General features: G+C 45.8%; 1 long non-coding RNA gene across 3 annotated transcripts; it reads right to left on the bottom strand.

Annotated features, from left to right (window-relative positions):
* Positions 1–33,430: 33,430 nt before the first annotated feature.
* On the bottom strand, positions 33,431–65,105 carry LOC142019113 (uncharacterized). Of its 3 annotated transcripts, none has more exons than XR_012646987.1 (4): positions 64,657–65,105; positions 41,751–42,036; positions 35,339–35,470; positions 33,431–34,028 (listed from the first exon to the last, which is right to left on the bottom strand). It is a non-coding gene; the product is annotated as an uncharacterized LOC142019113 (long non-coding RNA). The 3 variants fall into 3 exon arrangements; XR_012646985.1 differs by lacking the exon at positions 64,657–65,105 and adding an exon at positions 54,499–54,624; XR_012646986.1 differs by lacking the exons at positions 41,751–42,036; positions 64,657–65,105 and adding an exon at positions 36,572–38,283.
* Between the last annotated feature and the right edge of the window lie 6,984 nt (positions 65,106–72,089).

Below are 72,089 nucleotides of genomic sequence, written 5' to 3'. Positions count from 1 at the left end.
CCTTAATTTTTTGCATTGATTCAGCATTCACTCTCCTGTCCTGTGGTTGGATGATAAAACTCGGTGACTAACAATGACTTCATTCAGACCTGATGTAAATAGAAGTACCGAGGAAGGAAATGTGTTTTCCGTGGGCAGATATTTTGCTCTCATTAGTCTACAGGGACTTTCTTATGGGCAGGAATTTATCATATGTCTTTTCCCATTTGAAATGTCTCATCCATCTTTCTTGGGGCTCCAGCCTGCAGGCTGAGGTGCTGGTACAATGTGTATAAATGTTGAGAGTCATTGAACCTAGCTCTAAACTCTGTGGATGAAGTCAGTAGGATTCATGTTGATTTCCCAGGGTGCAGGATTGGGGCCCTTAATGGCATGGAATCTCTGTGCATGTTATTTATGTGCACATTGCAGAGCGACACAATCAAATTTTTTTTTCAAATGCAATTTCCAGTCTGTTGGTTGCCTAGGACAGAGCACAGTTAACTATAACAGGGCATAATTTAATTAACTAACATTTAGCATTGTCTACCATTCACATCTGGGAATGTCAAAGGAGCCTAAGGGATTTAGGAATCTAAGTACAATTGAAATTCAATGGGAGCTGGGCACCTAACTCCTGTGGAAATCCCACCCTGCATGTTCAAAGTGCTGTCTGGTCAACTGTTAGTCTTTTGTCTTCAGCTTAGCCTGTTGTTATGAGATTTTCGGGCTTTCTCATGTCCTTCTACCAGCTAAACTATAAGCAGTCTGAGCCAACTCTCTGGTCCTGGCTGGAACACAGAAATGCAGAAGGCCACAGAATAATGAAACATAGCTGAAAGTTCCTCACACACTGTGTCTGTTCCAGGTACCCTGCGGTGTCAGCCCATAGAGGGGCCGAGTCTGCTTCAACTCCAGTTGAAGAGTCTAGGCTATTTAGCTCAGTCTGGAGTAGCTCATGCTTTTAGCTTTGAGGCTCTTGATTCGATCTGCAGCACACTTGTCAGGCTGGCAGCTGTCACACGCACATGTCAGATCCATGCCAAACAGCAGGTCCACATGAAGTTCCACATTTGGGAAATGTTCAAGGTACCATGTTTTTCACAGTAGTTCTCCCATCTCTGTCACGAACAGCATTTCATAGCCCAGTACAGCCATTAGCCTCAAACAGACCCGGCCGTAAACACTTTGGACTTGTGTGCAATCAGAATGATGCAACTCACAATCTGCTGCCCTGGAGCTGTTGATAAAAAATGAATATGTTGGAGAAAATCAAAAAGTGCTCATTATCAACTTGGGAGCAGCAAATGCAGCAAAAACCATTGAAACAAGCTATCTTCTGAGCTTTGTTAACAGATTAACATCAAACAAAACATTTTGACGTAGGTTTCATAGGCCCTTACTCTAGGGCATTAGCTATGTCTATGCTGAACAATATGAACGTGCACAAGAGAACTCACATGACTGACAAAGTGCCAAAAGATAATTGTTTGCACAGTAACTGTTTGTGCTGGCCGAAGGGTTGGTTTTATCAGAATCGAACACAGATTGAAAGAGTTAAAACAGCTAATAAGATCCCAACGTGCAGTGCCAGATCTGGCCACTTAGGCAGAAATGCACTGTTAAGAGCCATTCATGTGAGCACAAGCATCCATTTGCCCTCTTCTTACATAAGAACGTCAGAACGGCCACATTGGGTTAGACCAAAGGTCCATCAAGCCCAGTATCTTCTGACAGAGACCAGTGCCTGATGTCCCAGAGAGAGCGAACAGGACAGGTAATCACCAAAGTGATCGCTCTTCTAACATCCATTTCCAACCTCTGACAAACTGGGGCCAGGGAAACCATTCCCAGCTATCCCGCCTAATAGCCATGGATGGATCTAACCTCCATGAATTTATCCCGTTCCTTTTTGAACCCTGTTCAGGTCTTGGTTTTCACAACCTCCTCTGACAAATAGTTCCACAGGTGTCCCATGCACTGTGTGGAAAAAACTTCCTTCTGGAAGTTTTAAACCTGCTAACCATTAATTTTATTTGGTGACCCCCTAGTTCTTCTTCGAGGGCCCCCAGGGGTGCTCCACCTTACGTGCATCAGTGCCGTGGCACCCGTGGGCTGAAGACTTTTGTGTAGCAGAGTCTCTCCTGGCTGCTCATACATGCACAGGGCACAGGCATGAAATGCCTGTGGCACTCACTATGCACATGCTGGCAGCTGGTCTCTCAGTTCTTCTTCGATTGCCACCAGTTTCGGTCACAAGCAACTGTCCCTCCATCAGTCACTTGAAAAAAAAATAGACGAGAGAAAAGAAACCAAAGGCAAAACCACTACTTTAAATGAGGAACAAGCAGACGATGAGGGAAAGCCTCAGAGGCATTTTTTTCAAAGCAGTTCCAGCTGCTTTCAGCGGCGCCGCTTCATAGCGCAGCCAGTCTCATCAGTTTCACTCGTGCCCAGCTCGCGGGGTTTTCAGAAGTGCTTCGCATGTGACATTTCCGATGGCCAGTCTAAGCATACAGTGTCTGGGTCAGCAGCACAACACAGAAAGCCTCTCTCGGTGTGGAAGACTGACTAAACAGTCCAGGAGAGCAAGTCAGCAACAGCTCTGGGTCTGGCAGACAGAGCAGGCTCTCACACGGACAGATCGCAAGACCTCCAGGCTCAGGCATAGTCCACAGGGGTTGAGATCTCTGACAGGGCTTTGATGGCGACAAGCCCTAGAGGTAAGGGGAAATCCCCTGTAGCTAAGAACAGATCTTCCACTGCCTGGGGTCTCTCTCCCCGGCGATGAAACTGACCAACTCCAAGCACTGCGCTGCTCCCCTCCCTCATGCTAAGGGAGCAGCCTCCAGTGCTTCTCCAAAAAGGCAGCAGAAGGAGGGGGTGCACCCAAACTCACACAAGACAGTGAGGCTCTTTGACACAGCCACTGTCCTGGCACTGCATAGTAAGCCAGAGAAGAAAGAGAGAAAGCCAGCTTCTGCGAGCAATCCACCAGTGCTGGCAACTGCTAGTACTGAGAAACCAGCACTGCTGAAGCATGTAAAAGCTCCTAGGAAAGTTATAGCCACTTCTGGCCTCTTGGTGCTGGCAGTGCGGGGGGTCCTGATGCCCCCCCGCACCATTTATGCCGTAGTAGACCACTGCGGGGAGCTCTCTGTCACCTCAGGGCTGGGCACCCCTCTGCTTAGTGAAGGCTCCTTACATGGCTCCAGACTTTCACATTCGCTCACTGAGGCTTCGGATTCAGGGTCCTCCAACTCAGGTGATGACGTTCCTTCTCAGACAGTCATGGGGAAATCTTCATCCAAGCTAGTACAATTACAGCAGTGGCAACAGCTGTGGGTGCTCCCACCTAGCTGGCCTTACTGGGATCCCTGGGTGGTGTTTTGACATCAGCCATTACCTCAACCTCTGCCTCTGCCTCTGCCTCTGATCAGACCTGGACCCCTGAGTATTCAGTCTCTGGACAGGTTGGAGTTTTCAGAGGCCGAGGACTATGGGACTGACACTAGGGGAGGTGACTGATTGAATTCCCCACTTCCATCACAATTTTCTCCCTCATGGTCCTCCACAGTCTCGACGATACAACCACGCTCTGCCCTCTCGCGTGATGACTCCAGGACCTTTCAAGATCACTGCAGGAGTGTCTCAGACAGGCTTGAGATGTCCCTCTCAGCCCTGAAGGGTACACATCACAAGTGGACTAATAATTTACATTCATCCACCAGAACAGAGTGGCAGTACCAATTAATGAAGCTCTTCTGGATCCAGCCAGGCTTCTCTGGAGCGTTCCAGCCTTCAGTCCCCAACATCAGAGAGGCTGGACCAAAAGTACTATGTGGCCTCAAAGGAGGCTGAGTTTTTCTGCTCCCACCTACCCTATAACTCACTGATAGTCGAGGCCATGAATCAGAGGGGTAGACAACAGAATACCAGATCCACCCTAGGAGACAAAGAGTGGAAGAAGCTGGATGCGAAGATAACAAAAGAGATCAATACAAAGCCCTCATGGGAGAGGGCTCACTCATTTCAAGGACAGCTTAACAATCAGCTCTGGATGCAGCAGATACTTCCACTGGGTCCTTAACGACAGCGATGGTCATGCATCAAGCGTCCTGGCTGCAACTGTCCGATTTTTCCTAGAGATGTCCAAACCACCGGTGAGAATCTTCCCTTAGAAATGTCTTGACTCTTTGCTGAAAGCACTAATGAGGCACTTCACTCTCTCAAAGATTCACGGGTCGCATTACAAACCCTAGGCATCCAAACAGTTGCTACAAAATGTAAACAAAACAGAAAATTTAGTTATAAGTACAAACCATCTCCATTCAGCAACAGACACTGTGATAATGGACGACTTCAGAAACAATCAAGGAGGAAACAGACTACAGACCAGTCTCCGCACCAGCAGGCTCTGGACTGCCAGTCATTTGGAAGATTTGGTCGAGAGTCAGATGGCCCCCATAGCAGGCAGATTTCAGGCCCAGCCACACATTATCTTTGACTCAAGGCTAGTAGCATTCTACTTTGCAAGGCAAGCCACCACCACCGACAAGTGGGTCTTAGAGATTGTACACACTGGTTCCATCATTCCATTCATCTCCAGACCCCATCCCCGTCCCTTTTCAGGGACCCTTCTCACAAGACTGTGCTCCTGCAAGAGACACAGCTTCTCCTACAGCTGGAGGCCATAACAAGGTACCCACTGAGCACAGAGGGAGGGGCTTCTACTCACAATACTTCCTCAGGCAGGAGAAAATGAGGAGTTGGAGACCCATACTAGATCTCAGAAATCTCCACTGGTATGTGCTTTGTCAAAGATTGAAGATGGTAACATTAGCCACAATCATCCGTGCACTACAGAAAGGGGATTGGCTGTCCCCTGTTGACCTGTAGGACGCTTATTTTCATGTCACCATTCATGCATCACACACACAATTCCTCAGATTGTTGATAGCAAAAGGACACTTCCAATACAGGGTGCTACCCTTCAGCAACTGCACAGCACCAAGGGTCTTCTCAAAGGTCCTAGCAGTGGTCACTGCATATCTAAGAAAAAGTGGAATAATGATATTTCCCTACCTAGCTGACTGCCTAATAAAGGGCCAGTCCTTAGCTCAGAACCAATGGGCAACAGCTTTAACCAGAACGCTGTTCTCTGATCTGGGTCTATGTATAAACCTGCCAAAGTGCACCCTGACACCAGCCTGCACACTCGAGTTCATAGGACTACTTTTGGATTGCCAGACAACCACAGCCTCGCTGCCTCAACACAGATTACAGTCAGTCTGAGACCTTGTCCTCACGTCACAGTGTAAGTGCCAGGCAATGTCCGTGTCCCCTCGGCCACCTGGCAGCAGAGATCTCAGTTGTGCCCCATGCACTCTTCCAGATGAGACCACTGCAGGCCTCATTCAGAGCAGTGTTCAGGCCCCATGTCCATCTGCTGAACAAAACACCGAGTGTCCCAGCTACAGTCAGGGACTCCCTCAGTTAGTGGATGCAGCCTCAGAGAGTATGCACAGAGGTTCCTTTCCAGAGACCCTCTCCAACTATTACGATTACGATGGATGCTTCCTTACTGGTTTGGGGTGCCTACACCTGGTCCAGGGAACATGGTCAGCAGACAAATATCACAAGCACATCAGCTTCCTAGAACTGAGAACAGTTGGGTATGTCTGCATGGAGAAATCCATGCAGATCTCCAACAACACGGTCCACATAATGATGGGCAATACAGCAACAATGCACTACATCAACTAACAGGGCTTCTGTCAAGAAGCAATGTAACTGTGGGAGTGGTTCATTCCCCTCGACAAATCCACCTGATGGTGGCCTACACACCAGGCAAGAACAAGGTACTTGCGGACGACCTTGGCTGCCATTTCCCTTTTGAGCATGAGTAGGAAATCAACAGATCCACTATCTGCCACATCTTCTGTGAATAGGGATCCCCAATTGTGGATCTGTTTGCTACAGCTGGCAACACACTGTGCCCCATCTATTGCTCCAGATATGGATTAGGCCGCAGTTCACTGGGGGATGCATTCAACCTACCATGGAATGTACTTTTAGCATATACATTCACACTGGTGCCTCTTATTCACAGGGTCTTGGTCAAGATAAAGCAGGACAGGGCTTGGGTTATACTACTAGCCTGCAGATAGGCCAGACAGACCTGGTTCTCAGAATGTTTACCGCTGTCCAGATGTCTCCCACGTCTCCTTCCTCCCATCTCCTCACTCCTAACGCTGTAGAACGGGTCCATTCACCACACAGCCCTTGACTGCCTTCACCTTCACATGTGGTTCCTGATGGTCTGATGGACGCAGAGCTGCATTGTCCATGTTGGGTCCAAACAATCCTCAAGAACAGCAGGCATCCTGCAGTGAGAGAGACCTACTTACAAAAATGGCAATGCTTCACAGCCTGGTGCCTCTCCCAACCGTTCGATCCCATGCTCGTGGGGATCCTGCACATACTCACTCACTTACTCCACCTCCAGCTAACGAATCTATCCACTAGCACGATTAGAATCCACCTGGCAGCCATATCGGCCTTCTACCCATCTATCCAAGGCCACTCTGTCTTCACCCACCCATCCCTCAAGCATTTCCTAAAAGGCCTCTGTAACACCTTCCCCCTTCATGTCCTCCTTTCCTAAGCTAAAAAATCCCAGTCTTTTTAATCTTTCTTCATGTGACACCCTTTCTGAACCCCTAAACATTTTCTTGGTCTCTTCTGAACCTCTTCCAATGCCAACTTATGTTTTTTGAGATGAGGTGACCAAATATGTACACAATATACAAGAGGTGGTCATGCCGTGGATTTATATAGAGGCAATAAGTTATTCTCTGTCTTATTCTCTATTCCTTTTTTTTAAAGATTCCTAGCATTCTACTGCTGCAGCACACTGAGTGGATGTTTTCGGAGAGCTATCCACAATGACTACAAGTTCTCTCTCAAGTGGTTATAGCTAAATTAGTCCCCATCATTTCGTATGTATAGTTGGGATTATTTTTTCCAATGTGCATTACTTTACATTTATGAACATTAAAATTTATTTGCCATTTTATTGCCCAATTACTTAGTTTTGTGAGATCTTTTTGAAGCTTTTCACAGTCTACTTTGTTCTTTACTATTTTAAACAGTGAGGTGGCAAAATTTGCTGATGATACTCAACAGTTTACCCCTTTTTTGCAGATCATTTATAAATAGGTTGAATAGGATTGGTCCCAGCACAGACCCTTAGGAGACACCACTAGTTGCCTCTTTCCATTACTAAAACTTACTATTTATTCTTACCCTTTGTTTCCTGTCTTTTAACCAGTTTTCAACCCATTCCTTCTTATCCCATGATAACTTATTTTAGTTAAGAGCCTTTGGTGAGGGACCTTATCAAAGACTTTCTGGAAATAAAAGTACACTATATCTACTGGATCCCCCTTGTCCACATGCTTATCGACCATTTCAAAGAACTCTAGCAGACTAATAAGTCATGATTTTCCTTTATAGAAACCATGTTGACATTTTTCCAAGTTATGTTTGTCTGTGTGTCTGACAATTTTTTATTCTTTACTATTGTTTCAGGTAACTTACCTGGTACTGATGTTTGACATACTGGTCTGTAATTGTCAGGATCACCTGTAGAGCCCTTTTTAAGTATCTGTCTTCCAGTCAATAGGTACAAAATTGATTTAAAGGAAAAATCACAAACCACAGTTAATAGTTCCACAACTTCACATTTTAGTTTTTTTTAGAACTCTTGGGTGAACATCATCTCTAACTATTTAGTTTATCAATTTGTCTCAAAACCTCCTCTAATGACACCTCAATCTTGGACAATTCCTCAGATGTGTCACCTAAAAAGAATGGCTCATGTTTGGGAATTTCCCTAACATCCTCAGCGGTGAAGACTGAAGCAAAGAATTCATTTAGTTCCTCTGCAATGGATTTATCATCTTGGAGTGCTCCCCTAGCATCTTGTTCATTCAGCAGTCCCACTGGCTGTTTAGCAGTAGCAGGTTTTTCTGCTTCTGATATACTTTTTTTAATAGGCTCATCTACACTAGCCCCCTCCTTTGAAGGAGGCATGTAAATGAGCTCACTAGGTGATTAGCAATGAGGTGCTGCACTGCATATGCAGGATCTCATTAGCATAATTCTTGCTGTGGGAACTTCAAAGTTGCTATCTTCAAAGTGCTGGCAAGCAGTCTGGCCACGGGCGCTTCGAAGTACCCAAGCTACTTTGAAGTTCTCTAACCCCCAAAACTGTTGGAAATGAAATCTGGACACCATGTGTGAAGCAAGCAGGAGGGTTTGTTATGCACAGCACTGGTGGAGTGCCACTTCACTTGTTAGGCTCAGTGGTCATTGTCAAGCAATTAGTTACAATTGATTTTATAGGAGGTCAATGGACAGAGAGAATCAACTGGCTAGGTGCGAGCAGCAAGATGAAATGAGCACAATAAGCCAATAATCTAATGAATCTGCTGATAGCTCAAATAACAGAGCTTTTAGACTTGGTAATAGGCTTCTCAGCAAGACCTCCCTCTCCCAAAAGCTGACAGGGGCTCTAATAGGAGTCAGTCCTTCAACCCCACGCAGGGGTTGTTTTGGGGTTACAGGACAACAACCCACAGGCATAGATTTTATGTGCACAGTCTGGCTCTTTAACCTGTGCAAGCCACAGACGTGGTTCTCTCTTCAAGTCGTAGCTTCAGAAGCTTCAAAATCCCTTCACTGTGGGTCTGGCTCCTTGTTTCCAAGAGTCATTTGATGGACAGAACACGTCTGTGGATTTACATTGGCCACACCTCCCCCTGAGATGTTCCATACAATCCTCCAGTGGCAATGTTATTTCAGGAAACTTTCATGGCTTCTCACAGCCTTGATTTCCTGCACAGTGCTTTGTGGGTTGCTGGTTTTTACACCCCACTGGCCTCGCATACAGGAAAGTTCCCAGCCATAATGCTTACCCTTCTGTTGGCTGAAGTCCGGCAGTGAAATAATTTTGAAGGTAATGCTGTAAGAATAGCAACTGTACTTGTAATGGAGAGCGATTATTTAGGATCTCATTAAAGTGATGGCTCTGAAAAGAATTTTTTTTTACCTAATATCATCTTCCATCACTGTGTCAAGACTGGGACCTCATTAAGAAAAGCTGTGTGCTATTAACACTACTTTAATTATCTTCTTTTACTTGAGGGGCTGCTGGATTAAGACTTCATTCAGCCTCCAGCTACCAAACTCTGGGCCTTGTCTCCTGCGCTCAGCTAGGCCTCCATGTAAACTGCTGACCAGCTCCAGCAAAGTCCAGGCCCAGTTTCTGTTCCTCTGGAGCCTAATGGGGGTTGTGTTCAGCAAACACAGACCCATGTCCACAGAGAAACATTGAAGCTACCTGCTGGGAAGGTCTTCACAGCCATTTTCTATACACGTGGAGCAGGTGATCTCCTCCAAGGAGCCAGGTGAGTCTCATATCCTTTGAAAGCAGATACCATTTGGCTAGTTTTCCTTAACTAACTCTCCCACCTCTGCTTTCCCATCTGCCCTCCCGAGCCCAGTGTTCACCTTACATTGGTATGTTTCATACCATACAAACGAGCTCGATTAAAAACAACAGACTACTCACTTTGGAAGAGTAGTGTAACATTTTTTCTGTGTTAAAAGCCAGAACCATAATGCATAAGAACCTGAAGGACAAAGCCGGCTTGTCTCTAAAACAGAGCAACATGACTCACCATTTTAATATATGTCCTCCTTAATTAAGTTAGCCAATTTTGATTATATTCCTCTAATGTCCACTACCTTTCTGTTCTCATCACAGTCTGATGATACTAGGGGAAGCAGTGTTCAATTATAACTGACGTAAGGCATAATTCAGAGCCAAATTATACCCCATAAAGCCATATGATCATGGAGGAATAGAATAGATTTCCACACTAGGGTCATTTGGATTGATTAGCAATGTTTCTAGTGTCTTATTAAGGGTGAGAGAGAAGCTGAATTCCAGAGGCATTTTAACACAAACTCTATTCTGGTGTACAGCTTTCAACTGTAGCTCTTGTGGGTTGGTTATCCATCTGGATCCCAGCTGTATACCTGACCTTATCTTATGTCTGGAACAGGGAACTCTAGTTATGGTTTTATTTAGCGATTTTTATTAAATCCCTTTTTTGCATAACATAAATGCTTGAAAACTTGATATATTACTGCCACTACCCAAGCACAAAAAGTAGAGCGACACATAATAAAACCATCCTAAAGGCATACACAGGAATTCACTGGGATAGTATAACACAACTGACGTAGTATCAAAAATATTAATTCATCACCAGGGAGATTTCTACTTCAGACCAGGAATGAGAACTCATGTAGGAGGAAGGCCTAGGAGTTTTGAAGGTATTTAGGTGTTGATGTGCTCAAAGGATATCTTTCTGTTTTAGGAAGTTACCAATTTGGTAGGTAAAGGCAATAGGGTTTATGTAATACTCGATGTATTCAGCATAATGGATGGCTCGCATAGGAGAGGCAGACCTCACAGAGAATGGGTAGATGATATAGTAGATTGGTGTGCAGCTAGTCTACAGAAACTAAGCCACTCTGCACTGGACAGGGAAGGAAATAGTGAGAGAGGCATCAGACACCAACGGGCGCTGAGCCCATGGTTATTGATGATGATGGTGACGAATGCCCTTTGGACTTGGTATGGCATTTTAATTAACATGGCACACATTAAACGGCTGAAAAGCTGGCTAGCTGATGGGTTTCAAAATGTATGTGGTCAATGGGGAGCTCTTTCCGGGGAAGCCCTCCAGGGACCAGTTCTTGGCCCTAAGCTATATGGCATTTTTTGGAGTGAGACGGAAGACAACATAAAATCATCACTGATAAAGTTTGTAGATGATACAAATATGAGGAGAGTGGTAAATAATGAAGAGGACTGATCACTGATTCAGAACAATGCAGATTGCTCAATACACTGGTTTCAGGCAAACTATGTGTGATTTCATATATAATCTGTATACCTGCCGTGGGACGGACTTCCAGGATGAGGGGTTCTAGCATGAGAGTCAGTGGCTTTGAGAAAGATTTTTTGGTTGTGGTGGGTAAGCAGCTGACCACAAACTCACAAAGTGATTCTGTGGCCTTAGAGCTGCTGTGGGCCTGGGATACAATAACATATGAATCCTGAGCAGAAATTGGTTATTTTAGCCTTCTCTATGGCACCACTGTGACCACTGCTGGAATCCTGCGTCCAATTCTGGCGTCCACAATTCATGACAAATGTTGATAAATTGGAGAGGGGAGAAAAAGGCCATGAGACTGATTAACTAACTAGACATCAAGCCTACATGAGGTCAGACTCCAGGGATCCCTTCAGGTCTTGGAATCCAGGACAGTGGAGGGACCAGCGCCCTGATCTCCCCACACAGTGGTGACTCCCCTTCCATTTGCACATTTGTGTTGTCCCTGTGACAGCTGTAGCCATTGCTCACGTGGGAATGCAATGCTGGGAAAGCATTTCACGTAGCGTTAGCATTTTGAATGTGATCTGGCTGCTGGAAGCAAGGTGGTGGAACCACATGATCCTCCTGCTCCATGTTACAGGGTTTCTCCGCACTGCCTGTGGTCCATGCATTGCTATATTCCAAGCCTGGGAAGCCAGGCGTAGGGCCATGGAGCAGGGGCTGATGAGGGAAGGAAGCTTACCACAAACGCCTTATGGCAGTAAAGTGCTCCTGCACTCTGAGCTTTCAGTGACCCCCTGCTGCCTTTGGGCCTCCTGGGGTGGCAATGACTTATCCATGCAAAGTTAAGTTCACTGACTCTGTTGGAGTGCTAACCCTCAATCCTGCTGTGCCGAGAGGTGACAGAAGCCCCTCGGGGACTGTGTTCTGAGCCTTTCAGAGCCACTGAACCTACTGGAGAGCTTCCCCGGATCTGCCTTATTGCCCTTGCAGAATGGAACCTCTTGGACTTGGGAAGCCTCAGAGGAGGATTTGTCCAAATTCAGTGACTTTTCTCCCACCCGTTGTCTGTCTTACTTCCTGCCCTGGAGAGCATCTTTCCTTCTGCATCTGCGTAGCACCTGGTACAATGAGGCCTGCATCTCCATGGTAGTCTCCAGGAGCTAATCTTATAAATAAATGACAAGAAGCTATAAAGCAGCATCTGGGCCCCAGCCTAGCATTCTATGAGCAGGGGGAAGATTTATGGCTGGCGGATCATTCAATACGGTGATGTCTTAAGGTCATTTCTGCTTGTGTTTACCTGTCTGTTCTTAAGCACCGAGATGCAAAGGTGCATCATTATGCACATCAATAAATAGTAATAATATGTTGCTTGCAAAGATTTGTTTGTTTCTCACGTGCTGTCTTCCTTCACTGACAATTGGCAAAATAGGTCTTGTAATTGGTAGAGATTTTTTCATGCAGTCTGTCATTATAGGAACGGCAGCCTGAAAACTACATTTCTGTTTGAAAATGCCGTGCCTAATGTTATTACAAGTAATAGCTAAGGTGACCATAACAGCACGAGAGCACACCATCTCGCATTATCCCTTGACTCCACAGTTCAGGTGGCTGGTGCCTGCTGTAATTGCTCTGTTATTATTAGATTTATACACAGCTAACGAGGGACGCTTATGGAGGATTGCTTTTGTATTGGGCTTTCTGAAGCTATAGAAAGTGACTCTGGTGCCTTTGCAGGAAGCCGCACTAGCTAATGCACAGGGCCCTGGAATAGGAGGCAGCACATGTGTAGGCTATTCTCAGCACTGCCACTGACCTCTTGGATCACCTTGGGCATGTCTCTTCTCTTGATTCTGGTTCCCTTCACCTCGTCTGTTCAGCCTGGAGCTCTTTGAGCTAGAGACTAGCTGGGTACAGTGCTGAACACAACAGGGCTATCTCAGTGTGTACAAAATAATAATTGGAAGTTAATGGCAAACATCCTTTGATTTCAGTATGAAAGTAACTTAAAAAACATTGTCACCTCCATGATGTAAAAATAGGAAGAGGCTTTAAATGCTGCCATCTCTAGGTAAACATTGCCTTTTAATTCCCATACAATAACCGCTGCTTGGTTTAATCACATCCACACTCACTATTCCCATTATAAATGTACTGGATATACACCCAAGGAGCAATCTGTGAGCAGATTCACTTTAATCCCAGAATTTTAGATGAAAGGACTTGATGCAGTCCTAGGGTTGACATATCTGTTCACACCATGCTAAGTCATCGATAGCCCTCTACCCTGAAGTGAAGTTAGTTGGGGAAGAAATATTAGCAAATGAGATATTTGTGAATTGTAAACGTGTTGGTGGAAGACTAATTGGTAGGGAAGTTCTCAGAACCATACCAGTGAACCAGAGAGAATTGACTGCCATCTCCCAGCTCCCTTGGGAGGTGCTGCACATGGGCTGAGCTCACTAGCTGGGGCTTCTCGCTTGGCATCAGTAGGGATCCAATACCAGCTTTCAAAGTAATGGGAGCAGCAGAAGTAGTTCTCAAAGCTTATGTCTGAGTGTGTGTGTTGTTGCTAGGAGGTATCTACTTCCAGCAACTTAGCGTTGCTCCTGGAGAAGGTAAGAATCCCCAAATTAAGGTAATTTAAAAACACTTTTACCTTCCAGCATTAATTGCAAACATAAGTGGATTATCCTGGAATTTAAGGTATGTTGGTTACTGTTTAAAATGTGGCTGTTTAATAGAATGTTGGGGTGTTGCATAGGGGACTGAGAAGGCACAGCTAAGGCATAACCATTGCTCTTCTGCCCCCCCCCCCCGTGTGCAAACTGTGCTAATTACAGCTAGCCCCGGTTCTTTCCTTCCTCTGAGTTCCCTGCTCAGGCCACCAAAAGGCCAGAGACTGTCAAAAGCGCAAGTACAGCAGTCCTTGATAGTTGGCATTCACCAGTTACTGGTCTGCAGTATTGGAAATATGCTGATTTCCTGGCATTGCAGCTGGGCTGGTAAATACCATAGCCTGCAGGTTTATGGTGGCTCTTTAATGGTTACAGGTGTAGGACCACCATGACCATATTTAGTCGTCCACAAATCATAGGTGCTAGATCGAAAACCTAGAAAAAAATATGTAATGTAATGAGTCTAAATGAAAAGTAAGTGGTACTCTGTTACCAGGGTGCCAAGAGCAACTGATGTATCTATAATAGGTAAAGCTACTGTTAATATATGAGTGACCTGGACCATGAAAATCCTGGAACCAAATGAATGACTTCAATAAGGAATGAGTTGGGATGAAGACTGAGGGTAACTGAGTAAAATCTAGGTAGAACCATAGAGCTTGTCCAATGGTGGATGAAATAGCAGAAAGTTGAAGTTGGATGAACTATTTAAGGACCAGATTGATGGTGAACTCCTTATTTCTGTACACAGGGGAGTGGTTACTCAGAGGTGTAACCCTCTTGTTTGCAATGGTACCATGCAGGTGAGTAAGTTATCACCCGGGGGACCATAGCTCTGTCCTAACCTCTGCAGAAATCGGTATTCCCCCGAAGAGTGCCATTTGGTCTTCCATGTTAGCCAAGTCACTCTGGAAGGGCTCCTGTGCCTTTGGGCCAAGTCCTGTGCACAGTGCATTGTGTAACTGCTCTTCTCAGAGCCCCTCTGGTGCCCTTTTTATCGAATAGGTAACTTGCACTCACCCCAGCCCGGGCGTAACATGAGTCCCCTCCTCTTGGTCTGATTCAGCTCTGCTGGCTGGTACCTTGCATGTAGGAACTAGAAGCCAGTGCCCTCCCCAGTGCCTGGATTCGAGATGCAGAAAGGCTGGGCTGAAGTGGAAGAGATATTACTCCCAGTAAATAATTAGCTCTAGTGCAGTAGGATGCACTGTGGTAGGGCAAGGCAAGTACATCCTGTCAGCACAGCATCTTTATGAAGCCAGTTGCTGGCTGCACATCAGCGAGTGTAGCACAAAATCCCACCGATTTCTCTGCTCAGATAGGACAGGAATGCTCGGGAAAGGCACACCAGAGCTGCAAACCTCAACAGAGCGGAATGTCTCCAAGAACAGATCCTATCAGTGCCAATAATCTTGCCCAGCAATAATGCAGTGGATTATACAGCAACTGGCGACTGAGGGGACACTGACCTTAATCTCCCTTTACTTTGGTTTTCTCTCCTATCAGTTAATAAAGGTGAAAGCAAAACATGTGCCACAAGTTATTAGACCCCCTTGGTGCCCTTTGTAGATGGCTGATACAGCAATCAGAGGCAATCCTGAAATAATTAACAGAGAAAAATAAAGGAGTACATAGAGCTTGCTTAGAAGCCTGGAGGAAGGAGACTTCCAGAATACCCCATTTAAACGTAAGTAGATCTCATTAAGATTCCACTTGGCTGTTCAAGAATCTTGAGCTGTCACTCAGAGTTTAGAATCACTGCTAACAGGGGGAAGAGACTGTTTTAGGCAACTTTCAGGCACCCTAGATACACCCAGCAGGCTTCCTCCACTGCTTAAACTTGCACAGCACTGTCCTGCTCTGTGACCAGCACATTGCTGAAAATACAGAAGAGTTGGCACATAAAATCCGTGTCTACTTTATCCACCCCATCAAGATGTGGAACATTCTTGGGTGAGCTGCAGAGGTCAACAAATCACCAAAACAGCTGCTAAAGAAGGAAGTTCAGCATGAGTTCAACTCATTAGGATTCTCCTTACTGCGTGCTGTCGAGCCGCTCTCTGACCAGGGGACAGAACATGATCTTGGGAAGCAGAACAGTGTGCGTGGACTTGGAGGGAAGTAGAAAATGGACAAGGTTGAGGCGAATGACCTTCAGCATTAAAACCTGATTGTTCCTGTCATTTGAGATGGCTCTGAAGGAGGAAAAGGTCAACACTGAAGCTTTAAGTTGGATGAGGGAAAATCTGATTTTTCTGAACAGCTCTCTGGAGCAAATCCAAGCCAGGCTGCAAACAAGTATTTACCATTGTGTATTCTGCTGCTACTGCTGCGGGTATGTCTCCCCAGGTGGTATCACACCACCCCAGGAAAGCAACAGGCAGTGCACGTGTTTTATAAGTGGTTTGGAAGACCTTTTCTGCTAAGGACAGTATTGCCTATTGCCTATAAACAGGTCTGTTGGCCAGCGGAAGGCAAGAGGGAGTGATTGCACTGGGGCCCGGAGATTCAAAGGGGCCCAGAGCTCCTGGCTGCAGCATCATTGCAGCAGTAGCCGTGACACCCAGAGCCCCTGGGCCCATTTGAATTGCTGCCAGAGCACCTCTTCACATAGCTCTGAGGGTGCAGGGGGAGGGGCATGCCGAGGTCTGGGCAGTGACTGGGTTGACTGCACTCAGCCCAGGCCCTTCTGCCTTCAGTCCTACCACTTCCAGGGGCACAGAGCCAGCCCTCTCCCACCATGTCTCAGGCCCATGGTGGCTGTTGGCCCCACTGCCTGTAAGCAGCAGGAGACCCCTATAAACACATAAGAGGGGAAATGTACGAATCTTTCCCAGAGCAAATGGCATAATCAGTATAGGTCCCATCCTGCATTTCTTACATGGGGAAAACTTCCCAGTGACTGCAATGGATGTTTTGCCCAAGATCTGCAGAGTGGGACGCATCAGCCGTCTCTCTATTTATTACATAGTTCTGATACTGAAAGCAGTAGAGGGCAACAGAAATTTAGGAACTTCCTAAAAAGTGAGGTGTCAGAATTTGCAGATGCTACAAATAGTTAAGTCCAAAGCAGATGGTGAAGAACTTCAAATGGACCTCACAACTAGGTGACTTGCTAACAAAATGCAATGTTGATAAATACTAAGTAATGCAAATTGAAAAACATAATCCCAACTCTACGTATAAAAGGATGGGGCCTAAATTAGCTGTTACCACTCAAAAGTGAGATGTTGGAGTCATTGTGGATAGTTCTCTGAAAACATCCACTCAGTGAGCAGCAGCAGTCAAAAAAAGAAACATGTTTGGAATCATTAAGGAATAGATAGAGCAAAAGAGAAAATATCTCATTCTCTCTATATAAATCCATAGTCTGCTTACGTCTCAAATACTTCATGCAGATGTGGTCACCTCATCTCAAAAAACAAAAACAAAAAAAACCCAAACCTTGCCATTGGATAAAGTTTAGAAAAATGGCAACAAAAGTGATTAGGCATATGGAATGGCTGCCATATTTATTAAGACTTGGTCTTTTCAGCTTGGGAAAGTGATGGCTAAGGTGGGGGTATGAAAGAGGTCTCTAAAATCGTGATTGGTGTGGAGAAATAGAATAAAGAAGAGTAATTTTCCTTCCCATAACATGAGAACTAGAGGGTCACCAAGTGAAACTGATGGCAGGTTTAAAACAAATTAAAGGAAATACTTCACACAATTCATGGTCAACCTGTGGAACTCCTTCCCAGAGGATGTTGTGAAGGCCAAGACTATAAATGGGTAATAAAAACCTAGATAAATTCATGGGGCATTCCTCAATGGCTACTAGCCAGAATGGGCAGGGATAGTGTCCCTAGCCTCTGATCAGTGCAGGGAATGCGTGACGGGTGGGATCACTTGATGGTTACCTGTTCTGCTCATTCCCTCTAGGGCACTGGCCATTATCAGAAAACAAGTTTCTGGGCTAGATGGACCTTTGGTCTGACCCGGTGTGACTGTTCTTATGTCCTTTTGCTAACTTATGTTACTCTTCATTAAAAAAGCAAAAGGTGGCAATGAGAGTGAAGAAAATTTACATTTACAATAGCATGAAATATTCTCTGCTCTGTTTGTGCAACACATGCATGTTCAGAAGACTAAAGGCAGCATAATTATCTCACTTCCTTATAAACTGAGTCTGTAATAGCCACTATTTAAGATGTGTGGGCAGTAGACAATTGTTCTTAACCAGCAAATTTGGATGCTCAAAGTGTAACTGACTTGCAAAATGTTTCAAAATGTTATCCTACGTACTTCGTAACATTAATAGTGAACAGGTTTGGCTTTAACCTCATCAGACTAGGGGAGATATGACAAAACACAGTAATGCCTATTGACAGATTGTGCTAAGAAATTAGCCTCTACATAGCTTGTTCCCTGCCTTACAGGGTGTCTTTGTCAATGGCATGTTAAGCAGCGAAGATCTGACTGGTCTTTACCTTTCCCCTCTCTTCATGGAGGAGGGATTAGAACAAGGAGGCATTCAAAACCGTCTGCAGGTTCAACGTGCCTGATGACCTGTGTTGCTTGTAAGAGATGCAGAAGGGAGACACTTTGGCTCTCCCTGGGAGAGAGGTGGACATGTGAACCCCCTGGTCTGTAGCGCTTACATGACCTTGTGGGTCTCTAGGGTGTTCTGTTTTGTCTTGTACTTAGTGTTTGCCCTACTTACCTGCTTCAAATCTTTTCAGAAGAGCCCCCTTTGCCTTCAGAGGGCCTAACTTGTAATTGTTAACATAATAAGCCAGAAGGTTAATTAAAAGACCTGTGTGGGGGTGTGATGGGAGTTAGAATCCTTCACTGTCACTGGCAAATGAGCAGTCAATTACGATCTAAGCTCTCGCAGGCACACTAGCCCTAGAGGAAGCTACGCTGGGAGAGGTATGTTCTTGGGTGTGTTGCTGAGGGACTCTGAGATGGGGCATTAAGTACACTGCCACTACTTGGGAATCTAAGTAGCTCACCCTATCTTTTTGTGCTGAGTTGCTTCCTAATGTTACAGGGAACAACAAGAAACATAGTGCAGGGAGCCTGGCGTGATGTGGGTTGTGTTTGTTTTTTATATTGGCTTAAGGCTTATCTACATGGGGGGAGGGGTCATTGTGCATTAATTGATCTGTATAGACCCTGCTGATGTGCTCTTAAGATTCCCTTGTGTACTTCTATGTAGCACTTCACTTTTAGCAAGCACACCGCCATAGAATGGGTTGCCTCCTGTGTCAACAAGCCATCATCCTCATGATTCCTTGTGCCTTGTCCTTGAAATCTGGGTCCAAATCATGTCCATCTTCCCTGGACCCCTGCAAAACGTTGTAAGCCTGGAAACACTCTCACTGTAGGCTGTAGGTGTGTACAATTTGCTTCTGCTTGAAGTCTGTCTCCCACTACTTTTTGCATCTGCAGCACAAGGGTATTGCATGTTAGTGTTGCTATGTAAGAACAGAGGGAATGGGAAACATGGCCTCTCAAAACAAGCCTCATGATTGTCACGACCTATCAAGCCACAGCTTGTGGGCCAGAAGGAGCCACTGAAGGATGACAGTCTTAGACGACTGAAAGCTTTTAGTGTTATCGATACTTCTGACCCTCCAGAGCCCAGTCCTGCAATGGGTTATGCAGGTGTAAAGAGCAGTGAACATGAACTTTGCTGTAGGGCTTGGGTCTAAATCAGTTATACCACTCTCTAGGTGCCCATGTTCCTAGCATACCCCATCTCCAAGGTCTCCTACCTAATACCTCCACCAGAACTCGCTTCTAGTGACTGATCTAATGGTCTCCCACTCACACAGGCTGTGTCTACACTTGAAGAGTTGTTGTGCTGCCAGTTTCATAGGTGAAAGTGAACTAGTGAAAGAAAAGCATTGAAACAGTGTCCTGAACCACTGAGACCCTTTCCACTAAAAGCTGAGCATTGTAATGCTAACACCTCCACCTTGAGAAGTGATTCCCACTGTGTGATAGACCTCTTTCTCATGAAACTAGTGTGTTAAACCAAAGCTTGGCAGGCCAGAAGGGGACGTACATGCCTGACATATATTTACATATCAAATTCTGAGTAGCCCAATGTGCTGTTTGTAATGCCAGGCCTTTTGCTTACTCTCTTTTTCATTATTTTTCTCCTTTATTGATCTTCATCTCCCTTCCTTTTCATCCTTGATTTCAATTTTCAAAGGGAGGTTTTAATTATGTTTGTATTGATTCTGAATCTGCATGATATTTATTGGGTTACTCTACCCCCTGCACACCATAGGCCTGTATTGGTGTGCTTCATAATGATCTCTCAAATCAGTAATTTACAGCAATTGCCAATAAGCTACCATAAGGTCTTCACTTGGTAAATTGGAACCTACGAGGAGAGAGGGTCTTTGTAGTGAGGGCTAGATGAAAGACAAAATCCACACCTATCCCCAGGAGTGGTGGGGACATTTAAATTAATGAAATGAAGAAGTAGGTATTGCAGTCTCCCCAGATGCTTATCTTGTCTACCTCAGTCTGTTCATGTATGTCTTGTCCTCTAGGTTGGATTCAGGTACTGGCGTGTATGCTCTTATCATGGGCCCCAACTCTGGGAGTCCTGTCACTATACCAGAATGTATTCAATGCAGGGGTGAGTGTCTGAGTTGGAAAAGAGCCTTAAACAATAGCTCTGAGAAGTGTGAACTCATCTGTTCATCTCACTGCAGCATTAATTCCAGGACCTGGCACTCTGCGGGGGTCCTGCCAATCCCTCCACAGGCTCAGAGCATGGCTCTAGAGAAGTCCATCATGCCCATCATAGCCATTTAAACTAATGAACCTCAACTGATGTGGTAAGAATTTGAGCAGGGGGGAAAAGGGCTACTGGTGCCTCCCCTGCCCAGGGAGAAAAATAACTCCAAGGGGGAGAGCGGGGGCCCGATGCTACAACCCTACATCTCTGGAATACAAGTTGGCATATAGTATCAGAGGGGTAGCCAAGTTAGTTTGTATCTTCAAAAACAACGAGAAGTCCTGCGGCACCTTACAGACTAACAGACATTTTGGAGCATAAGCTTTCGTGGACAAAGACCCGCTTTGTCAGATGCAACAACCGGTCTTTGCCCACGAAAGCTTATGCTCCAAATATCTGTTAGTCTGTAAGGTGCCACAGAACTTCTTGTTGTTTTTGAAGTTGGCGTATGGAATTCCAAGTACTGAGGACCAGAAGGTCAGTGTCATGGTGTGCTTGGAACCACAGGGCCCTCCAGAGTACCTGTGAGTCGCACATAATGCATTGAAGTCTCATGGTCTCTGGCTTCTGCACCACCCTTCACTGGTACCAGAGTGACTTGCCCAACAACAGCGATCTTCCATGTGATCCAGAGACACGTCACATCCTTTCTAGACTAAGAATGACTTGCTCAGACTTTCTTGATGACATCTATGCCTGGAACTCACTGCCTGTGAGATAAGGTGGAAGCCAGTGGTACTGAGGAAGATTAAATCAGCGGAGAGTGAAACCTGAGTGGAATTTTTGGAGGATAATTAATGACTCTGATGTTCCCGTGGAAAGTAGAGCATTTTACTTTCTTTTATTATCTGTGTGTTACTGGGGGAGGGCTGGGCAATTCTCTCCTGATCCTGCTCTAATTAAAAGGTCTCTCTGGGAAAGAGCTGGAATGTTGTGAAGGAGCAATAAATTAAACTGTGTGCGTTCTTTGCACTGAGCTCAAGGTTTAACAGTAAATAAGCACCTCTCTCGCACACAGAAATTGGAAATCTTAAAGCACCTGCTGCTGCCGCCGTGAATACACTCTTGCGTTTTTCTATTACAGCCATCCATTGCAGAGGCTTGCAACAGCCACTTTCCTTCACCAGAGGGAGAAGCTCAGTGCAAGGTTTTTTGCACGTTTAAAGCTGTTGATTTTATGGAAGATGACAAAGCACAATTGGATGACCTCATTTTCACTGAGGATATTGACCTGCTTACTTCAACAGCTGGCTGAATGGAAAAAAAGACCCATCCTTCAGTGTACAGACCAAAACAAACTGGCTGGGTTATCAATCAGGGGAGGCAAAATATGTAGTTGTCACTGTCTCCCAAGTTACCATTCATGGAGGTAGAGAAACTCTTGAAAAAATAAGTCACTTTATTTAGGGAGTGAGACACATAGTTGCTGGTGAAACCACTATAGATGTCAAGCTGCAACTATATAAAGAAGCTAATGTCTTTCATAAACTTGAAAAAGTTTGGAAAAAAATAGCATAAAATAGCATAACCAGCACTGAGACAAATTAAGACTGACATCATGTGTGTCACCCTTCATGAGCTAGAGTCATGGAAAGCTACCACAGACATTGAGAAGATCAAACATTCCAAAGTAAGGGCCTGCAGAAGCTTTTGAGAGTCTATTGGAAAAAATCTCATACGGGCCGCATCTACACGTGCACGCTACTTCAAAGTAGCGGCGCCAACTTCGAAATAGCGCCTGTCACGGCTACACATGTTGGGCACTATTTCGAAGTTGAAGTCGATGTTAAGCGGCGAAGTAGGGCACGTGTAGACGATCCGCATCCCACAACATCGAAATAGCGGGGTCCGCCATGGCGGCCATCAGCTGAGGGGTTGAGAGACGCTCTCTCTCTAGCCCCTGCGGGGCTCTATGGTCACCGTGTGCAGCAGCCCTTAGCCCAGGGCTTCTGGCTGCTGCTGTGGCGGCTGGGGGTCCATGCTGCATACACAGGGTCTGCAACCAGTTGTCGGCTCTGTGGATCTTGTGTTGTTTAGTGCAACTGTGTCTGGGAGAGGCCCTTTAAGGGAGTGGCTTGCTGTTGAGTCCTCCCTGTGACCCTGTCTGCAGCTGTGCCTGGCACCCTTATTTTGATGTGTGCTACTTTGGCGTGTAGACGTTCCCTCCCAGCACCTATTTCGATGTGGTGCTGCCCAACGTCGAAGTTGAACGTCGACGTTCCCAGCCCTGGAGGACGTGTAGACGTTATTCATCGAAATAGCTTATTTCGATGTCGCTACATCGAAATAAGCTATTTCAATGTAGTATGCACGTGTAGACGTAACCACAGTGTCAGAAATTTTAAACAGAGCAAAACAATACAAAGCATCGAACATGGTCAGGACAGCCTTTAAGGATGTTTCCAACATGATTTCCAAACTAAGAGGTAATGGTGTCCCCCTGGACAGAAAAAAGGAGGGCAACTAGAGAAATGTTACCTGGAACGGTAGAGAAAGCCACCTAAATCTGTCAACCTGGCTCTCAGGAGATTGAACAGACCAGCACAGGACCAAAACACGTGGGGGAAACTACTGACCACCTAAGCACCTGAGGGCACAGAAGCATTAAAACAAAAAGAAAAGAAAAAAAAAAGAAATCGTTTCAGCACTGGTTCAGAATGCTGCATGCAGTATTTCTCTCTGCCCAGATGTTAATCAGCTGGATCACTAGATGAGGTCAAATCCTGCCATGTGGGCAAGATCAAGGTAGGTCTCGGCTACTGTCAAAGCAATGAGGGAAGGAATCTCCCACTGCAGTCCAGTGAGCAGCAGCAGAGCCACTTAAGGCAATTACTGAAGCCCAAAGGCTGCCTTGGCTTTTGTGTCCCAGTACACGAGGTGGGTTAGTTGACGTCTTTGCATAATCACAGATCTTCAGGCCTTGCATCACAACTTCTTCACCCCCAAGGCCCCTGCATCAGAACCAAATCTGTCCAAGCAATGAATATTAAGGGAAAAACACCACAAAGGGAATGGAGATGCACAGGTAAGAGGTGGGGCAGGGCTGGGGGATGTGCTAATCTTCCTGTCTTCACTGCCTTCAGAAGAGTGAGGGGCGAAGTTGTCACGCTGTCCCTGGGGCTGTGATATGTTTGCCCTGGCAGCTACTCAGCCTTCTGTTTGAGCTGTGCACTGCAAGGCAAGGTTTGTTCCATAAGTCTCAATTGATTTCTTTTCCCCTTTAAGTGGAACTCATGCATACTGTAAATACTTAGAGCAGAAAGCACATGCCTGATTGAATTTTCATAGGTAAGTGTTTCAAATCCAGGTTTCCCCAAAGCTCCAGACATGCATTATTTACAACTCTGAATAATAATGTATCAAAGGTGTATGATATTAAAATTGTTTCATAAAATATTGGAATTATTACTTTTGGGGAGCTTGACTTAAGGTGCACAATTTATATAAAACAATGTGAATTATTTTCTGTTACAAACCCATTCAGTATGGGCTCTGTGTATTACAGTTATTAATCTTTCTATTTAAATGCAAATTTCCTTTGCAACCCAGAGCTAAAGATACTTTTTTATGTGACTAATAAAACACAACTTTGATCTTCTGATTTCTCCGTCAGGGAAATGCCTTTTTGAGTTGTGTGCAGTATGTCTCTGCCGGAATGAACTCTTCTTTTCTTGCACAGATGCATTCTTTACAAATACGTTTATAAAAACCATGGTGTGTCAAAACCTGAAAGGTACATTTTGGTGATATTCAGACAATCCTTAGGCATGGAAAGGCATTTGGTATTTATTATGGAGAAAAATCTAATTGTAAAAGGTAATCTCTGCTTCCTTGAGGCGTGTTCCTGTGGGTTCTCCACTTTAGAGGTCTCGGTGCCTGCACTTGTAGTTGGAAATTTGTAGTAGCTGTGCCCCAGCTGGCTGCACATGCGTGGCAAAAACCTCGGACCCCTTGGAGCACAGGTACCTATCATGCACGGTCAAACCACCTCCAGTCGCTTCTCTAGTGCCGTTGGCTTGAGCTGGACCATCAGCAGAGCCTTTCTCAAGTTGCAGACAGCTCCCTTTTTCTCGTTGCAAACTCTTTCCTTTCATTTATTTTCAGTCCTACCTTTACCCTTAATTTTTGTTTTTAATAGTTTGTTTCTTTCACGGACCCTGACTCTGGCAGCCCCCCACTTTTGAATAACAACTGCCAGGTATAGCATTCATCTCTTTCCCTCAGGTATGCCTAGTTTTCCTGGTTTCAAACACTGTCTAACCTATAGAGCAGGGGTCAGCAACCTTTCCGAGGTAGAATGCCGAAATGTGACCTTTTGACCTCTATGTACGATCCAGATGTCGGTGAAGCTTTTCAAAGTCACTAATAGTCCTACCTACAACAGCTTCATTAATAAATAAATAGAGATGTAGACCTTTACTGCTCAAGTGGTGGTTGGTAGCGTTAGCAGGTCTTTAGTTAATCCACAGGCAGCTAGGCTTTGAGCAAACCCCCAGCTGCATGTAGGGAGGAAGGGTGGGGCTTGGACTGACTTGTGTGCTTGCTCTGGGCACCCGTGCTGGGGGTTGCTGGCCCTCACTATAGCCTTTCCATTCCTGCGTTGGATGGCCACACTCAGTCTGTCTGTCCACTGCCTCAGAGAGACTTTTATTGACCAGAAGTGTCTGCATTGTAAAAAGTTAATTGCTCACACACAAAAGGGCACGAGGCTGCAGCTTTGGCTCCATTCTCCCTTTCTATCCCTCTTTCCTTTTGTTTTAACGTTTAAAGATACGCTCCTATTTTAAGTATTTTTAAAAATTGCCGTATTCCAAAAGACCCATGGTCCACGTTCTCCGAACCGGGACTACAATGGCATCATGGTCCTGGGCCATATTCTGGTGGAGCACTGGCGCCGGGACTCTGGCTATGCCCTCCACCCTCCACTTCACCGGTGCTTCACCCAAGGCCCTGCCTGCCACTTGCTCTTCTCTGTCCCTCCCTCCGTTCCTCACCCCTACTTGCTCCTCTCCTCCCCTCTCACAGTGCCGCCTGGGGAACAGGTCAAAGGGGTGCAGGACCTCCGGGTGAAGCATGGGTGGGCGTGCCGTGGAGTGTGGGAGGAATGGGGTGTGGGGCCAGGTCTGAGTGCCGGGACCCATAAAAGATTAATCTGGCCCTGCGTTTCCTCCAATGTCCAATTGGTGAGAGTTGCCAATGCCAAATACTTCTGGGGGCTTCCGTATCCATGTCCCATTACGGCACTCTGCTAAGCGCAAAATAGTTTGAACTCTCGCTGCTAACCCATCAGTGAAGCATGAACTAGGCATTGGTTCGCCTTCAGGCTAATTCCTGCTAACTCTCGCTCAGGCAGGTAGTGCTTCTCCAGAAGCAGCCCCAAAGATGACGCCTGGGTGTCATGAGGCCACGTTAGCAAAGGGGAAGGGAAGCCACACTGGCAGTTACTCTCTGTTCTGTGAGTTCGGAAATAGCAGAGAATGTTGTTATAACCCAGACGTTCAGTGGAATCTCATATCTTGGTGACACAAAAGGCTTGTGTTCCTGTAGCACTGAAAGATGCTTCACTCTTTTACGCTTTTTGGTACTGTTTTTCTCTGTTTCCTGGACATTCCACATCCCCTGTTCTCCCACCTCTTATTTTTAGCATTACTAGCCTGTAGGAAGAAGCTTACTAGGTCAGCCAATGAAATTGCAGATAATTGAAAAGGTTAAAGCAGTGAGCAGTGTTATAATTAACTGAATCTATTAGCCATTTTCCCATTCTGACACTTTGCAAGAGTGAAGGTGTAATGAGAACAACAAGAGGCTCAGAAGTAATCCATTTTCATGATGGAGCTTGAAATGATGCACAGTACCTAAACCTGTCTGTAGCAAACCTCAGTGTTGTATGGTTGGGCTCTACCAGACTTTAGAAACCAATTAATTACATATGCATTCTTCATAACTTCTGGAACTGCACCAATCTCATGTGTAAGAAAGACGTTGTTCACTGAATGCTCCAGCTATGGCTCAGAAGCACAACAGTCAGTAGGGGCTGATCTGTGCAACCAAACATTTATTGACAGAGCATACAAAGAGGTATGTAACCAAGTGGCACCACGGAAAAGAGGATCACGTCCTACGTGTGCGGTTGCAGGGCAATCATCAGTTTTGAAATGCTTCCAAGCAATTCTCTGCGATCCACACGCAACAGTGGGAGCAGTTTGCCATATTATGATAGAAGACTACTAGTAGTTGTTATTACTTACTCTTTGTATGACCATAGTACTTCAGAGACCAAGCCATCGGTCTGGACCCATTTGTGCCCAGAGCTGAACTAATACAGCACTAACTGACAATCTCGGGCAAAAGGCGCTTGTCGACTAATTATGAGACAGGAGGCAATAGGGAGATACAGGTAGACAGATTTTAGGGTACCAAGAAACGATGAGACAACCTTGGTCAGCGTGACAGGCAGTAAGTAGTCTCTGCATGCCAGCAGCCTAGTGGTGGTAACTGCTTTTGTGGATCTCATGGAAAAGGAGAGTTTTTAAGGAGGCTTTTAACAATTTGTTGCAAATCTGCCCAGGAGGTTGCGAGGAATTACCATAACTATGTTCATGTACTTATTTGCACTTGGACATTCCACAGCTGTTTATTAATTTATAATACAGAAGTAGCCACTTTCAACCCAATGCTTCCAGGTGCAACAAAATCCTGATGTTCTTGGCCACGTGCCTTAATTTACAGTGGGAAGTCACAGCGTGGCGAAATTCACCCAGGCATGGTGGACCATGGCAGGGTATGTGCACCTACGGTGAAGTGGAATTACCATGGCCACATGCTGGCCCAAGTTTCACCATGATGCTGAATTCTGATAATGGTGGCTTTCCCCAGGGCTTCGTGCATTTCCAGTGCAGAGGCAGGGGGCTTGGTCCACACTCTGCCATGTGGGGTAAGTGCTGCAGCCATTGTGCTGCTCTCTGTCCCCACCTAGTGAATGGACCACACAGAGGTTGAGTCTGCAGCTGTTTTTTCACTAGCAGCATTGGGCCTTGTAACCCTGGCAGGGGGAGCTCATGCTTACTTTCTAAGACTGCTGGTTCATTCCTGCTAAGGGCATTACGTTAGAAGCAGCATCCCCAGGGGATGAATCTGAGTCTCTGTTCTCATGGGAACACACACCGCAGACTCCAGGATCCTCAGGTCTGAAGCCTGCAATACTGGAACATCAATACAAGGCCTAGCCATTTCGATTCAGTGAGATACATGTTAGTGTAACACCATGTAAAGGTAGTAGGAAATTCAGAGTGGGAACCAAAGTTACCGACAGTGTTGTGGGGAGGGATTATAAAGTAGTGATTCCTATCAGTAGAGACGTATTGCTCCAGCACATGGAACTGGGTGGGCAAGCAGGCACCTCCCATCTGTTTGGTTCTGAGAAACTAGTAACGTTTTGATGTGTTTTACTGTCACTTTAAGTCTCTAGTATCTTTTCTGATGTTATAACTGCAAATTGGCAACCAGCTATTACATGGAGTCTGAATAAACCAGAAGTAAGAGAAGGCCAGAACAAGTGGGGAAAATGGACCATCTACATACTCCAGGAAAGTCAGTGATTGAAGGAAATGCAGAAAACCACAGAGCCTGGAAGCAATGTTGTGAGTTGTACAGCATCGTGAGCGGTGCAGACAAAAAGAAGATGAACAGCTGCAAGCGGCATTATTTCATCATGTGGCAGGCGAAGAAGCCAGGGAGGAATTGAATAGTTTTCAATATGATGGTACAGTGGAGAAAAAAATACAGGTCTTAAAATAAGTTGGAGGCACCCTGTGCATCACAAAGAAATCTCATGCATGAGAGGCAAAAAGTTTTCAGCAGAAGTCAGAGAGATGGGGAAAGGTACAAACCAATATGTGACTGATTTAAAACCAAATGTAGAGAATGGGTTGAATTGCTCTGTACGGACCCCATCATGTGTAGTGTTATATCAGACTCGGTGCAAGCCAGGCTGTTGGGGGAGATTAATTTAACCCTTGAATGTGCTGTGGACATACCACACAGATATGTAATAGCCATAAAACAACTAAATGGGTTTGGTGAACTGGAAACACGTGCCTACTCTGCAGCATATGTCCACCTTTAGTAAGTACCATGCAGTCAAGGGCTGGAGGACATCCTGCTACTTCTAAAAACCTGCAGTCCTGAAAAAGCAGACAAAAGCATGGCTGTGCCATAAAGGACTGTCTAAGATACAGCAAATGCCATCCTTTGGTCAAATATGCAAATTTGGAAAGGAGAAGCCCCAGGACAAACAGATGAGCACTTGCAAGTTCCATTCCTCAGCATGCTGAGTACTGGTTATGTTTGTTAATGATCACAAAACCTGAGTTTGAAACAAATGCTGGAAAAAAAGCCAAGGTGTCGTCTGTAAGATTATACAGCACTGGAAGGGCGAACCCAGTATGGTAAAGGAAGAGCCAGCAGGTGACTCGGACATGTTTGAAGAATACAAGGATGTATTTGAAGGCTTAGGGTGTTTGCCTGGTAAGCACACCATGAAGATGAACTCGTACGTACTACCTGTAATTCATGCACTTTGTAAAGTTCTACGTGGCATTATGGGGCAAAGCAGAAGAAGAATTGTACAGTGTGGAACATTTGCAAGTAATAACAGAAGGGTAAGAATCTGCAAGACTGCGTCAGCTCTGTAGTACTGTAGCCAAACCAGTCCAGATGAAATAAGAATATGCATGGATCCAAGATATATGGCTCACGCGATTCAAAGGGAATGTTTTCAGTTGTCCACTGTAGAAGAAATCACCAACCACGTTGCAAAAGCCATAGTTTTCACTGTCTTAGATGCCAACAGTGGATTCTGGCAAATACAGCTGGTGACAAAAGGTCTCTACTCGAAAATGATCAGCATTTAGCAGGTAGACATTTCCTTTTGGCATCTGTTCAGCTCTTGGAGAATACCTAAGAATGATCCAATAGACACTTGAAGAGCTGGACGGTGCTGAATGCTGTATAAATGACATACTGGCATGGGGAATTATCAGACATAAACATGACGAAGCAGCTCCAGAGAGTTCTAGACAGGTGTGGTGAAAGGCAGCTGTGACAGAACAAGAGGAAACATAAATTGGGTCTGACAGAGATAAATATTTGGAACCTCTCTTGGCAAAAAAATTCCAAATCCTGACAACTTAAAAATTACTATGAAAGCTGAAATGACCTCCTGGACCTGTAAGGCTGAATTGGAAAAAAATTCTGAGACTGATGACTTACCCTGGGAAATTTATTGCACACATGTCAACAATCACAACCTTGAGGCAGAAATCTCAGGTTTGCTTGGAGGATTATGTGATGTGATAGTAAGGTGTTTGCAAGGTCTGGCTTACCTGAGGAACTCGTAAGTGACAATGGACAACAATTTGTTTCAAAGACTTTAAAGCATTTGCAGTTGTGGCCGGGCCAGATCAGAGGGAGAGAAAGGCAGCCCAAACAGGCAAAAGAACCTGCTGAGTATAAGCAGAGCAATTACTGGCAGCTGGGTGGGAGCTGGCTCAGCCAAACTGGGGCCAGCTGACTCCGTTACTGGCTTAATAAGAGGCCTTTAAAAACTTTCCACACTTGGAAGGGCAGGGGTAGAGCAGAAGAGGTGGTTGGAGGAGAAACAGAGAGCAAGAAGAGAAAAAGAACAGAAGCCTGAGAGGCAGACAGACCAGCTCCAGCTCAGGAACAACGGGGGTGGGAATCCTAGGAGAAGGGGCAGGGCTCCCTACCACAGAGACACATTGCAAACCTTAGCCCCTGTGGGAAAGGGGTGAGAGACTGAACCTGGCTGTGGTCTTGGCAAGAGGGGCCCTTGTCACACAATGGAACATGGCTTTATCCATTAATCAACAAATTCTGCAACTGATTGGCATGGGTGAGAGCAGTTCCAGCTGTGAAAAGGATTTTAAATATTCTAGTTTGGATAACACAGATGCTTAGTGGAACAGGCTATCAGAATACAACTGTGGGAGGTATAAGATCATCTGAGCACTAGATCGCTGACTTCATCACAAATGTTGCAACCTAAGCTGGTAGAAGACTTGAAAGGTGAGACAAGGAAAGCAAGACCTTTTCTTTGATACAAGTGCAAACCCTTTATCACCATTAGAAAAATGGAAGAACCGTCTCTATTGGTCAAAAAGAAGCATGGAAATCGGCAAAGGTGTTTGACCAACGCACTGATCCTTTTTGAGGTAGAGGAAAGAGGTGTCAGTGATTGGATTCTGTTAGCTCTTCTCTGCAAGGCTGTAAAGCTCTTTATCAAATATTTATTCTCCGTGTAGGTGCTTATGAACTGTGATCTATCACCTCTTCACCTTCTCTTTTAAGGTAGTAGATTGAACTTCTTCAATCACTGTAGGGCAGGGATGACGCCCATGAGCAAAGTTAAATTAAATAAATAAATAAATGCAGTATTGGGGCCTTCATATATAACCTATCAGGTATATGTTAGCATACAGTGAAGGTTTATAACTGTGCTTGTGGAGGATTACCATTCCAGCCTTCCTGCAGGGAATATTCTGCCCTGAAGGGTGACTCCTTGCAGTAACATCAAGATCCTGTCAGAAAGGTAGTCTTCTGGCACTAGAACACTGTGCCTGTGTCTACACTACCCCTCCTTTTTGGAAGGGGCCTGTACATTTAGTGGATCGAAAATGCTAATTAGGAGCTTATGAGTATTCAGCACCTCATTTGCATAATGATGGCCACTCACCACATCAAAATTGCTGTTTTCAAAATGCAAAATAGCCACGTAGACAGGCTTCCTTTGAAAAGAAGTCCTAAAACAAACTAGGAAGGAGGGTGCTTTCGAAAGTGGGGCTTCCTTTTGAAGGAATCCCATCTACATGGCTATTTTGCATTTCAAAAGCAGCATTTTCAATGCAGTGCATGGCTGTCAATATGCAAATGAGACACTGAATATTCATATATTATCCTTATTAGCATTTTCGATCTGCTGCCTTTACATGCAATTTCTGACAGGGAGGAACAGTATAGACGTATTCTGTATGATTGGTGGCAGCCTTCACTGCCATATGGTGTATTGATTTGGGGCTGAATCTGGAGATGGTGAGTATCAGCAGATCAGTAGTTCTCAAGTTGCTATTGCTTAGCACTTTTTGGAATCTGCTGCAAGACACTTTGGGTATCGTAATGATAAAGACAAATATAAGTGCAATTAGGGAAAGCATAGAAATGCAAAGTAAGTGAGACATGCATAATATAAAGTGCTGTTAGAATATGGTATTTTACTCTTGTGTAATACACTGTTTCTACTATGCTGCATTGGAGAATGAATTAATCTATGAGAGCTTTTTTCCTTATAACCGTTTCCAAAACAGGGTTTTTCAGAAGTGTTCTTTGATATTCTGGGTTAGACAGTAAAAGTCAGCTGCCTAATTCTAGATTGTTGGAACTGTCCCTTTGTGATTCCCATTTACTTTTTCATTATAGTGAGAACACATTGTGTCCTGCAGTATTTTTCATCTTGCTCTCCCCAGGGATGCAGGCAACAACCTGTGATGGGGTTTTTGTTGTTGTTGTTGTTGTTTATTATTATTATTCTAGTTTGGTATTTTTTTAAGTAGGAATGTACAGGAGCGCCTATTCTAAACAGGGTCTGGGAAAAGTAAAATGCAGATTACACAGTAAAACAATAACTTTGCTGCCAAGGGGATGGTCCCACTTCTCCAGAACTCAGAGACAAAAACTTCTAGTGATCAAGGTGGCATTAGAAGTGGTTATTCTCCTTAGCCAGCAGCATCAGAGCTGGGCTTCATAGTGCTGTGGGGAAAAAAGTTCCCAATTCTATCTAAATACTTGGAAGAAGAGCTGAGCAAATATTCAATTTTTTTTTCAGTTTGATCCCAGATTATTTTTTTAAAAATATTGAGTATTTTTCACTCATAAAAAACTGTCTTTTTTTCAACAAAACAGTATCTCAAAAGGAAAAGCAAAGCTACTGTGAAATGGTTGAAATAAAATGTTTTCACTTTTTATACATTGATTTTTGTTTTACAGGCCAAAATTATTCTTTGTATTTGTGAATAGCTTCAGTACTCCCCCACAAATCATTTTTCAGTGGATATACTAGCCACCAAAATTTCACACTGCTCTCTATGTATGGTCCTTATTGCCATTATATCAAGAGCCTCCCTGTGGGCAGGGGGGCAGGAATCTTTCCCTTTTGGCTCTGTACAAGTTAAACCTCTCTAGTCTGGCACCCTCAGGACCTGACCAGTGCTAGACAAAAGAGTTTGCTGAACCACAGGTGGTCAATATTGTCTAGCAGCATTACCAACACTTCCACTGCTTACTGGGCTCTTAGAAGACATTTAGGCGTAATGTACAGCTAAACAACAGCTAAACAACAGCACAGAACACTGAGAGGCAGGGCTGGTGGCTGTAAACAATTTTATGGGACCATGGGACACTTGGCCATAAGCGTGGTAAGTGGCCATCTGGCTAATGAAAATCAAGCTAGACCATGAATGTTGCCAGATCAGAGAGTGCTGGATTAGAAAGGTTCAACCTATAGGGGGAAATTTGGAGCATGGAATAAATGTGTGGACAGGGATTGACTAATTGTAAAAGATCCAAGTTTTGTACTTACAGTAAACTCTCATATCCAGGAGAACAACAAGAAGTCTTGTGGCACCTTATAGATTAACAGATATTTTGGAGCTTAAGCTTTCGTGGGCAAAGACCTGCTTTGGGTCTTTGCCCACGAAAGCTCATGCTCCAAAATATCTGTTAGTCTATAAAGTGCCACAAGACTGCTTGTTGTTCTCGAAGCTACAGACTAACACGGCTCCCTCTGTGATACATATCCAGGAGGTTTCTGGATAGTCAAATATTCTGGATAATAGAGAGCTAGACCTAGCAACACCTAACACTAAAGAAAAACATGATTAGATCATAAGAAACAAAGACAAATGTACACAGAGTACTTTATTTACCAACAGCAGTAGTACTGCACACTGTACACTTACACTGTATTTGCTGTATTTATTTGCATTTACTGTCACTATACTGTATGTGTGGAAAAAGTGATTAATATTTACTTAAAAGGGTTAAAATGCTGGTTATTTGAGTTCTGGATGATAGAATGCCAGATAGAAAAGAATTTACTGTAGCTTGATGGTATTTTTATTATTTGTGGCAGTCAGTTCCACAGTTTAAGCCCTACTCTCAAGCAAATTCCAGCTCCAGCACTCCCAGGCTTTCTGCTATTGATCAAGCATTTGGAGCAGATTATTTAGATGTGAAGAGTCCCGTTCACATTCTAACTAAAAAAATTAAACAATTGTAATTTCTTCCTCAAGTGGTCCCCACGGGTGCTCCACATTAGGTGTCAGGTTTGCCGTGGCGTCACGGCTCGGAGATTTTTATAGCCGTAGTTGGCTGGCTGCAGATGTGCAGTCTGTGTTGCTCCATTCGTGCTCCTTTGATCACATGTGCAGTCCAGCTCAAACCAGTTCCTCTCAATCGCCCATGGCTGCCGACGGAGTGTGTTGTCTACAGCACGTTTCAGACTTTTCTCCTTTATCTTGCTCTTGTTAGTTAGCTAGAGTTAGATGTTGTTAGTTCTAGTTAGTTTTTACAGTTACCATTCTGAAAAAAGGAAAAAACAACATTTCATTCAACTGTGACAGCCATGCCTGGCTCACCCAGTTTTAAAAAGTGTGACTTGTGCCATGAGGCCATGCTGGTGTCAGACGGTCATTCCCAGTGTATCCAATGTTTGGGTGAGGGGCATGTCCCACAGAAATGCCCTCACTGCTCTAAACTCACTGCGAGACCCCTCAGGGAGAGAGAAATTCGGTTGCTTGTGATTCTCTTTGGCAAGGCTCTTCAGCCCTCAGGCACTGAGCCTGTGGCCCCTGCAGATGCAGCAACCCACCAAAAGCAGAGAGCCTGGTCTCCAGGGTTGGCTTCGCATAAGAAAGTCAGAGCATCACCAGCTCGATCCTTGTCATTGTTATCTAAGGGCAGGACGAGTGATATGGAGGACAGTGGCACCGCTGCAGCCACCTCCTTGCTGGAGAAATGGCAAAAATCGAAGAAGTCCTCAACTCCAGTTCTGACCTCAAAGTCTCTACTGGAACTGAGAGCTATTCTGGCACCCATGGCACTATCCACAAGACCTTGGTGCTGGCACCTAAGCCTGCTGTAGCAGCATCGCCACCTAAGATCTCAGCACCTCCAGCCAGACCTGCAGCACTGAGTCTCTTGGCACCAGCAACCAGACCCTCAGCACTGACTGGAAACTCGGCAGTGCTGGTTGCGCTATCAGCACCGTACACATCGGTGCCACTTCTCCCCTGGCACTGCGCAAGGTGGCCTCAAAATCCTGCCAGCACCATAGCCCTACCCCAGCCTCCCCTTTGCACTGGTTGATAGTGCAAGATAATCTCCTGTCAGTCCAGCCTTTCCATCAACTGCAACCTTCATCCTTCATAACTACGGATGCTTCCCTCCTGGGATGGGGGACCACCTGGAAGGGTTTTGATACAGGGCAGATAGTCCCCTCACAAAACATTCCTACATATAAATCTACTGGAGCTCAAGGCAGTATTCAGCACCTGCAGGCACTTCCAGAGTCACATTTGCAATACGATGGTCAGAATATTTACAGACAATATCACCACAATGTATTATATCAGCTGTCAGGGCAGAGCACAATCCCGTTCACTTTGTGTGGAGGCAATTCTCTGGAACTGGTGCATTCGAAACGACGAAAGGAAAGACTCAATGCACAAATTAGCCATTCCATGTGACATAATCGAGCATGCTAGATAATGGAGCCTATGGCAGAGCAGTACTCCACAACTGCAATCCCAAGTCTAGGGTAGAGTGTGAGAGTCACCTAATTGGAATCAACATGAGTAAACACCCCAACAAAAATCAAGCTTCATACTTACTGGGGGTCAACAACACTGCAGTGGATGCACTAAGCAGATGCTTTGCACCTGATCACGAAGGGGGCTTCGCACCAATGTCCTCTGACATATACTTCAGCACTGGGGATTCCCTCACATAGATCTTTTCACAACCTACAAAACCAAAAAAGTGTCATTATTACTGTTCCAGAGCATCAATGCAGACAGCTCTCTGGGTGATGCCTTCCTTCTCAGCTGGAAAGGCCCTCTGCTATATGCTTTTCCTCCCATGGCTCTCACACCAAGAGTTGTGGAGAAGGCCAATATGGAGGTAGCCAGGCTAATCCTAATACCTCTGGAATGGGCTTGACAACATTGGTTCCTGTTTCTACAACAGGTGTCACTGTGTTGCCCTTGTCTGCTTCCCAGCCTTCCAGATCTTCTAACCCAGAACCGGGGATTGTTGCTGCATCCCCAGCCTCACACTCTCCACCTCACTGCCTGGCTGATTGTTGGTTCGACAGCTCTGAACCCCTTTGCTCTGAGCACATCAAATGAATACCAATGCTCAGTGGAAGAGGTTCATAGCTTGGTGCTCCTCTAGGCATCTGGCTCTGTTCAAGGCTCTAATAGGCACGATTCTCAAGTACTTGTTATATCTAAAACAAGAGGGATTGGCATTAAAGGTGCACCTGGCACCAATATCAGCCTTTAGACATACAATTGAAGGCACAAACACGAAACATTTTCTCAAAGTCTAGACAACCTCCACCCTCCTCACTGACCTATTTCCCAACCTTGGAGCCTGGATCTGGTCTTGGAAATGTTCTCCAGACCACCATTCAAACCTCTGGCTACTGTCTCACTTCAGCTGCTCACTCTGATTGTTATTCTTCTGGCTATTACGTCTGCTTGCAGAGTCAGCGTGGTGGCAGCTCTGATGGTGGTCCCGCCATACATAATTTTCTACAAGAAAGGGGTAGTGCTACGGGTTCACCTGGCCTTTATTCACAACGTCCATCAACAAACTGATCATATGGCCCTTGTTTTACCCTAAACCACATGGGGCAACTCATGAGCTGAGACTTCATTCTCTGGGTGTACGAAGAGCTCTTAACTTCTATATTGAAAGAACTAAACCTTTCTGCAAGATGGACAGATTAATAGTATTGACCACTTCCCACTCTAAGGGTGAAGCTATATCCTCACAGAGACTTACCATGCTCATTTCGTCATGCATTATTACCTGCTATGCCTTATGTCACATGCTCTTACCAGTACAGCCCAGGGCTCACTCCACAAGAGCAATGGCAGCATTGACAGTGTTCTTCAGAGGTCTTCCACTTAGTGACATCTGCCATGCAGCCGTGTGGTCATCCTACGACACCTTCGTCAGACACTGTCATCCATCACCAGCTGACTGGGGATGCTCTGCTCTCAACAGCTGTTCTTCCAATTGCAGACAAACCTAAACTCTGGTACCTTCCTCCGTGTTTTTGGGGTACTGCTACTCAGGCACCTGATGTGGAGCACCCATGGGGGCCACTTGAAGAAGAAAGAAGTTACTCACCTCGGTGCGCTAACAATTGTTCTTCGAGATGTGGCCCCGTGGGTACTCCACGACCCACACCTCCTCCCTGCTGCAGAGTTTTTCTATTATGTTTTTCAGGTGCCGGGGCAAAATTGAGAAACTGGTTTCAGCCAAACTGCACACATGATCAAAAGAGTGCAAACAGAGTGAGACGCTGGCTGCTCATGCTTGGTCTGGATGACTACCACTGTAAAAATCTCTGAGCTGTGGCACCGGGGCAAGCCTGACACCTAATGTGGAGCACCCCTGGGGACACGCCTCGAAGAACAATTGTTACTGCACTGAGGTGAGTAATTTCTGTTTATTGCATTTGTCCATAATGGGTGACATTCATGATATTATTTTACTTGTGGATTTTTGTTAGTCTAAGCTTGTAAAGGTTAGTAAATGGTTTTGAAACCAAATTTTAAAAAATGACATTTTTAGTCCTTAGTCAAAAATGAAAAAGATGTGAAACTGAAATTGATGTGAGAAATTTCTAGAAAGCAAAATTTCCCTGACAGAGTCAGAATACTCAGCTCCAAGCCACTGACCAAAACCAAAGAGAATATGCAGGTCAGTGACTTTCAGTGGAGTTGAACCTGTCTGCTACACCGCAGCTTATTGCTGCCCTAGGCAGAAGATGAGGACATTTTTCAACCAGAAGTGACTGTATTAAAACCAATTAAAGGAATCTAGGATACTTTGTGGGGATATCCTCATGCAGAATAGCAGGCTATTTCTTAAGTGCAATTATGTTTTGATCCTTTGAAAATAAAAATTAAATAATTCCTGTTATCACCAGTTTAATTGTTATCTTGTTGAATATTTTTAAACATATAGTCATCTATTTTGCTGACACACTCACACACATGCACGCACACACACACACAAAAAATCCCCGCGACAAGGAAATATTTGTGAGACAGGTTGCGAAAAGGAATAATTTTCTCAGTGCTGGTAAACAATTTGATCATTTTCATGAGAGCATTTTGCCAATGTTTCCATTGGATTCTTCAAGGAGGAAAATATAATGCTGTTCTCTTTTTGAACAATGAGTAAATTTGCTTCCTGTGCACCAAAAAATGGAAAGAACTCTTGCAACTTTCACTTCAAAATGGTGTTTACTGTCTGTCTAAAGACAGCACACAAAAATAAAGCAATGCAAACTACACAGCTATATTTAATGGCTTGGGGTCTGCACAATGTATTTCAGTTTATATTATCCTGGAGATAAGAATCTTTAAATACCAAGTGACATGCAGCGTACAAATATTATACCGGCATTCTTGTATGCTATCATAGCTACTGATTCATCCGCTTGTCCTTGTGTTAGCAATTTAATTTTAATCCAGTGTAATAATAAAAGAGCATATTACTGGGGAAAACAAGCTCTTTGTTATCCAAGCACCTGAAAGTTTTAGGTAAATGAAATGCATTATCTGTTGACAATAGCAGGCTATCTTTAGTTCTTCCAGGACAAGTAATGTCTATGATAAACAGCTAAAATAGGGCTGTTAATGTGCTTACCACCATCAGCACAGGCAAACAAGATTTATAACACTTACCAAGAAGCACATTCTGATCCGTATACTCCTAGGCTATGTCTACACTTGTGAGTTTTTTCGAAAAAGCTGGGCATCTTTCAAAGTATCCCATGGAGCATCTACGTACAAAATGTGTTCTTTCAATATTAAATCGGAAGAATGCGGCACTTTTTCTGGTGGCCCTCTTCTGCTCCCAGATGAGGGAGAGCAACTTTTTCCGAAAGATTCCTTCAGGAAAAACTCGTGGATGGCCCACGGGCACTTTTTTCGAAAGAGTACTCCTCCATGGCGCCTGATTTTTCTATTTGTGATGTTCCTGGCCCATTCTTTCGAAAGAGCAGCTGGGGTATGGCTGCTCTCTATTGAAAGAGAGGGGCAATTTTTCGATCTGTTCTTTTGTGTGTGGTTGTGCTCTTTCACATTTCGGAAGAGGTCTTCATAAAGAACGTCTTTCAAAGGATCGTTGAAGTGTCGCCCTAGCCCTACTATGCAGAACTTTGAACAGCAGTCAATTGCCTTGATCCAGGAAAGTGCACAAGAAGTCTTGTGGCACCTTATAGACTAACAAATATTTTGGAGCATAAGCTTTTGTGGGCAAAGTTTAGGAAGAATTATACCTTGATGCACCTTTGCATTCCTGACATCAAGGTATAATTTTTCCTAAACTTTGCCCACGAAAGCTTATGCTTCAAAATATTTGTTAGTCGAAAAGGTGCCACAAGAATTCTTGTTGTTCTCAAAGCTACAGACTAACACGGCGACCTCTCTGACACAAGCACATACTACACTTTCTCCTTATCAGTAATCTTATACAGTCTTCATGAATTCCACGGTCCAGGCAGTTCAGTGGGAATCCAGAGTGAAGCATGTGCTTACATGCTGTCCTGGACTGGGACCAATAAGAACAAGGGTATTTTGGATCTGCCTTTAGTGTCATCAAGTCTACACTACAGGCTAGTACATAGCCAGAGAATTCCCAGCCCCCAGAGGTGCTACAATTGCTTCTAACAAGGGTGGAGGGGGAATGAGGCTGACAGTATGCAGCTTTATTTAGATATGCAAAAGCACCCTAACATTTAAAAAGGAGTTGGTGGTGCAGCCATTTATCTTACAGAGAGCGGCTTGCCACCTTTAATGACCAGCGGAGAGCACAGCAATCAGTCACAGCCAGACCACTTGCAGACTTCAGCTGAGATCTAACTTTATGCGATCATTAAGAGTTTCTGCATGATGCTGAGAAAATAATGATGCATATTTTGGTTCCTTGCTTATTTCTATTATGAGTTGTAGTAAACAAGCCCCAGGCATCCAATTGCTGACTTTAATCCTCGTGTTGTGTGTTTTTGACCAAGCACGTGAAGTGAGTGGATGTTTGTTTTGCTGACATCCTGTCAAGACCAATCCAAGAAAAAATCAGATCCTTGCACAAATACTGTATACTTTGTCAAGCCAAAAGCTCTGTCTGGGGATCTCTCTCATCTGTGCCCATGTGAAACGCACGTAGAATCATAGAATCCCAGGGCGGGAAAGGAGCTCAAGAGGTCATTGAGCCCAGCCCCCTGCCTGAAGGAGGATCAACCCTAACTAAATCATCCCAGTCATGACTTCGTCAAGCCTGGAATTAAAACCTCTAGGGATGGAGATTCTACCACCTGTCTAGGTAAGTCATTCCAGTGCCTCACCACCCTCCTGGTGAAATAGTTTTTCCTAATATCCAACCTACATCTTCCTCTTTGTAACTTTAGACTATTGCTCCTTGTTCTGCCATCAGTCATTACTGAGGACATCCTCTGTCCATCCTCTTTAGAGCCCCCCTTCAGAAACTGAAGGCTGCGATCAAATCACCCTTCACTCTTCTCTTCTGCAAACTAAATAAGTCCAGATCCCTCAGCCTCTCCTCATAGGTCATGTGCTCTAGCTCCCTAATCATTTTTATTGCCCTCCGCTGGACCTGGTCCAATGCATCCACATCCTTTCTGAACTGGGGACCCAGAACTGGATGCAGTACTCCAGATGTGGCCTCACCAGAGCTGAATACAGGGGAATAATAACTTCTCTAAATCTGCTGGAAATGCACCCCAATTTCCATTAGTCTTCTTGGCTACAAGGGCACACTACTGACTCATATCCAGCCTCTCATCCACTGCAATCCCCAGGTTCTCTTCTGCTGCACTGCTGTGTAACCACTTGGTCCCCAGCCTGTAACAATGCTTGGGATTCTTCCATCCCAAGTGCAAGACTCTGCACTTGTCTTTGTTGAACTTCATCAGGTTACTTTTGTCCAAATCGTCCAATTTATCTAGGTCACTCTAAACCCTGTCCCTACTCTCCATCATATCTACCTGTTCCCCTAGCTAAGTGGTATCTGCAAATTTGCCGAGGGTGCAATCCATCCCCTCCTCCAGGTCATTAAAAAAGATATTGAACAACACCAGCTCCAGAATTGATCCCTGAGGCACTCCACTTGAAACCAATCACCAACCAGACATTGAGCCATTGATCACTACCCATTGGCTCTGACCATCTGACCTGCTTTCTGTCCATCTTACTGTCCATATATCCAATCCATACTTCCTTAACTTATAGGCAAGAATGCTGTGGGAGACTATCAAAAGCTTTGTTAAAGTGAAGGTATAACACATCCACTGACTTCCCCGCATCTACAGAGCCAGTTACCTCATCATAGAAGCTAATCAGTTTAGTCAGGCATGACGTTCCCATGGTGAATCCACATTGGCTACTCTTGGTCTCTTTCCCCTCTTCCAATTGCTTTAAAATGGATTCCTTGAGGATCCCTTCCATGATTTTTCCAGGGACTGAGGTAAGGCTGACTGGTCTATCGTTCCCTGGATTGTCTTTCCTATTTAAAAGATGGGCACTATATTTGTCTTTTTCCAGTCATCCGAGACCTCTCCTGATCTCCTAGAGTTTTCAAAGGTAATGGCTGAAGGTTCTTCGAAGACATTTGCCAATTCCCTCAGTACCCTTGAATGCATTAAATCGGGTTCCATGGATTTGTGTATGTCTAGCTTTTCTAAATAGCCCTTAATCTGTTCTTTCCCAACTGAGGGGTGCGTAGGTCCTTCCCATACTGCATTGCCTAATGCAGTGGTCTGGGAGCTGACCTTGCCTGTAAAGACAGAGGCAAAGAAAGCACTGAACACTTCAGCTTTTCCCATATCATCTGTCACCTGGTTACCTCCCTCATCCAATAATGGCCCCACCCCGTCCCTGATCACCCTCTTATTGTTAACATGTCTAAAAGCCCTTCTTGTTGCCCTTCCCATCCCTTGCTTGCTGCAGTTCCAATTGTGCTTTCACCTTTCTGATTACTCGCCTGCATTCTCCAACAATATATTTATATTCTTCCTTAGTCATCTGGAGCGATGAAGCTGGGTCAGTCTAGTTCTTCAGTGTAGATGGGGCTGAGTTCCAGTTCCCAATCACAAACTCTCCACCGTGCTTTGCACTGACTGACAGAGAAGCCAAAAGGTGACAAGGCAGGGCTCCAGGCTGGGCGAGTGGCCTAACTTATTAACTGTAATGAAGAAATTCTCTCCATAGATCAGGGCTGAAGCATGGGGTAAAGGGAGTGTAGCAGGGACAGCTGCCCTTCTGCTGTCCTGTGGAAAAAAACAGAGGATTTTATTCACTGGACTGTTTAAAGAATCAGTGCATGCAAAGTCATACTGGCAGCTGCAAAAATCATGGGAACTATGTGCCACTTGAAGCTTTATTTGCATGCTAGGGGACATTCTCCATGGACCTGCACCACACTCGAGAAGAAAGCATTGGAGGGAAGATTAATGAAGGACCCCTTACTGCAGATCTCTGGAACATCCAAAAAGAACTGAACCACAGCCAACAGTTAGCATTGGATCAAGACTGAAGTCGTTGATATTCAGGTGACAGATCAAGAAAGGCCATCTGCAGCAGTGTTGTCAGGTGACTTTCACGAACATCACTCCTTCCGCTCTTAATCTGCAACAGCAGAGTCCTATACAGTGTGAGCCACAGCTCTGAATCTCAGGCAGTGTGTCAAAAATGGACATCACTGAAGTTTTTTTTCTTCCCTATGATAAGCAAAGCAAACCTCAGTATAACCACAGAACTTGTTACCAGCGTATTCTCACTGGGGTGGGGAATCAGCATTCAGTCAGCTCCTCTCCTATCACAATAATAATTTCTAATTCAGCACTTTCAAAGCTGCCCCCTAAGGTTATATTGTGATGTGCAATATGTTTGTGTACGGGCTGTGGTGTGAACACGCCTTAGAACATTTCAAACATTCCAGCAGCTTCCTAGTTCCAGGTTCCCCTTGGACTTCTGCAGCAGGCACTGAGGATGTGTCATCGTCTGAACCTTCTCTTACTTTTAAAGTGGCTTCCCGTCACGAAAGCAGTTTTGTCTTTGGTGCCCAGTATGTAATGCTGTATTTCACATTCCCGTGACATTGCTTTTGTAGTGCAGGAAAAGACAAACAAAGCTGCTTCAGGCCTAGCTTGTCTTCATGCCTCTTATTTGTCCCTCCTTTTTCATCAGCTATTCTCTTTGCCCCCTGCCCCAGTGGGATCCGTTCCTTGTTGTGGCTCAGATTTTTAGAACAACACATGCTCTGAAGCTGAAACCGAGCTTTCTGTGAGACGTATGGCCCCATTACTTTAAATGGAGCTTAAAGGCTTGTGACTCCCTATGTTTGTTTTTCCGTGTTCAGATCTCTTTTCCAGGGGTTACTCCTCAGCCCTCTCGCTGACAGTGGCACTGAGCTTAGCCGGCTTTCCCCCCTGGCAGCCACGTGCCAGCTTTTGGGGTAGAAGTGTCCCTCATGCCACACGTCACCCCTTTGCTGAGTGGTGCCTAAGCCTGTTATTGGTCTCAGGCTCATTTGAAGGGGGCAAAGATGGACGGGAGCCCCCTGCCACAAAGAACCCTGCCACCGCAGGACAATGGCTTCATCCTTTCCTCTACCCAGGAGTATGAGGAATGTAGGAAACTTTATTTATGCATCTCTGGCTCTGCTGTTTCTTTGGGGCAAACCAAGCCCCCATTCCTGCCCTGTCACACTGATTGAAAAGCTAGTTCCCTCTTCTCTCTCCTTTCCCACCACCCCGGTGGCTATTCTTTGCTATATCACCTAGGAAATGCTTCACTGTGAGAGCAGCAGAGCTAAAGAATAACCACCTGCTGGGATCTTTCCCTGCTGTCAAGAAGCAAACATGCAGTCACACCAACAATTGCACTTAAAACTTTCCTCTTTTTTCCAACTCTCCCATTTTTCAGGGAATGACAGTACCCCAGGGAGGGGCATCTATTTTTCCATTTAGTTTCACTTCGCACGTGCCTGAGAGACAGACTCCTTTACAATGGGCTTGGTCAGATTATCGGGCCCAGACAGTTACTGACAAATGCTGATTGCAGGGTATCAGCAGGATAGCGTATGTACTTCTGAATTTTAAGGACTTTTTTCGCAGAACACCTTTGTTACTGGTTACTGTGCAGAAGCAACAAATGTAACAAAAAAAACTTAAGTAGCCATCCATTTTATAGCCGTGTGTCTCCTGTACTATCCCTCTCTTCCAACTGGTAAGTAATTTTAGCTCCTGTTTACTTATTAATAACTCTGAGGGTAGCAGAGTCTCTCAGACTTGAGTGTCATCAGTGAATGTCATGGAGTTGATGTTTATACTCTCAAACCCTTAGAGAAACACTAGGGTTGGAACCTCCTTCCAGTCCTTTGCATTTATTCATAACCAGGGTGAAAGTAACACCTTTCTTTCAGGTCTTGTATCTTGCAACCTATCCCACGCCCTGCTTAAGGGGGCTGCTGTGATAAAACAGCATCTGTAAGAAGTGTAAGTGTTGGGTGGTGTGCAGGGGGTTCGGGGCAGAGGGATGGTGTGCTGGCAGCAGTGGGGTCAGCAGGCAGGGGGTTGGGGTGTGGGACACTATTCCCTCTAAGATTTTTCATCTATGACTGGAGTGAGTTTTGTCTTGTGCAAGAGTACTGAGGTCACGTTTGCTTGTTCAGATGTGTGCCACCATGGCACCGCACCCATCAGTTGCTAATAGAGGTGTTCTTAAAGCAGGTGCACGCACACACACACACCCTAGTGGGAAGAGGGAGCCCAGCCACACACACATGACAGCAGGGCTCAAGAGGGGAAATTGCCTGCGGGCCAGCCCTTCAAGGGCGACTGGGATCTCCTGGCTCCTTTGAACTTCGCGTGGAGCAGTTAACAGGGGCTGGAGCAGTGTTGTGTGTCTCTGCCACTCCGCCAGCTTGGCTAGGGGCCTGAGGGTTGACAGCCTGCTGCCCCACCCCTTCCAGAGGTATGGAGCTGGGCCTCCTTTCATCTTGCCCTGAGTTCTATGTGCCTGTCAGCCCCACTGCACCCCACAAGCCCAAAGGTGAAATGACTCCCTTGGCACTTGCGCCTCTGGTTCCCCGTGGGGAGCGGAAGTCCTCTGCCTCCCATCTCTCCTCACGTGTACCAGGCTCATCACAGTGCAATGCTGAGCTGCTGGAGGGGACTGGAGAAGGCCCTTGGGAAGGGAAAGTGCCCAAAAGCATTTGCAGAACTCTGAGGTGGGTGATGGCACTGGGAGAGCTTGGGCAGAAGCTGAAGAGACCAGCTGCCTACCTGAGGGCTCTGGTGCAGGTCTCCCTCCAAGCTGCCATCACGTCAGCAGGGTTTGGTAGTTAGGGTGCCAAACTGTGAGGTGGGGGAGTCAGGGAGACAAAGTGGCAGTAATGCACCAGCCACTCACCACTGCTGGAGGAGGGTTGAGGTGGACGCAATGGCTGAGACGTTGTAGGGGCTGGGAGTTTTACCTCTCAGAACTTACAAGGTTTCTAATTGGCTTTGAGAAGAGTGGTCTGTTCCCTCCCCAGTAGAGTTCTCTCTGTTTTAAACCTCTGGACTCAGTGCTGGCAAGTGGGTAAAAAGTCATCCAGGGCCCCAAGACAGGTCTACAGTACAGTATCTTCGCATGGGGTAGCCATCTTAGTCTATAGCTTCACAGATAACAAGCAGTCCCGTGGAAGCCTAGAGACTAACAAAATGTACTGGGTCAATAGCTTCTGTGGGTAAAACCCACTTCTGCAGATCTCTTCTCAGTTATCTGAACAGCTCGGTGGACTCAGATTGTAGTCAGACAATCTGGATTTGGAGAGGACATAGCGCAGTCCTGGTTGGGGTCTCTGCTCTGCCTTGCCAGGATCACATTCTTCCCGCACCTTGCTCCTGGAGGGTTGTGGTGTCACTGGCCCTCAAGCAGTGCTGGGAGTCCTCTGCAGCTCCATTCTCACAGCCCCCTTCACTCACTACCATGGCTGCAGGGCTTCAGCGGGAAGGTTGCGTTGCTTTAGGAGCCATTCAGCAGCACAATGGCCTGCCCCTTACAATCCTGGCTGGAGTGGTGGTGGGGGAGATGGTTTTGGTGCTGTTTTTCCCCAAAGCCTCCTTATCTGAATCCCTTCCTTGTACCCAGCACAAGAGATGCTGCAGAAGATTCATATCTTATGCTGGGGCACAAGGAAGGGATGTGGATCAGATTCTTGGGCGTCTTCAAGCTGTGGCTGCATTAACGTCTTTGGGAAATACATCTTGGAGTACACATGGAGGATGGATGGATGCCTGTTGGTCCACCTATTCAGCTATATTCCTTATAGTATAGACTCATCTGTCACGCCTCCAACTGATCAGACAGGCCAAGCAAGAGAGAAGGGACAGGAGGTAGCAATAGCTTGGGCTGTATTTACAGACAACAGGTAAATGCAATTACTCTATCATATAGTTATTACCTGACATATACACTGAGGACTTCAGGGGAGCTAATGCTGCAGAACACTTTGCAAAAACACACCTTTGCCTAATGCAGTAGGAAGCAGCGCGTCTCTGGCCTTTCCACTGACACTCTGCATCGCAAACCCCTTCCGTAATATCATCAGGTTCCACCCGCTGAGCCATGTGGAACAGCTCCCATTTGCATTTTTCATTGTGAACATCAACATGAGTGAAAGTGGCAGCTCAGCAGCCGGTGATGGATAGTGTACGGGGACAAGCTGGAAATGATTTATTTACTTATTAGAGCTGCATTTGGTAACGATTCAGTTGCATGGGGGTTTTGTTTAGTGTAGATTCATGCAATGAAGGTGTCTCAGTTACAGATGAAAAACACCACCACAACTATATATTATATTATGTTAGCAGATTGAGGTCTCAACCAAGATGGGAGATCCATTTGGTAAAGCACTGTAAAACCACATAGTATGGGACAGTGCAGCATCTCCAGTGGTACGACAAATAAAAACATTAGGGAAAGGGAAACAGAAGTACAAAAAGGTGAAGGGACGAGATGAGACCTATGAGATCAGAGGCAGAGCTGGGAATAAAAGTGGGCAACTTTGGCTTCCACATGAGTTTCCCTAACTCTTCCCTACATGATTTTGTAGCTTGGGGCCATTAGCGCCTGCACATGGGTTTCTTGTAGTCTCGCCAAAGACTTGTGCCCATTTCCCTTCTCCCCCAGCCTGGTCTTTGACAGATGCTGACTTTTTCACTTTAGCTGCTTGGCATTTCTGTTGACTTCCAGGTAGCATGGAGACCCTTTGCCTTGATGAAGTCCTCTGTGCCCATATGACACTTTATGGCATTGGTAGCTGGATGCAATTGCTGGTTTGACTTCTGTGTAAATTTAAAAATAAATTCACATGTCCCTCAAAAGGAAGTAAGTCACTGAGTGGAGATGGACCAAGCACTGAACAGTCACCTGGGAGCTGCAACTCTAGTGAAGGCAGATCAATAAGGAGAATGCAGCCTCTCAAGAGAAAAGTACATTCGTCAAAGGGAGCTTAATGATGCTTTCTTGCAAACTAGACTGCCCAGACAAATTAATCAACCTTATACACTGCTTCCATATAGCCCATGGGGTTAAATTTGCCCCTGCATGATTTACTTTGTACTTGACTGGAGACAGCCACTAAGGAGAGAGAAATACTTTTAATGGAAGATCAACCCACTCTGGAGGAAGAGAGGCACTTCTGCCCGCAGCTGAGACTTGCTAACTGGATATTGGATAGCTGGAGCGATACAATGAAAAAATAATTGAAAAGAGCCAATTTGGTGGAAATTCCAGGAGTGATGTTCAAAATGAAAGGGAAAGCCACATTATTGGTTTGCTTCCATCAGAATTGCGTCCTAGGTGTGGCACTGGAGTTAGGTCTCCTCACCCCCGATGATAACAAGAATGATGGTCACGTGCATTTGTGTACACCTAGGACCTGAGTCAGTTTCCATCTGAAGAGTTCAGGAGACGTGCAAGGGCAAGTCGGTGTCTATGTTCCCTCCGATGATTAGCCAGCAGGACCCGATGGTTTTCTCTTGCACATTCTGCTTCCTTCTAGTTGCATGACATGGTGGCATGACATGGGCCATATCTTCCCAGGCTGTTAAGTCTAGCCTGACAGACTGTGCATGCTGCTTGATGCAAGCCTTGTAATGAAGTTTGGGATGCCCAGCCTTCCTCTTGCCTTTTTCAAATTCACTGTACACAAGTCTCCCAGGCAGTCAGTTATTATCCGTGCATGTAATATGGCTGATGGAGGTTATTTGCCTTCGCCATAGCATGGCTTCCATGTCTGCCTGCCATGCGGTAGTACTTCATTGTTCATGGTTTAGCAGACCCTTTTGATTGCCATTAGGCTGCCTAGGTGTTCCTGTTGCAGACTGGCAACTATATGGACATGGTAGTGATAAATGGGCAGATCTCTAATAAGTATAGATGACAGAGAAGCACAACAGCTCTGTAAACTTGCTGTTTTGTGAACGCTTTGACCCCCGGCCTTCTCCAGAGTCTCTTTTGTAGCTGACCAGAGGCTGAGGCAGCTGACTTTAAGTGCACTGAAAGTTCTTTGTCAATGCTGGTGTTGTCAGTAACTTTGCTCCCCAGGCAGCAGAAGGACTTGACATTGTTTAATTGGCAGCTGTTCAGTTTTATTTCTGGTGGTGATGAAAGATGGGTTTTTGCCAGGAAATGCTTGGTACAGGATTTCTGTTTTGTGTTCCTAAATACAGAAGTCAAAATGGACACAACATGAGCACAAGAATTCCACAAATGTGGCAGGTAGTTCTTGGAAGGGATTCTCCGGGATACACTTTATTTCAATTCCATGGGATTTGATTTTGGCCTCAAATTAGCAGAGGTTTAGAAGTCTGCTATTGAATTGTGTTGTTAGAGGGATATCTGCAGTGGTAGTATGTGCAGCAATGTCTTACATTCCAGCCACTTACAAAGTAAATCATGTCTTCTTGGTGGTCACTTGATAATGAGTAGGATGTCTTCATGTCACCCTCCTATTTGTGAGTCTGTTGATGGCTGATCAGCCTGAGTCTGGAGCCACAGATCTTATCACAGAAGGGTCAGGTGTTGGTAGCTGTTGGAAGGGCACAGGGCATTTTTGACTCTCTTTTCTTCTCCACCACTCCTCATCTGCACTGCAGCGGGACCACCCCCTCGTGGATTACCATTCTCCACAGGGGACAGTCTTGGGCAAAGATCTTCCGACTCAGAAGACAGAATCTGTTTTGGGAGGCATTGATCTGATGTCTGAACCACGTGATAAATCCACCGAGATTGTTGATGAATGATAACAGCCTCAATGCTGGTCACATTCAACTCTTCCAGGATGCTAGTGTTCATGGGCCTATCCTCCCAAGAGATATTTAGGATTCTCCTGAGACAACATTGTGCCTTCAGGTGATGCTCAGATGTTGTCCAGGTTTCACATGTGTACAGTAATGTTGGAACAACCACTGCACAGTATATAAGGAGTTTTGTCTTGGGATAGATGTCCCAGTTCTTGAAGACCCTTTATCTTAGGTGGGCGAAAGCAGAGCTTGCCTGGCTCAGATGATGCTGTATTTCTGCATCAATGTCGACTTTAGCAGAAAGATGACTTCCAAGGTGTGAGAAGTGTTCCACATCTTCAAACAGTTCTCCATTGACTTGACTCCAATAAAATGGGCATGAGATTGTCCTGTTAGTGAGGGTTGGGGGAGCACCTTGGTCTTTTTGAAGTTCAGTGTGAGGCTGAGATTCTCGTATGCTTCAGCTGAGGCACTTAAGATGTAGGGGAAAATACACAGCCCCTCTTAACCCCATGGGCTACATGGAAGCAGCATATAAGGTTGATTCGTTTGTCTGGGCAGTCAAACTTTACAAGAAGACATCAGAGGGAAGAGCATCCAACTGAGCTGAATGCCTTACTAAGGTTGACAAAGGCAATGTACAGGAGAATTAGTAGTTAGAAACTTTCTTGTGTAGCTTGTGTAGGGTAAATATCATATTTTCCATGCTGTATGATGAAGAAAAATCACATTGGTGTTCAGGGAAGTATGTAATCTGCAATAAACTGAAGGCTTTTCAGCAACAGCTTACCAAGGGCCTTTCCAGTGATGTTATAGCTGTCCACTTCATATTTGTAGATTGTTATGCAGTGTTGGTCCTAGCCAAAAGCAGAGTGCCTGACTGCGTGAGTAGCACTGTGGGGACCGGCTTGGCAGTGGGGGACTGCCCAGGAGCAGGGGCAGTTCGGGGCTTTTTGGCAGCCCCTTGAAAGTGGCAGCCCCAGGCAACAGCCCAGCTTGCCTGACCCTAGGCCTGGCTCTGTTATTACTATTTTGGCATCTTTGAAATCCTGGAGTAAAACCTTCATTTTTCCAGTGGAAAGTAATTAAGTCTAGTAGAACTTTGTAAAATGTTGGACCACCGTGTTTCAGCACTTCAGCTGACTGGCCTTGTGCCCTTTCCATCAGTGCATTCTTAGGCTCCTTCAGAGTTGAGGGATCTTTGAGTTCGCATTCGGCAGGTGTTCGCTTGACTGAGGGATCTTTTGAGTTCACATTCGTGCTCAGCTCATAGCTGAGGAGAGTCGCAAAATGTTCTGTCTAGCATCATGCTGTGCTCGTTAAGGAGGGTAGTGCCAACAGTGGACAAGATTGGCTCTTCATGATCCATAAATGGACTTTAATTCCTGAAAAAAAAACCAAACAAAAAACTTGAGTATTATTAGTATCAGCAAGAGCTTGTAGTTTTACTGCTTTATTTCTCCACCATCTGTCCTCCATCTTCCACAGCTTTTTCTGCACTTCAGATTTTGATTTCTTAAAGGCTTCTGGAGCTGCAGGAGAGGAGGTGTTGTTCAGTTTACTTTGGTGTGTGGCTCTGTGGGCAACAAAGCGTGCTTGAATGCTGTCATTTGCCTCAAGCCAGTCCATGTTTTGTTCGGCTGAGACACCAAGGATTATTTTAGCTGTTGATTGCACTGCAATTTGAAAGGTGCCCTGCCCTTCTGCTTGCTTTTGCATTGCTTCAATTGAGTAGTGCAGCATGAATTCAAGTTGCTGACTAGATTATCCCCTATTCCATGCTGAGTTTTGAAACATCAACTCACTGGTTCGGTTTGGGGCTGGTTTTCAGCCTAGGACTGAATTGTGATATTCAGTTCAGTGCAGTAGGCTGGTGGTTGGAGTTAGGTCTCTTCCCTCCTCTAGTATTTGCCTATAAATAGATCTGGGCAGGTGATATTACTGGAGCCCACTACATGTTTATTAACAGCGGGCAGACAGCTGGTTAGGGACAGTTATTTGCCATACATGTGAAACAGTGCAAAGAAATCTCCTTTAAGTACGACCAGGAATGGCAGGACCTCTGGCTCTTCACTTCCTGGGAATCACAGTGACCTGCAGTGCCTTAGTTCCAGATCATGAGTCTCCAGAGCCTTTGCTAATCCACCTGATAACAGCAGGGCAGCAGAACTTGTGAAGTATTGGGGAGGTTAAAGAAGGCCAGGCAGGTGTGTAATGAGCCATGCTGCGCTGTAAGTTCAGCCAAGAGAATGTCACTGAGTCGTCACTGAGCACGCAGTCCCTCCATTGGACTTTCCAAGATATGGGTATTTTTCAGGGAGACAAGAGTAACTATTACTGGCAGGCACCAGAGTTTGAGTGCAGATGCACCCCAAAGTCAGGGGGCTGATTTGGTCATGGGGCAGGGAGGAGGGACATCCAGGAGTAATTCTGAATGCAGATCAGACCAGATGCACCAGGAGATTAGCTCCTTTTGTTGTCCAGTGTTTGGAGCTTTCTGTTTCCAGTCTCATCTGCTTCCAATGAGCTTGAAGAAGCATTGAAACCCTTTTTATTACCACATCTAACTTGCTTATAGTAGCCCCCTGAAGACCAAATTCAGCAGCCCCTGGTGATGCTAGACAAAGTAGAGAGACAGTTTCTGCCCTGAATAGTTTACAGTCTAAATAGACATGGTTGACAGAAGAAGGTTTGTTATCACAGTTTCACAGATGGGGACCTGAGGCAGAGATACTCGGAGCTTGCCCACGCTCAGACAGAAAGGCTGAGGCACATCTCAGCACTGGAGCCAGATTTCTGAGTCCCATGAATTAACCCCTAAGATGTATCTCTTCCCCTGCCATGTCATGCAACGGTTGTGTCGGCATTTTATACACAGTCTAGATAGGGGGCTGACTGGCAGAGTGCTCCTGGAAACAACTGATCTTAAACAACTGTTTCAGACTATTCAGGGAAAGTGATTTGGGGTTTAGACTAGGTAGCCGAGCCCATTGTCACCGAGCTGAGCTTGTCACTGCACTAATTCCAGTGTGACTTCCACTCTAGGAGCAAACGAGGGCTGGCAGCAGACCCCTTGGAAGAGCAGGGCTTACATGTGGAGGAGTGGCGAGGAGAAGGAGAGGCCCGTGAGGTATGCACGTGCACTTAAAAGTGCTGGCAGCTTCACAGCATCAGCTGTCGTGCTGCTCTTTCCTGGGGCCAGTGCCTGTGGGGCTACAAAAAAGCCAGGCCAGTGCAGTGACGCCAGCATGGGAGGGCAAGTCTGGAAGCCTTGTCCTTTTGCAGGATACTACATACCTCCTCCTGACTGGACACAATGGGCTTGGTAAACAAGCACCTCTCCCAAGGCTCTTCATTTGCCTACAGCTGACAGGAACCTCGCAGGTAAAACCCCAGGGCTTGGGCAGGGGTTCTGCCCACTCCGGGTTACTGAGGAGCCACTCCACCTCATTGCAGTCGTCCGTGGGGAATCAGTCTCAGCAGTTATACTAGTCCCAGGGCTCGGGCCAAGCAGACAGCTGAACGGGCCCAGGTCCTCACTCCGATCAGGCAACCATAGTGGAGGAGCAGGCTGTCAGTTGGGCCAAGCACATAGTCAGTGAGCCCAGGCCCTGGCTCGGGGCGGGGCAGCAAAAGCTCAGACCTCCTAGCAGGGCGGAGGGCCAACAAACAGTGGATGTGTGCCTACAATAGCGAGATGGGGAGACTGCTACCCACAAATTATGGGTGGCAGGGTGGGGGTGCACAGGCCTGCCCACTCCACTCTGCCCCGCGCAGGGTCCTCGCAGCAGAAGAGCAGTTGACCGCTGACAGCCAGACTGCAACATACTGACTCATCTATCCGTGGCCCACTTGCAGACTCCCCCTCAGGGCATACCTCACTGGGCCACGGGTCGGGCTCCTCCGTGTCTGGGTAGAGCAGGATCTTCATCCCAGTTTGTAGCTCCTCTTCGGTGAGGTGTGACTGTGGGTCTGGTGGTCCGGGCTTGTCCTCAGCCTCCTGCAGGGCTGCATCAGCCTCCCAGGCTGGGCATCAGGACCAGCTTCTGGCTCCTCTGGAGGCTGGGCCTCAACTGAGCCCCAAGGCTCAGCTTTTGTACTTCTTGTCCTGCCCTCTGGCATCCAGCCAGGTGATGGGCAGGTGTGGCTTGGGGAGAGGTTCTTCCCCCTCTACATCAGTGAAGAGCCGCTCTACCTCACTGCAGTGCCACAGGACTGCTTGTCGTAAAGAAAACCTGCTTAAACGTATCCACTTTTGAAATCTGGGCTGTGTGGAAAGCCAGCTCCCGCTTCACCTTCCTTTTACCAGCCCTTCTTTCCACTACAGCAGCGTTCAGGAAGTGCGCTTGTCAGCTGCACCCGTTCCTGTAGTCCATGGCCCTTTCTCTTATTGAATGTGGCCTCATGCCTTTTGCCAGGTGCCCCGAGCATGCAGCTCAGCTGGCTTTCAGCACTTACGTAACATGTAGGTTAATTACATCTCTTTCTGTCCACTAGCCTCGACGACCAGCTATATGGCTATCCACTGTGCCAAACAGTTCCAGTAACAGAGACAGCCTTCAAGCCCCACACTATCAAGTAGCAAACCTACTGTGCAGCGTAAACTCCCATCGGCTGAAAATAAATTTGTATGTAGTTTGGCAGACAGCAGTCCTGCTGACTTTCCTGGCTGATGCTGCTTTGTTACTCAAATACAAATGTCTGGAAATCAGCATTTGACATCGGCTGTGGATCCAAATCAGTTGCTGTCATCGTATAATAAAACAGTGTGTTGGGTTTCCCTTTTCTAATTGTACGGCCAGAAGCCCCAACGGACAGCAGAGCTTGTTTATTGATCACTCTTCAGATCTGAAACTGGCCTATGCCGCAGGGAGCTATAAAGGAGGAAAACCATTTAAAATACATTTTAAATGTTCCTTTGCAGAATTAATGAAGAGAAGACGGGGCTGTGTGTTAACAGGCAGGAAGCAGAATAAAGTAAATGTTGGTAACCTGCCTTGCATTCGATTCACAAGAGAATTCTGCTTAATCAAAGCTAGAAAGAGACAAGAAATGATAAAGGGGCCATTTATTTCCAGGACCCCAAACTGGACTAGTGTATTACTGAAAGGTTTCAGCAAATTCTGAATTGATTAAGGATATAATGAGAAGCATAAATTCATGCGGAACAAATCGCAGAAAGGTGAAAACCTATCAGAATTATCTAGTTGATTTCCTGCCCTGTGGCTAAGTGATAAAATGCATAGAATACCCCCTCCCTCCTGAGAGTCCTCAAGTAACTATGGGATATGCATCAGGCAAGACAGATGCACTGAATTTGGAGGCTGTTTTGGCAAAGCCTCTTAGCAAAGGATAACACCCAGCCCAGCAGTGCCACAGCATCTTGAACTTCCTGTTTCAGTTGCCTCCTACTGTTGCCCTATTTCCCGTACTCACCAGCTGGTCCAGCAGTTGAAGCCAGTTAGTGGGTATTTCTGTCACACGTATCCCCTCATTGATTGTTCGGCTCTTCACCTACAGGCGTTGCGTATCTGTGCCACATTTTCAATCCTGTTAAAAAAAGCCCACCGGTGCACAGATGCACAATGAAAATGTTAAACTATATGTTGCCTTTTTGGGAACCGGTACGCGTTTCACAGTCTGCCAGCCGCCGATGATTATCCTAACACCTGCAGTGTGCCTGCAATTCAATCTCGGGTGCCGTCCCACTGCTCGCTCTGCATATTTCCAGCTGCCTTTTTTCTGGTGTACGCCCTCTTCAGCAAAGGGGTTATTGCTACTGAAGTGATGTTTATGCGTGCAGGAGTCGGCTGGAGAGAATGCTTGCCTCCTTCGCTGAGCCTGGCACCACTGGGCTAGTGCAGCCCATGATTAACGCTTCGTTTATAATCTTGAAGAAATCCGACTTTTGCTTTTACTCCCTTGGGTGCCCAACCTTAAACAGATATTTAAAACAATCAGGCCAGCAAGGGGATTCAGTGCAGGCCGGGTTAAGAACCGGGCAATTGGTGACCTGTGACTCATGCTTTTGCTAAACTCTGCTTTATTGTAACTTCACCCTCAAAGCCCTGTTTGTCCACCTGGTGCACCTTGTCTGGCTTGCAGATTGTGAGCTTTCTGCAGCAGCAGCTGCCTTTGGTCTGTGCAGAGCTTAGCACAGCGAGGCACTGAGCTTAGACTGTAGTTCCTAGGTGTGACTATAATACTGATAATTAGTAATAACAATGGATATTGTGTAATAAGCAGTGGGGTATGTTTCTCCCCAGCCCAAAGCTCCCTCTCCATTGGATCCCAGGTGGTCCCTATGCAGATACTCACAGAGGCCTAGTGTACACTCGGGATTAAAGTTGATGCCAGATATGCAATTCTAGGCACACCATTAGTGTGCTGACAACAGATGTATCAGGATTGGCTTTGTTCCCTGGTGTAGATCTGGGCTTTTCAGGCTCATGCTGACGTCCCTTGCTCCATGCGATAGCATGGAGTACCAGGGTGGACAGCTGAGGCCAGAGAGATCAGCTTTACTCTGTCTTCACGCTCACGGCAAATTGATCTTCGGAAGATTGATCGGAAGATTGTGTTGACTTCCTGTAAGTGGAGATGAACCCTGACATTAACAGGAGTTTGCGTGGGCTCAAGGCTCACCTGCAGGATTAGGGACCCGGTCGGCAGCAACAGAGTTATCTGGTAGCCTATGTAAAAGGGGTCACTGGTGTTCGGGAGAATGTCCCAGATCTCAGAAAACACCAGTCCTCTTGGGCCGCCTTGTCTAAAACGTGACAAAATGAACTCGCTTTGGAGATGCACTTTTCAGAGCTTTCCTGTGGCATGTTCAAGTGACTCTGTGTCATATGGGGATCCTGTGCAGGGCTTCAGTTGTCCTGTAGTGAATAGGCTGCTCAGTGTACAATGCTTTGTTTGTAAATTCAGCACCGTTCATGAGTTCTGCAATCCGCCTAGACTGGTGAGTGCTGTTTTGATTAGCAAATGCACAAGTGGTGTAATAAATTTTCAAAATACAGAAGAGGCAGTAGTCAGATAAGACAAAGATGTAGACATGCAAGAAACAGACAAAAAAAATGATCAGAGGATTCTCAAGGGCTTCAGTAGCACCCAGTGTTTTCGTTGTTCGGGACCTTCGGGGTGAGCAGCAGGGAGTCTGTAACACCTGGTAGAAAAGCTAGAGCTGAGCAGCCATTCATCAGGCTTGCAACATCCTCAGCTACAATGCAGCTACAGAGGGCTGTTCCTGAGTTCCCACTCACTTCCCAGGAGTCTCCTCTGGCTCAGTGATGAGGAAGGATTTTCTTGCAGAGGGAGCAGCTCATTCCCATTCTTCTCACCACACTGGTTTAAAACAAACCAAAGGAAGTGGTTCTTTACAACCTGTGGAACTCCCTGCCAGAGGAAGTTGTGAAGGCCATGACTATAACAGGGTTCATAAAAGAACTAGCTAAATTTATGGGGCTAGGTCCATCAATGGCTGTTCGAATAGACAATAATGGCGTCTCCAGCCTTTGTTTGCTTGAAGCTGGAAATAACAACAGGGGATGGATCATTTGGTAATTAGCTGTTCTGTTCATTCCCTCTGGAGCACCTGGCATTGGCCACTGTCAGAAGAAAGAATACTGGGGTAGACCAACCTTTGGGCTGAGGGGGAATATGATAGTCATTAAGGCCACTCTTAGGTGCTTATGATCTTGTCTATGCTACTGCACAGCTCAGCTTATGTGGCTATATATAGCTGTACTCACCAGTGGTGCTCTGTAACACCCACCCTATGCGCTGGACATGTGGACCCTGCATACTCTAATGGGAAGGTTCCTATTTAGCATTAATGTAGTCCTCTTCAAACAGGAGTTCAAAGAAAAGAATAAGGTTTCGGACTGGGCAAGCCTGTTTGGTCAAAATAGTCACTAAACTTCAAATTTAAATTGAACCTCCAAAGTTTGAAAAAGTGTCTTTGGTTTGGTTCTGCCTGTCTGCACCTCCTGATACTTTCTACACAGAGAGCTAGTGAAATAGGACGAGCCAGGCTGCGCTTTTCATTTTTGTGGCCAGCAGAAACTCATGAGGATGTTCATTTCTTGGCCACAGAGCTCTGGATACAGTTGGAGAAGATTTGGTAACTAGCCAAACTTCCAGTGTGTTGGCTTTTGCCTGTTATTAATTTGCATGTTCTTTCCCCACAGGATGTTTTTGTAGGAAAGAAGCGTATCTGAAGCATGTGGCCAAAACATGTCCAAAAGTAGGACTTTTCCAGCAGGCTCAGGTGCTCGTAGCCCCTGTGTGCAAAAATTGCTTTTGACCAGGTAGTGTCATGTGAAAGTATGCAAATTGGTCAGGTGAGTGTATGACACGCAGCTGACACAGAGGATGTCTGTAATCAGGTGGTCAGCCATATCAGAAATGCTTTGGCCAAAAGCCTTAAAGGGAGAATATGTTGGCGGTAGGCACCCTGTCTAGGCCTGCTGGGCCCTTGGTGCTGAAATGGCTTTTCAGATGGAAGGGCTGTGGCCACATTAGCCCTTCCTTTCAGAGGGGCTATGGTAATGTGGCAATTTGGAATACGCTAATGAGCTATGGCCATGAATATGCAGCACCTCATTAACATAATGGCAGCCATGTGTGCTTTGAAACTGCCGGTTTCTAAAGGTATGCTGCCCATGTAGCCGGGGAGGCCTCCCAAAAGGACCTCCTGATTTCGAAAGCCCCTTCCTTCCAAAACCAGGTGGGAAGAGGGGGCTTTGAAATCAGTGGCACTACCCCAATTTACAGCCATGGAGGATCTGGCCCATTTGAGAAGCGGAAGGAGATGGAGGGATTTTTCTCTCTTTTGGAATGTGTAATGAAGGGCTAGACGGGCTGTTTGGGAGGATGAATGTCTCAGGGGCTGGCAGTTGGCTCTTGAACTGAGGCTGAACTGAGGGCTGTCCCTCCTCTCAGGCAAAGCGATGCCAGTGTTTGTTGGCACAGGCCATTTGCATTGCCAGCCAAGAGTGGCTGGGAGCAGCTTAGCCTGTTGCCGTGCCAGGTGCCGATTCCTGGTGCTGTCTCTGTGCACACAAAGCTCCGAGAGCCTGCAGACGGCATTTGGTAAAGGCAGGCTGGTAAAGATGTTGCTGTTTTTCATGTCAGAAATGCCTGGGAAGGGCCTGAGAAGCTGCTGAGCACATGGGTGTGTATGTGCGGGGTGGGAAGGAACTCGGAGACAAGCAAGCAAAGAGGGAACTCTCTGTCAGAGTCCACGCCGCAAAGAGTTGTGTTTTCTGCTATAAGAAGACTGTTGCTCTGTGAACAGAGAAACCACCACTGCAAAAGGCTTTGCAATCTGATCACCTGGGCAGTGTAAATAGCTAGAACAAGAGTTCTTGAAAGCAAGCAAATAAGCCATCAGCCAGATCCAAACAGCCCTTTTGCTGCCCACAGCTAGCCAGCCCCTTGCGCTGCCGCTGCTGCTGCTGCCTGACTGCTGCTGGGTGGAGTGCCTGGGTCGGGCTGCTCTTCTCCTGCACTGATTGCAACATGTTTGTGAACTGTGCTTTGTTCTCAAAGATGAATGATGATATGCAGGCGCAGGTCTTGCTTCTGCAAGGCGCTGGGCACTTCTGTGACGCTCTGCATAGGCTTAGATTTTTGACGAGAGTAGAGCATACAAGGTGGGTGCTGAGCACCTTACAGAATCAATCATTTGAAAGCCAAACCTGCCGGCATTGAAGCTATCCTGCATTTCTCAAACTGCTGCTTTTACTAGCTGAGCATTAGTCTACAGAGACAAAAGGTTCTGGCCCAGCTCGTTAGCTAGTGTAAAGCAGACCAGATCTATTGACAAAAACAGAGACCTGACATGTGGACCCTGAGCTATGAACCACGCGTTTTACCAGCAGCAAGAGATGCAGAGATCTGAGAGTAGCGCATTGTCACAGGGCCTGTGTGTGTGTGCACAGTGACATACAGAGAGGGGTCATGCTCACAAACCCTTCCTAGCTGTCTCGCTCTTCCTGATTGTTTGCAGATTCTTTTTTTTTTTTTTATTAAACAACACCGCCCTCCCCGCTAACAGCCTTGAAGATCAAAAGACGTACTGTGCACTTTAAAAGGTCTTTTAATCTAAGAGGGAAATTTGATTAACAAACCTGCCAAACAAAATCCAACAGCCATTTACAAACAAAACAACCTTCCTCTGACATTCAAATTGGTCCATGGCTGTTTCGGATGCTGACCAGAGTAGTGGAACCATTCCAATTTATACATTTCTGAGTCAATTGTATTGATGTGGATTCAAGATCTTAGGTCATTTGGCTTTGTTATGATCAGTATTTTTCTGTAAAAAAAAAAAAAAAAAAGAGGAGGTGGTACTCAGCTGGCTCCTTGGCTCCCCCACACCCTCAGCCAATTCCGTGGCTGTGGTTGACAAAGGAGTACTGGCAAGTACCAGCACAAATAAAGCACTGGTTATGAATATAATGGAACTGCCATGGTGGCAGTCGAACTGGTATATGATTCTTCCCAAATTCCTCCATAATCTGTTCTGTCATCCTGTAGGGAAACCTGCATTGTCCCTGGTACAAAAAGAATGCCAGCATTTCTCTCTGGCTGGAGTGTGCCCATTAACTGTGTACTATCCAGGCAGCACAAAGGCAGGAGTTTGCAGAGGAGGAGGGAATTGTTTGTTTGTTGGTTTGTTGTTGGTAAGGGAAATCATTGTGGCGGTAAAAATAACTCTGGCAGGTGGCTGAGATCTTTGGAGACATGAACTGTTCCTCACTTAGCTTGATGAGCTATCTCAGTGTTCTGTGTTTTTTCTGGCACGCCAAGTCAGACACTGCTATCTTGCTTGGGTCATCCCTTCAGAATGAGTGGAGCTAAAGTCAGTGTCAAGGCGTTCTGTGTCATAATGTGTTTCCTGTTACAGTGGCAACAAACCTTAATGGGGAGAAGCAGAAAAGCCAGCTCTGATCTGGTTCATTTGCACTAATTATAATGGTGTTTGCATAGAATTCCACCCACTCGAAGCTTTTTGGTTTTGGTTGGAATTTTTTCTGATGTGATGTACAAACCTGATAATAGATAATTGTCTTTCTTGTAGTCATAAAAGGGCAAGGGATTTGTCCGGGATATGACTAGAATGAAGGCTCACCCTACGGGCATGAGTAATGGACTTTGGGCGGGTAACAAAAGTCTCATTTAGCAAGAGTAGATGAAAAAGGGTTTGGTGTGCAGGGAGTAAAAGGGATGTGTCAGGGTCCTGTGTTTTGCTAGCAATTTAAAGCCCCGTTTGGGGGAGCCTCTGGGTGTGGACCAATATGATCAGTGATGCTGGCAGAGCAGAGTTGAAGTTAAGCAAGAACCAATCAGACCAGCTGCTGTTGGGGGAAAGCTGACTGCACAGTGAAGACTGGCAGTGAAAATATTGAGCTGATGTCATTTATGTGACTGGGGTAATGTTCCTCAGAGACTTTGTGCCACTCGAGGCAGGCTTGCGTTGGTGTGCTACTCTGCCATGCCTTCTTGGCCTTCAGTGTGCCCTCATTGGGAGCCACCTCTTCCAGATTACCTCCAGCAAAGGGTTCCCCAGCAGGTCAGTTCCCAGGCGTTGTGAAGACACTGAGCTGTTCAGCTAGTGCAGAGTGGCTTTTGAGCCCTTGTGAAGCCAACCCGTGCAGTCTGTGAGAAACAGTACACAGCTCTGAGCTACATCGTGAATTTGAATTGCATCGGCCAGTTTCAGCTGCGGATCAAATAGACAGCTAGCTGATTGACTTACAACAGACATCACTCCCCTAACTGTGCAGATGTCCACCTGTATCTTAAGGATCCTGAGACATGCTCTCTGGTGCCATGACTCCAGTGAAGTCCGTCACTTTGGCCTGCACACATGTGATATATTTCAAATTGAGTTATGCCCAAATTTGGGGCTGGTCAAATTCAGGTAGGTCAGTTTGGAGGTGAGGAAATGAAAAGCTGCTGTAACACTACACAGAAAGGGAGCTGAGAGGAAGTTCTACCCCTTCTCACAATGTTACCTAGCTGTTAGCAAGTCCAGAGCCGGATCCTCAGTGAATCAGTGTTACTGCACTGAAATCAGCAGAGGACCACACTGCTTAGCACTGAGCGTCTGGCCCTTCATTCAAGTATTTTTATGCCACTTTTGCTGGTGCTGTGATCCATTTTTTAGTATTGCATTAATAATGGTAATACACTAAGTGCCCCTAGTTTTTTGGTCTTAGAAAAGTAAATGGGCAAATTAGGCTCTTATATGGCATAACGTACCCAGACCAACCTCATTTAAACCTCTCTCGGACTAAATTACATGGGAACAGCAATCATGAAAACCGACTTCATCTTTGTATCAAATGCTGCAGGACATGCCTGCGTTTTTCAATAGAGACATCGCAGCCTAAATGCCTCTAAAATGTTGTTTCTTAAAAGAAGTCACTTGATTTCAGCTAAAGCTTGAAAGAAAAGCGATGAAACTATAAGTGAGAGAGTTAAACATCCCTGAAAATCAAGTTTATAGTTGCAATTCTGGGAGTCCCTCTACAGTGGCTGAATTTCACTGCTATAGCAACTCTCAAATAGCACATAAGCAGAATGGATAGCACAGAAAAACCTGGGTTGTGTAATGTGATGACTCGAGAGAGAAGTGGAGTGTAGATTACTATTGGTGAACAAGGTGGAGAAGAATTACAGAGATGAGGGTGTGGATGGTGGGACTACATGTAGGCTGCGATGGTAATGCTCCCAGGTACATTTGACATGTATGAGCAATGAGGAGACATTGTTAAAATCTCCTGACACTCTTAATTCATCTCTCTTCCTGTCCGTCTTTTTCATTAAACTCAAAGGATGATCTCCAGTCACAACTGTCATTCTCCTAGATACTTATGGCTTTTGAGTTTCAGTTTTAACGAATAAACGCTGATAAAACACCTCAAAAATATTAAAAAAGAAGCCAATAATACACCAGAAAAACAGAGCAAGCAGTTACTTGTTTCTAAGGCTCTGCTTTCCAAACATTTTACCTGTTGGACCCCATTTTCACAGTCATTGCTCTCCATGACCTTAGCCATCACAGAGGAGGCCATTTTAAAAAGATGAGACCATGCTGTATGGAGAGTGCCATTTTGTGGAACCTCTATGGACCTCACATGTACGGTGCATGTGAAGTGACACTGTGTGACGACTCCATTTTGTAAAACGACATTCTCCACACGCTCTGGATTGCACTGGCCCCATCTGCTGATGGAGCCAATTCACCTGGCCTTGCAGCCCATAGTATGGGAATAGCTAATCTAAGGGTTTGTCTGCACAGAGCGGTAATGCAGACAGAGTTGTGATTGCTAAATAGCACAAATGTGTTGTGTGTTAATTGCTCCTTGCAGACACTGCTGGTATCTTCTAAATGTTCCCTAGTGTGAATTGCTGTAGTGTTCTTTGAAACAAGACCAGAAGGAACCATTCTGACCATGCAGTCTGACATCTTGCATAACAAAGACCATACAACCTCTCCTAGTCAGTCCTCTGTCAAGTGAAATAACATCTGTTTGAGCTAGACAGCTAGAGTGTATCATAATCTTCCAATCCTAATTTTAAAATGGTATGTCACAAAGACTGAGCACGTCTCTAGACAAGTTCTTACAATGGTTAATTAACCTCACAGTTTGAAAAAATGCATCTTTATTTCTATTTTGAGTTCTTCAGTTTGTAACCATTAGAGCTCATTGGATCTCCCAAGCCTTATGGCTAAGAAAGAAATGGTAGAAGTGATCTATCCTGACTTTACTAAACCTTTGATACTGTCTCACTTGCCTTTGTTAAAAACAAACTAGAGGAGATACAGCTTAGATGGGCATATTATAAAGTGGGTGCACAACTGGTTGTTCTGGGATGTATTCGCAGGAGTGTTAGAGGTGAGACACAGAAATTAAGTTGTTTGTGCTGGTCTGTGCTGATTAGACCTTAGCTGGAGTATAGTATTCAGTTCTGGGCACCACATTTCAGGAAAGGTGTGGACAAGGTAGAGAAGAGCAGCAAAAATGATTAAAGGTCTTGAAAACATGAAATAACTGGGTTTGTGAAGTCTAGAAAAGAGCATACTGAGAGGGGTTGGGCTCACAATTTTAAAGGACATAAAAGATTGTGACAAGGAGGCAAAAAAATTGCTCTTAATCTGAGGGTAGGACAAGAAGCAATGGGCGTAAATTGCAGCAAAGGAGGTTTAGATCGGGCGTTAGGAAAAAGAGCCAGGGTCATTGCACCTGGGAATTAGTGGCCTAGGGAGATTGTAGAGTCTCCATCACTGGAGATTTTAAAGAGCAGGTTACACAAACACCTGCCGTGGATGGTCTAGATACTGCTTAGCCCTGCCGGGAGTGCTGGGGACTGGGCTAGATGAACTCTGAAAGTCCTTTCCAGTCCTATGATACTATGATTATGCCTTCGTTTGCTGGGTTAAAATGCCTGCTACCGATCTTCTCTCCATGTTGGTATTTATAGACCTCAATCAAGTTTCTGCTTAACCTTCTCTTGGATAAACTAAGTGGATTAAGCTTCTTTAGCCTTTAAATGTGAGGCAGATTTTCAGACCTAACATGATTTCCGTAGGTCTACTCTGAACATTTTCCAATTTATCAACACCCTTTTTAATATGCGGCCACCGGCACTGGACACAATATCCACTAAAGGACTCGCTGTTGCTCTCTGCAATGGTAATAGCACCCTATTTCTGCTCACCTATTCCCATTAATATAGCCAAGGATTGTGTTTGCTCTTGTCTACTGCACAGCACTGGGAAGTCGAGTTTACTTTATCCTCTGTAACCCCGAAATGCTGTTCAATTTCTGCAGTGGAAAGTGGTGGGTAGCACAAAGGAACTAACTGCTGTTGGTAAACTGTAATCTGGTCCAAGAGGAATTTAATAGTCTGATCAACTAGCACTGAACCAAGAGGATTGGGGTTCCCTGCCCTTCTCGCTGGAGGACAAAAGGGAATGAAATCCAAAGCAGAGCAGTTTTACCCGGTTTGCGGGGTTGTCACTGTCACACTCTGGGGTCCAGTCCAGACGTGCCCTGTATCAGCACCTGCCCCGTAACTCTGGGTGCCTTAAAATGCTCTGCTGCTGTAGGTCTCTTGTCTGGATGTTTCCAGCCAGCATGTAAGTAAGATAACTGTATGATACATAGATGTGGACTAACACTTCAGACTCCAACAGCCTCCTTGCTAACTCCCAGGCCCACACTGGCACCAGTGAGCTTTCTAGTTACACCTGGCCAGGTGATCTTAACACCCCACAATGTCCCCCAAATCCTTTGCTCTGCATCAGTCAGAAGAATAATGTGTATTTGCTCTTTTAAAGAGACAAGATGCACTGCTTGTCACTTGAACTAATGTTAACGATCACTTCACTTCAAACCCAGTGCTGGGCTGGGTTATAGCAAAAATAAAACAAGTTTATTAACAGAAGAAGATTGGATGTAAGGTGAGGACAGGTCTGAAGGACAGAGAGAGACTTACAAGCAAATAAAAGGGAAATGTTTTCTAGAGGCTAAGACTTAACAGAACTGCAGTTCTGGTTCAAGGTAAAATTTTTACCTCACAATGCTCCTGCAAATGTTCCAAAGCGCTGGGTGAGTTTGTCTTCTAGGGTGAAAAACCCCATAGGGTTCTTTGCACCTGTCTTTCGTTTGGGGAGCCTCTGAAATGGATTTTTCAGGCCTTTACTCCCCAAAATAAAGTTCATTCAAGCTGCAATGAAGGCGACGTGGAGTCTGCTGGTGAGGGAACTTCCAAGCTGGTTTCTCCACCTACGCATCTGATTTGATTCCTGCACTCTACTCCCACTGCCATGATGCTGAGTTGTCCTGTCCTCCGCTTGTTTGCTTGATGGTTTTGTTTACCTCTTCTGTAAATTACACACCCCTTGTCTCTGCACGTACTTTGGAAGTACCTTCAGGGCAGCCGAACTTCAACCTTGCCTGACGGACATATTTTAAGAATATAATTCCCAATAGGTTTTCAGTTTTGAAATTGCCCTGCCTACCTACACCAGACAATAATATTAATGAGCAGTACATTATTACTTTTCTGTTTATATCTTATATGCTACCTATTAGAGACGGGCTATGACGTCAGTGAATTGTAATACACAGAATGGACCTGACCAGCTGAAACAGATTCCATTGAGCCTGGACTTCCCTTGCCCTGTTGCATGAGGCTGCTGTTGGGGCACGGTCATCAAAAGTCGGTCCAGGTGACGATAATTGCAGAAACAAAGCAAGTGCAGGCTGAAAAGCACTGCAACAGCCTCATTTCCCAGCAGAAGGTAAACTGGCTTTATCAGGTCTTGGACCGCTGTCCTACGCTGCTTTGTATTGCAGAGTAATGTGTGAGTAGTCAGGCACCACACCACAAGCTAGAAATGAGAAATTTCAAGGGCTATTGAGCACTCGGGGAGTTTCCGTAGAGGCACTGCACAATGTTATTTAGCACAGGTGTTTTGGTAATCGTGATGCATTGGGAGAATTCACAGTGCTCAATGGCCCTCAAACTTCCACCTGTTTGAGGTGGTGGTTAAATATTAATGCAGTGGATTATAAGATGAAAATATGCAGGGATACGGGGTGGCTCCAGGACTTTCCTGGCACTGGTTTCTTTGTCAGTTTGCCTCAAGAGGAGACCGCGAAGGTGCTTGTGCATTTTGAAAATAACAAAATAGACTTTAGCACCTGTTAAAGGTGACCGCCTCCTTGTGCCCTGCACGTCTGCTGATGCCATTTGACGGTGCGGCTTCCCATCAGAAGCACAGGGGAGAGAGTGAGAGGAGGGGGACTTGCACCACAAACTCCACTGTGGATGACTGTTGCCTCCCAAAACCCCAGGGGGCTCAGCTGCACAAAGGCTACAGAGACTCAATAAATGTTCACGGTCAAAACTCTGGGACAGGGAAGAAAAGAGCCAGCTGTTTGTTACAAAGAAGCCCGTCAGCCTGGGGGACTCACGAGTCCTGGGCGGGTAGCGTTTTCTTTTAATTCTCACTTTCCAAGTCCCACTGCTCTCGTGCTGATTGTGGTGGGAGGGGCCCTTTGGGGAAGGACACTCTCTCCTGCCCTTTCATGCACACGCAAATCGATGAGAAGGCTTGCAAGGATGTAATGTGCTCACAAACAAAAATGTGGGGGAAAACAGCTTCCCTTTTTCTTTTCTGTTACTCCTGGCAGTGGAATAGGGCAGCACGAGCACTCGCTGAACTAATGGCACACCCACCGTTAAAAGAGAATTAAAAAAACGGAAAAGAGCTTTTTCACTTCTGGCTCTGCAGCTGCCTAAGCTGGCTCTCAGATTCCTCCTTAAGCATTTGTGCTTCACTGTTCTGAAGCACAGTTGTAAAGCAAAGCAGCAGGGGCTGCGAGGAGCACAGCTTGCTTTTTTGCAGCACAATCCTAATAATAATGCAGTGATGGGTGGATGAGAGTGTGGATGCAAATAATGAAATTCCATCCTAGCTACTGCCTTCCTTCCAAACAGCTCTGCCTGATATTGTTCCATTGGCTTCTCCCATCCTACATTCAGCCCAAGTTGTCCCAGGGAAAGGCTTTGTATCTGATTGCTTTGCAAGACGGAAAGTCCATCAGGTGAAGGAGACAGGGCCGCACGCCCTAAGGTGCAGGGTCTGGTGGGTGAGTAAGGTGTGACAATTTGAGCAGGGGAGCTACTCCTAGAAAAAGCAATGTCTGCTACAGCCATGTGGAGGTCGACAGCTGTTTTACTGTGGTCACCAGGAGGGTGACATTGGGAGCCATCAGTTGCCCCCAGCAATTTCAAATCATCACACAAATGACAAAGAATATTGTGAGTACGCAGTGGCTGGGGAAAACATTCCTTGGAGGGATGAGGGGGTCTGAACCCACTGGTCTGGCTGCTGGCCCATGCTCCCCACTCCAGCCTTTTGGCCTTCTCCGCTCACATATGTTGCCCATCCACATACAGCCAGGGCCCTCTCTGCGCTGTGCCCCAAAGCCCTTCTGGTCCTGGAGCTGCCAGATGTGGAGCTTTCATCTCTGCCCTCGGGCCCTCAGCTCAGTATTCCCCCTCTTCCCATTGATGACCCTGGACCTCCATCCCCTCAGATATGCCCCCACCACCCCCAGGAACTGAGTACCATCTGCCAGGAATCCTCACATGACAGCCCAGCCTGGCTCTGACCTTGCCCTGGGCCCCCAGACAGCAATAGACCTGGACAGGCAGGCCTGAGCCACTTGCTGCCTCTGTTGTAGTTACTACAGTTCACCCCTTCCGTGTTCATGAGTGGAGCCTTTCGTCTGCCCAAACACTGAAAACCCAAGTTATTGCCACAAGAGTGAAAAATAAGTCTGAGCTGCCAGTCAGCTGTTGTTGGACTTGACCAGTAAATATTTCTGCTATTGCATTAAGCCAGAAAGGCTTTTTTCCACTCACTTTATTACCCACAATTAATCAAGTATCAGGTCGCAGTCCAATCAGCTACACTAGCCATTTGTTTGCCAGACACTCGCAACTGACGTCACTTACCATGTGTGGGTGGGAATGTGTGGTTAGTCGTTCTTGGATGGAATTCACTTGCCTTGATTTGGTCTAGGGCACACCAACCCAGTAAAGGAGATCTTGTGTACCTTTCATCAACTTCCCTTTGAAAGCCGTCAGCACTAATTTAATTAGGTGTTGCACAATTATAGTTTAGCATTTCCAAGTCTAATGTATTATAACGATTTTATGATGATAGGCCTCCTCAGAGCTTTTATGTCGTTTCAAATGCATAATGTATTTATGGCCTTTTTTTCCCTACAAAATGCCAGTTTTGCCATGCAAATGAGACAGGCCAGATTATGGAGGCCAATTTCACTTGAAAAGGTATTTAGAATAATTTTCATAGCTATACTGCTGTTTTTATTATCTGTGGTTCTCTTATATAAACACTGCAAGAGCTCTACCATCATCAGATTGTCCATTATCACTCGTTTGTTTCTTATTGTGCTCAAAAGGATACTTACATCTCAGCCGCAGCGGCTGAAGTGCTCCCAGTCAGACCACATGGAGCACCAATTGCTGCTACAGAGGAATGCCCTGTACCATAAAGTGGAAGCTGGGGGTGGGAGTGTGCTAATCTCTTCTCGGAAACACTTCCCCTATCTACAGTGAGATGAGGGGTAGTGCAGAGTTGGCTCCAGGAAGCCCTGGTGTCTGCATATCATCAGTAGTAGCTCAGAGCAGAGCCACACAACATGGTGGTAAAACCATTCATCTTTGGTGGGGCTCAGTGCAGGTAGCAGGGGCTGATTGCCGGCTGTGTTCCTGAACTTGGAGCCTGAAGGACAGGTTTGGAACTGGTGTAAATGGCCTTAGATCCAGTCACTTCACTGGAGACGTGCTGATTTTCCCTTCTCGACAGGACCAGCCTGCATAGAGCCACTGTGTAACAGGTACAGCGAGTGTCATGGCTACATGCCTTCAGCTTCTACACGGTTCCGTGGATGTTTCTGTGCTCTGGGGCACTGTTGCCTTTAAGCGGAGCTCTGAGCAAGGGGTGTCATGTCAACTGTGCCAGTCACAATGTACCTCCATGAGGCGCAGTGTGTCACCGTCACAATTCCTCCCCTGTCTATCTCATCTTGCCAAGCTGTGGCACACACCACAGTCCTTGAATGGCTGCAGATAATTTCCCCCATGCACCTAGACAGTGAGTGTGAGGTTGCTGCCACCACCAGCTTTCTACCGAATCCCCACACCTCATTGCACTCACTTGTAGAGAGGGGTATCTTGAGTGCAGGGGGATGCAATACGTCTGCAGCGATCTGCTTAGGAGGTGTGTCCCTGAGCAGCTGTGATAGGGAGGTTTTTCCTTCCCAGCTTAGGGCAGTAAGACTGGCATACAAGCCAACCTCTGTCTTCATGGCGCATTAATGTTGGAACAATGGCAAAAACTTGTGCGATAGTTAGAATGGAACCAGATGGTAGAAGACATTCGAAATCTTTAATAACAAGACACACACATCCCCCTACCCCCACCACAGGAACAGGTTTCTGTTCATTGCTTCTGAAAGTGCGTGACTGACCGAGTTTGTTTGTATCATCAATTCCAGTGTTTGTTATTTAAATTACTAAAGCTCATTCTGTGCATTGAGCTAGACACAGCCAGTTAGCAATCTGTGCATAATGGCCCAGCAGGCAAGCATTGTCTCTGAGGAAGGCACAGGGAAAGAGGACTAGTGGCTTGACAAACATGCCACGGAGTTCAGTGATGTTCCTGGAACGATTGTTTTCTTTCAAAGAAAGCCTTTGCTAAGATGGTAGTGAATGAATGTCAGCAAGTCTGAGGAGCACAAGGAGGGAGCTGGCGTTGCTGTGGCATGGCAACAAAGCGCTTCCCTCAACTTGTTTAAGATCCATTGTAAAAATGAACTCCAAACTTCAGCAAGTAGTGGGATTTGGTACCAGGGCAGTAAGTATAATTTCCCCTGGGGGAAGCTAGTACTCTATCCGCCACCTCTGCTTATGGCCCGACCTCTTCTTCCTGCAGCCTGGCCCACTGCCCCCCCACCACTCAGTCCCTTACCGCCACTTGCCACGTTCCTCCTCTCCTTGCCCCTCCTGAGGCTTCCACCACTGTCCGTGCCCTCCTCTCCTTACGCTGTTCTCCTGGGAGGTTCACACGTGTTTGCTTCAACCCCCCGCAGCGCCTGGCCCATTGCACGCATTAGCAGCGTTCTCTGCAAGCTGGGCGCTTGTGTGGCCGCTCAGGAAAGGTTTCAGTGCTGCTGATCAGCCCACAGTTACATTTGTCTTCTCTTGGTGGAGGACAGCTGCATGGGCCTCGGCGCACATGAAAATTATTCTGCACATGGATGGAAAAAAGCCGCACATGGATGCAGAAGATTAGAGGAAATGTTGCCCGTTACCCATGATTTGGTGCTGATTCTCAACCAGGACAACCTGACGTACGCTTCCTACAACTCCCAATGGATGTAACCAAATGCATGCCAGGTACGTCGTCACCACTGGGTTGGTGTTGCCTTCCCGGGGCACCCCTAATCCTCATGAATAGTGGAATCTCTTGTTCCTCCTCCCAGAGAGGGAGTGGGCCCTGGCTTGCTATTGGGCAGGTGTGCATGGCCCAACATCCCTGTGCCCTTGGGTAATATTTAACTAGTGCAGGGAACCGATGGCTACTTGGAAATAAAGGACCATTTAATTCCTGGATAGGGAGGAGTGAACTACAATGAGGAGCGAGGGACATCAAAGTGTCAACCATTGTCACTAAGCAAGGCTCAAGCCAGTCTGCACGAACTCACTCTGCACGATAGGTTCACCCCACCTCCACCCTGGGCCTAATCAGGGCAGGGGGGCTGCAGCTGTGGCTGTAGAGCTGGCAGCAGTTAAGTCCTGCCAGAAGGTCTCTCTGGCTGCCAAATTAAATGTAAAAATGTAATAAGACAAGCCAAAAAAGATTTTGAGGAACAGTTAGCCATAAATTCACAAAACAATGGTAAAATGTTTTGTAAGTTCATTAGAAGCAGGAAACCTGCTAAAAAAGCAGTGGGGCCCCTGGACGATAGAGACATAAAAGAAGCAATCAAGGAGGATAATGCCATTGTGGAAAAACTAAATGATTTCTTTGCTTCAGTCTTCACGGCTGAGGATGTTAGAGAGATTCCCAAATCTGAGGTGTCCTTTATGGGTGACAAATCTGAGGAACTGTCCCAGATTGAAGTATCATTAGAGGCGGTTTTGGAACTAATTGATAGGCTAAACAGTCACAAGTCTCCGGGACCGGATGGTATTCACCCAAGTGTTCTGAAAGAACTCAAATGTGAAATTGTGGAACTATTAATGGTGGTTTGTAACCTATCCTTTAAATCAGCTTCAGTACCCAATGATTGGAAGACAGCTAATATAACACCAATATTTAAGAAGAGCTCTAAAGGAGACCCTAGCAATTATAGACCGGTAAGTCTAACGTCAGTACCGGGCAAATTAGTAGAAACAATAGTAAAGAATAAAATTGTCAGACACGTAGAAGAACATGATTTGTTGAGCAAAAGTCAACATGGTTTCTGTAAAGGGAAGTCGTGTCTTACTAATCTATTAGAGTTCTTTGAAGCGGTTAACAAGCATGCGGGCAGGGGGGATCCAGTAGACATAGTATACTTAGATTTCCAGAAAGCGTTTGACATGGTCCCTCACCAAAGGCTCTTATGTAAATTAGGTGGTCATGGGATAGGAGGAAAGATCCTTTCATGGATTGGGAACTGGTTAAAAGACAGGAAACAAAGGGTAGGAATAAATGGTAAATTTTCACAATGGAAGGGGGTAACTAGTGGCATTCCCCAAGGGTCAGTCCTGGGACCAATCTTGTTCAACTTGTTCGTCAATGATCTAGAGAAAGGGGTAAGCAGTGAAGTGGCAAAGTTTGCAGATGACACCAAACTGTTCAGGATAGTCAAAACCAAAGCAGACTGTGAAGAACTTCAAAAAGATCTCAGCAAACTGAGTGACTGGGCAGCAAAATGGCAAATGAAATTTAATGTGGGTAAGTGTAAGGTAATGCACATTGGGAAAAATAACCCCAATTATACATTCAATGTGATGGGGGCAAATTTAGATACAACAGATCAGGAAAGGGATCTTGGAATTATAGTGATAGTTCTCTGAAAACATCCACGCAGTGTGCAGCAGCAGTCAGTAAAGCAAATAGGATGTTAGGAATTATTAAAAAAGGGATAGAGAATAAGATGAAGAATATCATACTTCCCCCATATAAAACTATGGTACACCCACATTTTGAGTACTGCGTGCAGATGTGGTCTCCTCACCTCAAAAAAGATCTACTGCCATTAGAAAAAGTTCAGAAAAGGGCAACTAAAATGATTAAGGGTTTGCAATGGGTCCCATATGAGGAGAGGCTAGAGAGACTGGGACTTTTCAGTCTAGAAACTGGACAAATCGCTTGACCATTGTCTTCGGTTCACCTTCGCTGGGGCACCTGGCACTGG

Source organism: Carettochelys insculpta, chromosome 11 (assembly GCF_033958435.1).
Source record: "Carettochelys insculpta isolate YL-2023 chromosome 11, ASM3395843v1, whole genome shotgun sequence".
Lineage (NCBI taxonomy): Eukaryota > Metazoa > Chordata > Testudines > Carettochelyidae > Carettochelys > Carettochelys insculpta.
This window is presented reverse-complemented; position numbering and strand designations above follow the sequence as displayed.